Source organism: Gambusia affinis, linkage group LG02 (genome assembly GCF_019740435.1).
Source record: "Gambusia affinis linkage group LG02, SWU_Gaff_1.0, whole genome shotgun sequence".
NCBI classification, from domain to species: domain Eukaryota; kingdom Metazoa; phylum Chordata; class Actinopteri; order Cyprinodontiformes; family Poeciliidae; genus Gambusia; species Gambusia affinis.
The window spans coordinates 572,659-643,584 of record NC_057869.1 but is presented as its reverse complement, the minus strand read 5'-3'; the positions used below and the strand labels follow the sequence as shown (position 1 = coordinate 643,584).

The 70,926-nt window shown below is 47.0% G+C and overlaps 3 protein-coding genes and 1 long non-coding RNA gene across 12 annotated transcripts in view; 1 reads left to right on the top strand and 3 right to left on the bottom strand.

Moving 5' to 3' along the window:
• The window catches only part of plekhg4 (pleckstrin homology domain containing, family G (with RhoGef domain) member 4), a 40,738-nt gene extending 36,549 nt beyond the window's left edge, over positions 1–4,189 (bottom strand). Inside the window, exons 1-2 of one of the 4 annotated variants that reach the window (XM_044103361.1) lie at positions 4,083–4,189; positions 2,743–2,812 (exon numbers count right to left, since the gene is read on the bottom strand). In XM_044103361.1, the coding sequence (XP_043959296.1) occupies positions 2,743–2,745 (3 nt within the window). In that variant the 5' untranslated portion in view covers positions 2,746–2,812; positions 4,083–4,189. Of the gene's footprint in view, positions 1–2,742; positions 2,813–3,706; positions 3,788–4,082 lie in introns of those variants that run through there. The other 3 variants (XM_044103368.1, XM_044103342.1, XM_044103375.1) reach the window with 3 other exon arrangements.
• Positions 4,190–4,771: 582 nt separating this feature from the next.
• slc9a5 (solute carrier family 9 member A5) lies at positions 4,772–21,370 on the bottom strand. The gene is made up of 16 exons (XM_044103328.1): positions 20,899–21,370; positions 17,024–17,326; positions 16,680–16,843; positions 11,656–11,734; positions 11,414–11,591; positions 11,127–11,347; positions 9,877–10,079; positions 9,670–9,759; positions 9,501–9,571; positions 9,302–9,428; positions 8,015–8,106; positions 7,646–7,772; positions 7,401–7,550; positions 7,101–7,170; positions 6,854–6,982; positions 4,772–6,061 (listed from the first exon to the last, which is right to left on the bottom strand). The coding sequence occupies exons 1-16, from the start codon at positions 21,239–21,241 to the stop codon at positions 5,484–5,486; spliced, it is 2,925 nt and encodes a 974-aa protein (XP_043959263.1). The 5' UTR covers positions 21,242–21,370; the 3' UTR covers positions 4,772–5,483.
• A 2,748-nt stretch (positions 21,371–24,118) lies between these two features.
• fhod1 (formin homology 2 domain containing 1) lies at positions 24,119–53,478 on the bottom strand. Of its 6 annotated transcripts, XM_044103265.1 has the most exons (27): positions 52,716–53,478; positions 49,498–49,604; positions 49,349–49,413; positions 44,798–44,865; positions 44,339–44,444; positions 43,370–43,464; positions 43,162–43,273; positions 42,392–42,486; positions 41,946–42,089; positions 41,514–41,857; positions 40,500–40,607; positions 40,000–40,086; positions 38,230–38,259; positions 37,843–37,893; positions 35,945–36,090; positions 35,079–35,231; positions 34,764–34,921; positions 30,516–31,073; positions 30,285–30,434; positions 30,026–30,208; positions 29,840–29,959; positions 29,601–29,762; positions 26,300–26,490; positions 26,033–26,225; positions 25,507–25,690; positions 25,246–25,422; positions 24,119–24,736 (listed from the first exon to the last, which is right to left on the bottom strand). In XM_044103265.1, exons 1-27 carry the CDS (start codon positions 52,878–52,880, stop codon positions 24,651–24,653), a joined length of 4,038 nt encoding a protein of 1,345 aa, XP_043959200.1. In that variant the 5' UTR covers positions 52,881–53,478; the 3' UTR covers positions 24,119–24,650. The 6 variants fall into 6 exon arrangements, with proteins under 6 accessions (XP_043959200.1, XP_043959211.1, XP_043959230.1 ...); XM_044103276.1 differs by lacking the exon at positions 38,230–38,259 and having other exon boundaries at positions 52,716–53,477; XM_044103295.1 differs by lacking the exon at positions 40,500–40,607 and having other exon boundaries at positions 52,716–53,475.
• Positions 53,479–57,170: 3,692 nt separating this feature from the next.
• Positions 57,171–57,831, top strand: LOC122823568. The gene is made up of 3 exons (XR_006369357.1): positions 57,171–57,361; positions 57,509–57,577; positions 57,749–57,831. It is a non-coding gene; the product is annotated as an uncharacterized LOC122823568 (long non-coding RNA).
• Positions 57,832–70,926: the final 13,095 nt, after the last annotated feature.

Sequence of the window (70,926 nt, the reverse complement as noted above, 5' to 3'; positions counted from 1 at the left end):
ATGATCAGCATTTTGCTTTACATTTCATAAATGGTGAATTTTTAAACTGGCACGGAAGCGTATTGCTGTCACAGGAAAAAAAATTGAGCGCTATCACGTTATAACGTCATATGTATCTTATTAAAATGTGATAGTTATCTTGTTAAAACATGATTGCCTTTGGTGATTTTGGTTGCTTGGTTACAAACAGCCGTTTGCCGTTATTCAGCTATTGTTATTAAATAAAAATCTGAACATAAAATGTTCAGCAAATACATCTGAGCCTCCGTTATAATCTTAATAACCTCTGTCAAGGCACCGTGGGGTTCAGGAATTGGATGATGTGCGACCAAGAACCCAGAGCAGGTTAGGAGTCATGTTGCTTCAGTTCGAAGTGGGTGATTGTCCCAGCCACTGCAGAAAGTATCCAGATCATCCTGCAGACATGGCAGGAAGACATAATGGCAACAGAAGAGGAGTGCTTCATTTGAAATGTCCAGGTATCCCTCTTCTTTAAGGTAGTGTAGCACGTCATAATAGATGCACGTTACAGCCGTCCACAGATCTCTCCACAGTCGCTCAGTCCTTCAATTATGGAGTAATAAACGATTAAAAACTGCCCTTCAAATCTCATCATATTGAAGACCACACAAAGCTAATGTTACTATAGACATTCAAAAGCATCACATATTGAAACTTGTCATTTGTACAAACCTTTGATTGTGCACACTCTTCCCAGATATAAAACTGCTTCTTCCTGCTCCAAACGATCACGGAGTCTATCAAAAATATGATTCAGCAAAAGTTCCTTGAAAAAAGAAAAAAAACATTAAAAAAATTGCCAGTAAAATAAAAAAGTATTTTGACATCAGTAGGTCAGCATTGAGAAGTCACAGTAATCTAAATTAAATTATGATATTTAATCTAAAATAAGTTAACAGATGTACTTACAAGCATATATTTTCTTGAAAATTAGTTAAAATCAACTGAAAAACAAAGGCGGTTGTTTATAGTGTTGCTAGGTAACAGAACGAGGTTTTAGGCAAAGTAAAAAGAATGTAAATTAATATTGTATATCAACAATTGTCAGATAAGAGAAGCAGTATTTTGGATGATGTTGTAATGAAGTCACCTGAACAATACGGTAGCTGAACAGAATGGGGTTGTGGTTATAATTAATGTCGGAAAGTGTTCACAGCCCCTCTTTGAAGCACACAAGGCAGCCATATTAGCGGTAGCATCTCCTGAAAAATTACGACTTTACTAAGACTGCCTGTCTCAGTCTCACCTAAGACAACATACAAACAACCCAGAATGTCGCCACCCATCAGTTCTCTTTAAAGATTCTAGACTTGACCCAAGTGGTATTTCTTTTTGAAATAAAACTGGGGAAAATGGACGTGGGACAGCGGGGAGGGGCTGGGGGTGCTAGGAGGTAGCGAGATGTAATATGCACTACACGGTGTAAGATTAACAACGGCCCAACCCGTGTTTTAAATCAGGCTTTAAGATAATGTATCAAACTTCATGCACAAAATAAAATATACTATAGAAATATGAAAGCATTAAACTCACCGTTGGGTTTGCGTTCGCCTCCATGGTCGCCAGCCTGGGTGATGCTGGTATTTCTTCAATATGACGGTTGTGTCACGTGATTAGGTGGATGTTGGACTCGGACATCCATTGCTAATGTCTGTGACCTGAAGTAACCTTGGCCATTTTTACAGCGAATTTTTAGACGCTGAATTTGAGACAGCGAATTTTTAGACGCTGAATTTGAGACGGCGAATTTGAGCACAACGAATTTTGAAAAGTTGAATTTTTTATATGCTGAATTTTTTAACACTGAAAATTTAAACTGTGAAAAATATGTATATTGAAAATTTGATCACTTTGAAATAGGAATGTGAATTTTTTTAATAACTGAAAATTGCAACCATGTAAAAAAATTTACACCGAATTTTTTTTTACTGCAAAAATAATGACATTGAATTTTTTTTTAGGTTAAAAATATATTCTGAATTTATTTTAATACTGAAAAAGTAAGCACTAATATACAACATTCAAATTTCAGAGGTATTTTTTATTCAAATTCTGACGGCACATATTTACTTCCATACATAGTGTGGCATTACCTGAAATTACACCAGTCAAACACAATATGATCAACAACTCCTGGAGTAAAGTTAGCCTTCCTGTGTTTACTCTGTAGACTCCAGTACAGATTGGACCTGGTGACGTCATCAACCCATCTGTGAAAAATGGCGAACTCTATGGGTGACAAGTACTACAAGAGATGTGCATTTTTTTAAGTAATAATGTTATGTGTGATATGTTGTGGTTATGAAAGCAGATAAGAGACAAAGGAAGGACACAGAGGCATTTATCCATAACTCTACCTTCTGTGTACTGCAGCATCAACATCTGACTGGTTGATTCACTAAAACCAGGAGATGGAAACATGCATAATTCATGTTTTCTTTTTGGCAATATTTCAAAAGTTGGCTCAAAATTTGCCTGGCAACTGGATGGAAATGTGGTTAGTGAGGGAAGTAGGTCCAGAACAGGAGAACCGACAGCTGCTTCATTTCGACAGTTAATTAATAACATGAATCCATCCTGAAGCTAAACAGGGGGCCTTCAGCTGGAGCAGCAACATGTTGCCACACCAACCCACCTGGTCCAGACTATAAGCTGGAGCCATCAGACAGCTGATTTCCACCTGATCCAGTCTGAGGACTGATTGGATGGTTTAACACTCACCATACCGTGGTCGGGCCAGAGACTGCCATCTACTGGAGGATCACAGCACTCACAGCTGAGCCTTACTGATCTGACGGAGAACAGAGAGGAACAGCAGAGTCTCAGGAAATAACCGTGACCTTCATGAAGCCACAGCATGGGCAGCACTGAAAACACCCTGCACCACTGCAGGCAGGGTTACTGCAGCAGCCACAGGATATAATTATTACTGAGTCAGAGAGGAGGGGGGAAACAGGATGCTGAAGGAACGAGTCACTTCCTGTCACTGCAAGGAGCGCCGCAGGAATGCATCACTGTGTTTTAATAAACTTACAGTCGAGTCTGACTGAGTTTATTCTCATCATCAGAAGCACCTAACTCCCACTAAAAAAATCTTCATCAGCTCCACTGTATTCTGCCCTTTTGTGGTCACCTATTCACTGTGCAGAAGCACCATATTGTAAACAATCATACATTAAAGTGTAGCTCACACCGTGAAAGCAAAACTCCGCCCCACAATTAACACAAAAACATAAAGACAGCACCCGTAGGGACTGATTTATACAGTTTATCTTGATTTGGGGTTTAGTATCCTCCTCAAACACCCTGAGGACTAAAAAGGTACTACTTCAACATTTACTCGAGTAAAAAACCATAGTTCAAAAAAATTTATTCAAAATAAATAAATAAATAAATAAATAATAATAATAAAATTTTTATTAAGTAGCTGAAAACATTTGACTTAATATTTAAAAGTGATGTCATCAGAGAAAATCTAAAATATAACCAACAAACTCTGCTGACTTTTTGGTTTAAATGTGTTTGATTTTTATTCAGTGAAGTTACTCGCCGTCTACAGAAGATCCAGAAATGTTACTGCAGCGATGCTTCATTATACTAGAACGGAAATAAAAGTAAAGTACGGTGAAGTAAAATTACTCCTAAAGTAAAGGTAACGGAGTAAATGTAAGAAGTTATTACCCACCTGTGGACGGGACTGGATTGTAACAGCAGGTGTTTGCACCTTCACGGCCATTTTGGGGAAAATTATGGTTCACATTTATTGGTTGGTCCAGCAAACAGGATTATTACAGCGCTCACTATAGTTCCCGCTATTCATTTAGCTGCTAAATTATTAGTTTTTTTCTTCTCTGTTTGATTTTGTAATTAATTTACATTTTAACCGGGATTATTACCGTAGTGTTAGCCTTCAGAGAAGTTTCTAGAAACGCTTCGGATGCGCCCCCAACCAGTCGGTAACCGCCATGAACAAGCCAATACGCTAATTTTCCGTAACTAACCAACAGCCTGGTTAACTAACCAGTTAATCTGCTACATGCTAATTTAAAACAGAAACTCACCGGTGCCAGAGAGCAGTCTGGGTAAAATAATCCAGTAAATTTGAGCTGCAGGGGTTATTTGTTATCCTTTCAGCGACCGATGCTAACCAGTTTCCGGTAGTTCCTTCAGCGGGAACGGCTGCTTCTGAAGCGGGACACAGCGCCCTCTGTGGTCACTGTGCGACATTACATCTCTGGCATCAGCGCGAACAGACGCCACCACTTGATTTAATCTCTCTATTTGTCATGAAAGTATTTATTATATCCTGTTTTTACATCAGAAATTTGAACTTTACAGAATTATTCAATTGGTTTTATTTTATTGTTAGTTTCAGTTATTTTCAGAGGTTTGTTCAGGGAATTAATCTCGTACATAAAGCAGTTGCGTGAATAAAAGCAAACTAGCTGCTCCTTTAACCAGAACAGGAAGATCTGTCCTAAACTCCTCTATTTTCCTTCAACACAAACAGCATCCGGGCGCCGACGTGGCGCACTCCTGGTTCTGGTTCTGTGGGTCAGAAAGCTGGAAGTTCCAGTCCAGTTTGCTGCTCCTCTTCCCTGAAACACGGATCTCATAATTTAAAGAAAACCTTTGCTTACTTTCAGATAAAAAAAAATTACACAACGATAACTCCACATTATCAGGATTCCTCAAGGCAAATTGGAAAAATTATCAAGATTTATAATAAAATATGAGCAAACATATTTTAATCTGAATTTCATTTCTCTTTATTTGTCCATTTTCAGAGGAATAATTCAGGACTAATTTCAGGCATTTCTGAGGGTTAGCAGCAAGTTAAAGCAGAAACATGTCAAGTCCTTTATTATAAATAAAAAACGTTTTCCTGCTGACTGGGCCGAGCTGCTGCAGGAACAGATCATTGATGATTTGTTCTGGCGGAACCGCTGGTCCTGTTTGGACCGGACCGGGTTTCCGCAGCAGCTGCAGGAATAAAGCACACAGAATAAGGCAGCGGCATTAAGAGAAAACAAGGCCTGCATAAAATACATGTTTGGGTTTTTAATAAGCAGTTCAGACAGAATTAAAGGGGAAAGACAGGAAAAGAGGCTCTGCAGCGCCCCCTGCTGTACGAAGTAACAACAATAAACCAAACGAGTTATGAAACAAAGAATGGATTTTCATTTAAACTGGGAGTCACAGAGACATCAAAGACATTTTCAGTGTAACTGATTCAATAACATCAGCAGTTACTGATTCATATTGATCTGCTGTGATGGAGCAACGATCCTTCCAAACTTCCACTCTAGCAGGAGCTTGGCTGGAAAGTTTGGTGGAAGGACAAAGGACGCTGATGGTGATGAAGATGAGGACAGAAGGTTATCTTCAGCTGGTGGTGCTCTCTGGTCATGTGATTGTGCTGGGTTCCTATTGGCCGACAGCCCGCCCCCTGGTGGCCATGTTCAGAGCTGCGTGGGGCGGTGACTGTGTGGCCCGGCGGCGCCACCTGGGGGCGAGGTCACCAGGCTCCTCAGGTACACACAAGGGTTCCTCCTCCTGCCTGGGCCGGGCGGGGCCGGCGGCGGGGGCGGAGCCTGCGGGGTCCAGGGCGGCTTCAGGGTCGACATCAGTGGCTGCATCTCTTGCGAAGCGCCAGGTTCCTCCACTTCTTCCTCCTCCTCCACCGATTTCTTCTTCTTCCTCTCAGGGAAGCAGAAGGCAGCTGGGGGCGGGGCTTGGGCGGGCGCTGCTCCCACAGGGCCGGTGTAGGAGGCGGGGCGGGACCCTCCCAGCCTGGAGAGGGCGCTGACGCGGGGGTGGACAGGCTCAGCGGGCGCCGGAGGTGACGAGACGCTCTCCAGGGAGGAGATGCTCTGGTTCCAGGCCTGCTGCAGGTCCACCGGGATGATCTTGGTGGCCTCCACCGACACGCAGGGCGGGGGCGACCCCACGCCACCCTTCCAGGGCAGTTGGCTGTCCTCACTGGGCGGCGACGGGGGCCGGGGCGGCGGGCTCTGGCAAACGTCCAGAGCTGCTGGGACTGAAGGACAGACTCTAATCAGCCATCATGCAGAAAGACTGCAGCCCTACACCAACCTACCATCACCATGGAAACGGGCAGCTTCGTTTTCAGTTCAGCTTCATTCAATTCACAAAATAAATCATTTACAATCAATCAATCCTTCCAATTGATCTAAGTTCAGTTAAATATTTAAATTAGTCTAAAATGTTTCTAAGAAAACCCAGCAGAGCATCTTGACCCGCAGCATCACTGCTTCTGACCAGCAGGGGGCGACAGTGCAAAGGAAAATCTCCCTTTTAACAGGAAGAAACCTCCAACAGAACCAGAACCAGAGCCAGAACCAGAGCCAGAAGCCTCTCGTTCTCAGAAGACAGAGGATTTTCTAGTTAATGAAAGTAAAGCGTTAGAGGGAGAACCATTAGGTGATGGCAGCATTATGCCCTCCTTCAGCAGGAAAACATCATCATGATGTTTCCATGGCGATGAAGCAGTTTCATGGAAACCTTCATCTCCATGAGGACATGCAAACGCCAGCTGGTCTGTCACCACGGTAACTCGTCTTTGTAACCATGGTAACTAATGATTTTCATTCCGTTTTCTTCAGTTCTAGTCATCAACTTTTATAAACTGGCTTTAATGTTTTATCTGTTCTGGATGGCTTTGCCTTTTTAATATTTCTATCTGACTGCAGCTTGTCATGTATTTCACTTGTCAAGCACTTTGTTGGAAATGTGACATCAGAATAAATTTGCCATTCATTGGATCACCATTTACAGGCGGTCCGGTCCAATCGGAGCCTCTCTGCTTTACCTGATTTGGGTCGCTGTTTGGGCGTCTCTGCCTTCCGAGCAACGAAGGTGATGCCGACATCTTCCTCCTTCTCCGGATCGGAGTCATCAGCTTTATCCTCCTCCGGTTCCACAGGAACGGCCACCGGATCTGAGACAGAGCGGCGGCAACGTCACACCAGTTGCTGAGATGCTGGCGAGGGCCAAGCAGAAGATCATCAACTCCAACAACATCGACCCAACTCAAACCCAGCTGGTCGTCTCGGTACCTTTGTCCTGCCAGCTGACGTTGCGTCTGGGTTTGTCTCCTCCCTCGTCCTTCGTGTCAGATCCTCGGCGCTGTCAGCAGAAGGAGGAAAGCTCAGATGCCAACAAGAGCCGAAATCAATATCTGCATCGGTTCTGACATTGAAACAAGTTTGAGATCTCATATGTAGGATCTGGACCTCTGCAGTGAGACCTGCAGTTCTGACAGAACCGGATCTCTGACTGGTTCTGTTCAGGTGTGTGTGTGTGTGTGTGTGTGTGTGTGTGTGTGTGTGTGTGTGTGTGTGTGTGTGTGTGTGAACCTTCTTCAGGCTGCGCTCCTTCTTGTGCCGTTTGTGTCTGGTGGACTTGAAGGTCTCCATGCGGCTCCTCATGTTCCTCTGGAAAACCTCGCGGTCCTGCCGCTCCTGCTCCCCCAGCGGCATGAAGTGTCGGCTGTAGTGGGACTGGTACTGGAAAACACACACATGCACACACACACACACACACAGCGCGTGTCATCAGCAGCTCCATGGTGGACCGTCGCCCCGGCGCTCCTTCTCTGTACCCGTCTCCTGGGCTTGTACAGGTTCCCAGCCAGGACGTGATGCGTCTCCATGTCCTCCTCCACCTTCGACCCGGGAACGTTGTCGATCACCTGGAGGTCCAGACACACGCCGCTGCCATTCTCCCGCCTGCAACACGTCAACCACAGGTCAGCAGGACTCGGTTGAGAGCTGAAGATAAAATCCAACGTTTTATTTCTTCTGTTGTTGGATCTGAAGTGAAAAGTTTGTTTTTGTTCTAATTCTTCCATGAAGTTGATTTAAACAGGAAGAATGTGGGAAAACAAGATGTTTCCTGCTGAGCAGCCACATCAGAGGTCATCAGAGGTCATCAGAGGTCAACAGAGGTCAACAGAGGTCATGTGACTCACAGGTAGTTGGTGACGTTGGTGACTTCAGGGAACGAGGCTCTGCTGGCCATGGAGGGCAGCGACAGTCTGGCCGAGGTCAGGACGTTCCCACCCTGCACACAAAGGTCAGAGGTCAGCAGCTGGACTTCAGTGAACCGGACGGTCAGCCTGCAGCGCCCCCTGGCGGTCCAGCCAGGTGGAGCAACGAGACCAGCAGAACCAGCACAGGTTCTGCCGGAGCAGTTCACTCAGAACCAAACTCTGGGTCCAGAAACAACTGAAGACCAGAACCAGAAAGAAGGAAAGTTAGGTGGAAGAAAAAAGTTTACAGACAGCAGAGCAATGCTCCACTGAAGCATCAGGGAGTCTGAGGGAAAGAGAAAGAATGGAAAAGATTAAAGTTGAATAAAATAAAATAGAATAGAAAAGCATGAAAAAAATACAATAACAGAGAAAATTGAATAAAGATGAAAATAATAAAATAAAACAAAGTAGAAAAATAAAAGAATAAAACAAATAGGAAAGAAGAGACAGGTAAAAGAAATAGAATAGAACAGAATAGAATAGAATAGAATAGAATAGAATAGAATAGAACAGAATAGAATAGAATAGAATAGAATAGAATAGAATAGAATAGAATAGAATAGAATAGAATAGAATAGACAAGAACAGCTTTGCAGTAAACTGTTTCTTTCGCTGAGTTTGCAGAAATCTCTGCTGCCTCCATTAATTTGCTTCCTGCTGACTTTCTGCTCCATAAATAAAGCCTGGTCCAAATTAAAGCCTGACCTGGTTCTGGTTCTGCTGGGTTTCTGCTCCATAAATAAAGCCCGGTCCAAATTAAAGCCTGACCTGGTTCTGGTTCTGCTGGGTTTACTGGACCTGCCTGAAGGTCGACATGCTTCCTCCGTTTCCCCAGAGATGAAATTTAATCCTCAGCCGCCTGCCGACTCCGGTTCTGGTTCTGGGTCGACTCAATGGGCCTGCTCTCCGGTACCAGATAGAACCAGAACCAGAACTGTGTGAAGTTCTGCTTGTTGAGCAAACTGGACCTGGTTCTGGTGACCCATCAAACCAGGAAATGGATCAGCACAACATTTCCTCCAGACTGAGGTGCAGAAGTTCTGGATCTACAGCTCCAACCTCAACCATGGATTGTGGATCAGAACCAAAACCAGAACCACAACCCGGGTCCTAGTAGCCTGGGAGACCGGACTGCCCAAAAAAACAGAACCTGGATTCTGCAGTCCATCCAGTTCGTCTCTTTTCAGAACCGGAACCCGTTTGGACCCGACCCGGTCCACCTACCTGGTCGATGACGCTGATGGCGTCCCGGATGTTGATCTTCTGGTACGCCTCCCAGAGCTCGCTCTTCCTGTACACCGACTTCCGGAGCAGCAGCTTGCTCAGGTAGTTCTTATCGAACTGCTCCCACCTGGAGGGGGCAGGGCAGTGAGGCATGCTGGGAAATCGCTCTGATGATGGAGGACATGTTGGTAGGACTCACTTGTCTCTCCAGTGGTGATAACCCTGGAGTCCTGCGATGTCCTCCACCGCAGTCAGGATGTGGTCAAAGGCCTGGACACACACACACACACACACACACTCGTCACATTGATGGTGAGCAGAAGAAGAGTCATCATCATCATCATCATCATCATCATCATCATCATCACCCTCTCGTGGATCTCCTCGTTGATGGTGGGCTTCCTGTTGGTGGAGCGAGGAACCTTCAGCCACTTCACCAGAGGCTTGATGGTCAGACCCTGGACCAGAACCAGAACCAGAACCAGAACCAGAGCGGGAATCAGAACCAGAATCAGCGGTTCCTCACTCAGAAACCCGGTCAGAACCAGGACCGGTCCGGTTCAAGCTGCTCCTACCTGGAACATGACGGTGAAGAAAACGACCACGATCGTTGTGGCAACAAAGTAATCCTTGGCTTTGACTTGTTCTGCGTCCAGCAGCACCACCAGCGCGAACGCCACCGCCCCCCGCAGGCCGCCGTACGACATCACCACCTGGTCGATCTTATCCAGCGGGATGAGCCGGAACCGGTTCAGAACCCAGGTCTGGCCGACCACACCTGAGGCCCAGAGACAGGAGAACCGTCATGTCACAGAGGTTAGAAATGACTGGGCCGAACCGGACCGGGCCGGACCCTTCAGAGGTTCTATGTTGTTTGACTTTCAGAAAGGTTCCTTTAAAGTCTGGGATGTTTTGATTTGACTTGGTTTGATCATTTTCTATTCACCCTTCGTCCCTAATGGGCTCAGGAGGGTTGCTGGTTCCTCTCCAGCTACATTCCTGGCGAGAGGTGGGGTCACGGGGTCACCCTGGACAGGTCGCCAGTCTGTCGCAGGGCAGCAGACTGGCAGGACACACAACCATTCACACACACACTCACACCTAGACCAATTAACCTGACAGTCATGTTTTTGGACTGTGGGAGGAAGCCGGAGAACCCGGAGAGAACCCACCATGCACAGGGAGAACATGCAAACTCCATGCAGAAAGACCCCGGGCCGGGAATCGAACCCAGGACCTTCTTGCTGCAAGGCAACAGCTCTACCCACTGCACCACTGTGCAGCCCTCTCACTGAACTAGAGATTCCTTTTCTACTATTGGTTGGCTGCAGCTTGAGTCTGCTTCTGATTGGCCAATCAGGCCCTAAGCATGACTCCTCCCCAGAAGCTAGCTGCACCAGAGACAAAGGCAAATTCAACAAGACTCTTTTCTCTGATTAAGTCAGAAGCAAACCCGACCGCCTGCGTTTCCGTCTGAATCATACGCTTTGTCGCATTCAATGGTGCAAAAGGTGGCTATGCAGCATATGTAACGCATAGGGGCGCTGCACTAGAGGAGCTTCTTAAAGAGACAGAGGCCCAATTTCAAGCTGCTAAAACTACTTTTAAGTCATATTTCACATATAGTGTTTTTATAACAGCTGAAGGTGAGACAGTAACTGATTATGTAAAATGGAACTATGTGCTTGGAAATCACATGATACCGGCCCTTTAATGGCTGCTGTACCCATGTTGGCCAGTAGATGGCGCCGATCTGCGCCTTCTGTGGATGGTTAATGTGAATAATGTCAGAGTTAGAACCTGAACCAGAACCAGAGGAACTGACCCACAGCCCTGAAGAGCAGGATGAAGACCAGGGTGCAGGACACCAGGCCCGTGTCCCAGGCCCACTTGGACTTGTCCACCGCAGAAATGCCCAGGAAGATGAAGATGATGGTCTCAGCAATGCTGGCCAGTGTCTTCATCGTGTACTTCACTGTGGTCCGGGACTTCTGCGAGATGTTGGCCTCTACGTACTTGTTGGCCCCGATGCCGCAGAAGGTCATCCTGCGGAGGTCATGGCGGTGACACGGGTGCGGGCTGATGCGGTTCAGATTGAGAGGCGGGACTCACGACAAGATGGCGGACAGCGAGAAGAGCTCAGCGGTCAGGTAGGCCAGGTAGACCAGCAGAAAGACGAAGAGCGGCTCGATGATGCGGACCTTCTTGGTGAAGCGGGTGATGAAACCGAGGATGACGGCAAAGACCAGACCCACCAGAGTCCCCCCGACGCTGACGATGAGGAAGGAGGCTGTGGAGGTCAGCAGAGGTCAGAGGTCAGCAGAGGCTGTTGAGATTTCCACCTGAGGACTCACCCACTCCTTTGAAGTAGTCGGCCGTCTGGACGTTCTGTGGGCCGACCTCCACGAAGGAGATGTAGACCTTATAGAGGACCTGCAGGGGACACGGAGAGAGACACGTCAGGGACCGGGTCACCAGAACCAGAACCAGACCACACCAGGTCCTGCAGGAGCCGGACCACAGGAGCATCCAGAACCTCCAGACCAGAGGGAAAACCTTTACCACTGAGGACCAAAATGAGCTTTTTCTCTCCAGTCAAAACACACACAAAAAATAAATTTCACAATAATGTTATTGTGAAATTTTTCTCATCACAAAAATAAATTAACAAGCTAAGTGTTAAAGGGACGGTATGGTGTTTCTCAGCCACATAGTTCCATTTTTTAACACAATCAGTAACTGTTTCCCTCAGTTGTTATAAAAATATTAAGTATGACTTAAAATAAATCTTACTTCCTGATTTAACATCTTGAAATTGGGTCTCTATCTCTTTAAGAAGCTCCTGCTCTTTCTGAAGCTCCACCTCCAGGAAGTCATTTCAACATGGCTCCTCTATTAACCCTTTAACGTTTTTACCAGCGATGCTCTGAGCAGCAGCTCCTCTAATAAGCTCAGCAGCTGATTGCTAATTGCTGCTGGCTAGTCTGAAGGAGCTGAGTGGGGGAGGAGCTGCACCTTGAAGGCGGGGCGAGGTCCACCCAAATGTTTAGCAGCTAAATGGTTGCCATGGAGTTTAAAGAATATTTGAAACATAAAAGAATCAAAGCAAAGATATGTAAGACATAAACTAGTCATTTCAGCCTAAAAATGGCAAAAAGTTTCCATCTGCTGCAGAATCCACACAGAGTTGTTACGAAAAGAAGAAAGAAGTGGAAGAAGAATCTATAAACTGTTGCTCTTTAATTACAGCTTCAGTAAAAGTCAGGCATCATTTTCATATTTTGGAGGCTTTAATTAATTAATTTATTGAACATTTATTTTGTCTCTGGGACACGTCAGTGCATCCATCCATCCATCCATCCATCCATCCATCCATGCATCCATCCATTTTTTGTTCACCCTTGTCCCTAATGGGGTCGGGTGGAGCTGCTGCCTCTCCAGCTACGTTCCGGGCGAGAGGTGGGGTCACCTGGACAGGTCTTCCTGTGTCCATTTATCTCAAAATTAAAGAGAAACATGTAACCCGGGGGTAAATTTTGACTTCCATTTCCCCCATTATCCAGTTTTCTGAACTCCTCGTTATTTTAAATCTCGCGATACCGCTAATATAATACCAGCGATTCTCGCGAGATTTGTCCACAGCCAATCGCTGTTGGGGTCCGCGTCACATGTACCATCACCGCCCATTCGGCTAGGTTGTTGGAGTAGGGAAGAGTGAGGTTAGGACGCGCTGGGAGGAGCAGAGCTGCAGGTTAGTTGAGCAGTCATTAATCAATTTTCAAATCTGTGTGATGCTTACACGATTTACTAAACAATAGGAGCCAACTACCACATACCAAGAGGGAGGTGAAAAAAAAACCCCATTGTGTGGCTGGAAACTAGTGATGGTGAGATGAAGCCTCATGAGGCATTGAACCACATGAGCCAAATGGTTCGAGAAAGGGTTCATTTCTTGAGGCTTCATGTGCACACGACACCACCTACTGGCCAGGTGTACAATCACAACCAGCTGTATCTTAACACATGTGATGCATTGAATTTTTGTCTATTATGGGTCTTGGGAATGACTTCACAAAAGGTGTACATATGTGTACAATAAAATATTGTTTGAACAATAAAATATTGTTTGAATGTATTCTCTGTGTGTAATTATTCCCAAAATAGTAGTGTCATGTGATATGGCATGTTGTGTAATAATGTTTTTCTGTGACTCTAGAAAAATGGCATGAGCTTAATCAGGCAGAGGACAGTGAAAGTGCTTGTGGAACGAGGGAGGGGGTAGTGAATAGGCTAATGCTTGTGTAACTTGGATGATTTCATTCATTTTTATTAAGAAACAACAATTTCTCCACAGTTTTAGGTTTCAAACGATTTCTCTTTTTTGACACTACTTCTCCAGCCTTTGAAAAGACACGCTCACATGGCACAGATAATGCCGGGGTGCATAAATAAATAAGTGCAAGTTTGTACAGATTGGGGTACAGTGACCGATGATTATAGTATAGTAGCTATATAGTATAGTAATGAAATACCTTGGCTGGGTGAAGTTCCAGTTTCCTCCCTATTCTCATGCAAGGCACGGTAGTGTCTTAGCATGGATGAGGTGTTATTATTGTACCCCAACTCCTTGGTGCACAATAAACACCTCACCTTTACAGAAAATAAGAAACAGTGAAAAATACAGTTCCTCATAAGCAAACCTAATGCATCTGCAAATGTTCAGTTCACCTTACCTCTCGCTGGCTCCATCCTACTCCTATCCTGTCTTCGCGCTCCTAAATCTCCTATCTATCTATCTCTCTCCTAAACTCTCCAAACACCAAACTAACTGTCTCAAACTAAATAAACACTATCCAAACTCTGCTATCCAAACTATCAAAACTCTGTCCACTCTCTCAACTGACCATAACTCGCCTACAACAACCCACATTTTGAATGGAGCCTGTGGGATTTATAAAGCTGTCAAACCGCGCGACAAAATCTGAGCCACTTCCCGAAGCAGTCACGTGGTTCAGCCGGGCAGCGAGGCTTCGGACGTCATCGTTTTCGGCTCCTCCCCTAAATGAAGCAAGCCTCGATACGCGCTTTACGGAAACGCCCCCTCCGTTACTGACACACGCCTCGAAGCCTCGGCTCATCACGTAACATCACTACTGGAAACTGTCCACTGTGAAACTGTGGAATCGGTGAGTCTCTGTTGTGAGTTAGCATTAGCTCCTATCAGTTTGTTTGTGTAGCTGCTAAATTACTGACGGTAACCCATTTGAGTAGAAATAAGGTGTCTTAAATTATTTATTTGAGCACTTGTTTAGATTTGAGCTTTCATATTTCATGTTAAGAAATTTACATGATATTTATTGGATGTAACTTGTCTGGAATTTTATATTTATGAAAATGCATATTGACTGTTTTAGAATTATTTATAGTGCAATGAGTGCTATGTGATGAATTTGTGTGCACACTAGAAGGATGGCGAGCTAGAGCTTCTGGAAATGAAAGACTGCACTTTGTGCTGGAGGACCTCTGCTTCTCCTGCCTGGTGGTAGGAGGCTCTTGCAGCGAACGAACTATTTTAAATTCCATTGTGATCTGACTTTTTGTCACTACGGACCTGCACCAAGCACGTCAACAACGGTTGATTGGGACCTCTAACCAACCCCAGCTGGGGTAGATGAACTAAAGGGTGGAGGTTCATTGGAACTGTGGAACGGATGATTATTGTTTTCTTTAGTTATTGTTTTGTTTTCCCCTTTTCTTTTTTTTTGTGCATTTCTTTTGTTATGGCCAATTGGATTTTGTTGTAAATATATATACATTTCCACAATATAAATACAAGACACCTGCAACTGCAAAATTTCTAGCCTGTCTGCTCCTTCATGAGTCGATCCTATTCTCAGAATTTCTAAACCTAACTCATTGATCTTGGTTACTACCTATTTACATTTATTGAGAAAAATATTACCTTTCATTAATATGCTACAAACATGGTCAATAAAATAATATTACTTCCATTTATTAGTTTGGGGAAATCTCATCTTTCGGGTCCAAATGAGACCATTCAGGGGGCCCCAAACGGCCCCCACACCTCATGTTGGACACCCCTGAACCTCCAGGTGTGGTAAAGTTGGGCGCTCCCCCAGCGGGGTCAGAGGTCACAGCTCCAGTTCTCCCAGCTCTGCTTGGGTTTTTCCATCTCATTGGGATTAGCTAATAATCTGAGTGCTGTGGAGGATTAGCCAGCGCTGCTAATCTGCTCCCAGCTGGAGCCTCTGGACAACACGTGTCCTCCACCTGGAGCCGCAGCAGCAGAGCAAATTTCAGCTTCACGCCGCGTCGCCCGCTGCGGCAGGCCTTCACAGGCTTATCTGTTACCATGGAAACACAGCATCACACCTGGCAGGTGAGAGTTGTGCTGATTCATCCACAGCGTCAGATCCTGCTGACCCAGATCTAACTGCTCTAGATCTGCACTGCAGGTGGAGGAACCTCAGCATCAATGATCAGACGCTGCTTCATGTTAGGAAGCTGAGAGTGTCTGCAGCAAGCTGACGCTGCTGCAGCAGCAGTTGCTGTTTCCATCCCGTCATGCTGAGCATCAATTATTCAGTTGATTAATTGGAATAAAAATGGGAATATTATGCTAATAATAATATACCAAAAACGTTTAACTTTTTTATTATAAAATATTAAAAATACAAACGGGCCAGTATCATGTGATTTCCATTTCATAACCTGTTACTATCTCACATTGAGCTGCCATAAAACACTATTTATAAAATATGACTTAAAATAAATCTTACTTCCTGATTTAACTCCTTGAAATTGGGTCTCTATCTCTTTAAGAAGCTCCTGCTCTTCCTGAAGCTCCACCTCAGGAAGACATCCAACATGGCTCCTCTATTAGGAATCATGTTTTTACCAGTGATGCTCTGAGCAGCAGCTCCTCTAATGAGCTCAGCAGCTGATTGCTAATTGCTGCTGGCTAGTCTGAAGGAGCTGAGTGGGGTCCATATGGGAAGTGCTGCAGGTTAGGATTGCGGGGAGGGGCTCCTGCTGTACCCACAAGATGCCACTCTGGGTGGTTGTCCAAATCAGAAACCGCCTCTGGTTTTGGTTTCATTTATGCTGTTCAGAATCTCTAATCGATCGACAGATTACTGAATTATTACAGGATTAATTCAATAATCTATTGATATGATTTTACATGCAGACGATGAAAATCTCAGCATGTGTGTGTAGGTGTGTGTAGGTGTGTGTGTGTGTGTGTGTGTGGGTGTGTGTAGGTGTGTGTGTGTGCGTGTGTGTGTGTGCGTGTGTGTGTGCGTGTGTGCGTGTGTGTGTGTGCGTGTGTGGGTGTGTGCGTGTGTGTGCGCCTCACCACAGTGACGGCGTCATTCAGCAGCGACTCTCCAAACACGATGATGAAGAGCATCTCGTTGACATGGACCTCCTCGAACACGGCCAGAACCGCCACCGGGTCGACGGCGGAGATCAAAGCGCCGAACAGCAGGAAGTCCATCAGGTCGGCCTGAACGCGTTCGTCTGCAGAGAGACACCGCCGCAGCTGATTGGTCCGCACATGGTGACATCACAGCAGGCATCAGGTCATTGAGAGGGGAGTCACTCTGAGATCATGACCTCCTGCTGCAAGGACTGGTTAAAGGGACGGGTCACTATTTAAAGGGACAGTCATTATTTAAAGGGACTGACCCCATCACTGACCTATGACCCCCAGCAGCTTGGCGGCATAGAGGCAGAATCCGGTACAGAAGGCGTTCCACAGCGTCCCCACCACGGCGTAGGTCAGGATGGAGCCCAGGTTGTCGAAGAAGAGGCGCGCGGGCATGAAGTATCCAGCGTCGCCGACGATGGTGGGCAGCAGGAAGAGGAAGAAGAGGGCGGGGTCCAGCTGGTACAGCTGCTTCTTACTGGCGATGAGAACCACACCGCCCAGAACCAGACCCAGGAGGATCAGCATGCAGCTCTCTGGAACCACGGTGGTGAAGCGCTGCGACAAGTGGAACACTGCAGGGAGGCAAGAGAACGGTTTACTGCCGGAGAACGGGTTACTGCCGGAGAACGGGTTACTGCCGGAGAACGGGTTACTGCCGGAGAACGGGCTACTGCCGGAGAACGGGTTACTGCCGGAGAACGGGTTACTGCCGGAGAACGGGTTACTGCCGGAGAACGGGCTACTGCCGGAGAACGGGCTACTGCCGGAGAACGGGTTACTGCCGGAGGGTCACCTGGTCTGCAGCCAACAGGTGAGATGAAACAAAATGCCAGGCAGAATCACAGCAGCAGCTACTGTCACCCTAGGAAGGGTCAAAGGTCATCTTCAACCAATGAGGACACCATCTCAGACGTTGCATAAGATTCAGAGGTCAAAGGTCAGGGCATGACCCTCAGGTGTCAAGTAGCCGGTCGTCATAAGCCGATGTCTCGTATCGTGTTTCTCTCTGGTCGGTTTTTATCCACATGAGCCGATCCGCCCTGAGCGTTGTTTAAACATGCCGACCCATAGGGGGCAGTGTAGCGCTAGGTTAACACCTGCCGGTCAATCAGATGGCTTCAGAACGAGCGACACTTCCTGTTAGGGACCCAACCTGGTGCCAGGAGGTTGGTCTGCAGGCTCAGCTGATTGTAAGCAGTGTTAAAATATAAAGTTCTTAAAGCCAGACGACGCTGATGAGGAATCGACTCGGAGCGACGGCGACTCGGAGCGACGGCGACTCGGAGCGACGGCGACTCGGAGCGAGTATCACGGCTTATTGGGGCTTCATTTGCAGGCTGGAATGACGAACACACACAATGCAGAAATGTCTCATTTCCACTTTGGTCAGAGATTTTATCAATAATCGTTTTTAGTGAAATTAATGTAAAAGAACGCAGAACCAGGAAGTGGATCGGCTTCCCCAGACCCGGATATGACCCGGCCAGAGTAAGCAGGTTAAAGGCTAAAGGTCATGACACACTAAAAGCCTCTTCTCTCTAGGAAGAAGATGGCTGCCAAACTGAGGTTAGCAGAGACAAGTCCTCTGGACAGAGCGGAGACGCTGGACCAGGATGGAGGGAACCAGAGGAGGAGGAGTGATGCTTTGTAGGGCGTTCTTGTTTTTTACGCTGAATGTCAGAGTTAACGGATCTATCCTCCGTCCTGCTGAAACTATTGTCTCTTCTGATTGGCTGATGAGGCTGTACCTCAGTCTCTGATTGGCTGAGTTGCTCAGGTGCAGAGAGTATTAAGTCAAACATTTCTTGTGAAGGACATCAGGTTGTGTGTGTGTGAGTGAGTCACTCCAATCAGAGCTGCAGCTTCACAGCCTGTATCCTTCCACCGAAACTAGTTTTTCACTGGAATTCTGGGAAGTTTCCTTGTTTAGCAGCGCGGAGCGTTGAGTTCTGCTTCCTGTTAGAGTCCAGTCCTCTGTCCTCTGTTGTCCTCCAGACGCTCTGTGGGTCCAGGGCAGGCTGGATTCTCTGGTACTACTTCAGGAGGCGGATGGATCTGCAAACTGTGAGTTAAGGCAGCAGACTGTTGGATTCCTGTGGAGCAGCTGAATGTCCTCCGTGTTTCTGTCCTCATCGTCCGTCTGCTGCAGGGGAGTCTCAGTGGACTGCAGCCTGCCGTCCGTCTGTCCCTCTGTCCCTCCGTCCGTCTGTCCCTCTGTCCGTCTGTCCCTCCCTCCGTCCGTCTGTCCCTCCGTCCTGCTGTCCCTCTTTGCTGCACATAAACCCACATGAAGCACATTTCCTCTCAGTGTTTGATGTTGGAGACCACAGAGACGGACGTCCTGCAGGGACGTCGTTCCTCTGTGGGACCGGCTCAGATAATCCGACCTGCTTCACTTTCAGATACTGAACTTTGACCCTTGACTCAGGAGGGATGACCAAAGCATTGAATAACAGGCAGCAGATCAGAAGGTTTTCACGTTTACAGTCAGACTTGTTGGACCTGGAATTATTATGAAGTTATGAAGTTTGAGACAGAAACTCATAGAAATATTTTCTCTTCTGGATTTTTCTAGTTTATTTCTAACAACCTGAAGAGTTTTGAAGGTCTGGGCTGGAAAACACGTTAACACCTTGAAGCTCTGATGAAGCTGAAACTACAGGAATCCTGATGGAATCAGTGACTCATGATGATTGACACATAAATCCAATAAAATAGTGATTCGATGATGAAAATGAGTTGTTATTGTGAAAGTTACTGGATCTGCAGAAAACCATCAACTCATCGTTTTGGTCAGAGGCTCAGTCTGCACCATGAAGGTTAGCTGCTGTTTTGAGTCAGAGACATGAAGCCGGCCTTAAACCAGGTGTGATCACTTCCTGCATCAACATGGCGGCTTCGCTGCTCGAGTCACATGCAGTCATGATGGATTACAGGAAGCAGAGGAGGATGAAGGCGCTGCGTCAGTAATCAGATTACCCAGACGGTGCAGAGCGGACCAGAGTTCCCAGTTCACAGAGCAACTGGGAATCCTGGAGGAAACAGAAACACTTTGATGTGTGTGTGTGTGTGTGTGCGTGTGTGTGTGTGTGTGTGTGTGTGACTCCTCCTGCAGCTGAAGTTTTTTTTCAAACTGTTTTGTTTTTTCAGCTTATTGTTTTTTACAGAATCATCAGAAAAATTCTGCACAGCTCAGTTTTCTTAGTTTGAATCTTTTGCATCAACAAGATTTATATCTGCCTGCTTGGCTCTTCCTCTCCCTCCTCTTCCTCTGCTGCTAACCTTCACATTGAAGCTGAAGTTCCTCCAGGTGGGAGGAGAGAGGAGGAGCCTTCGGTCTGACGGTCATAAAGAAAAGCAAACTTCCTGCCAACCACCTGTTGCTGCTCCACCTGATGATGATGATGATGATGATGATGAAGCATCAACAGCTCCACCTGCCCTCCTGCAGAAAATCTGAGCTAAAGTCACACAGGAAAACCAGTTGTCTGCACTGTAAAACCGGTTCTGAAGCAGATAAAATATTAACCAATAAAATCTATTATCAATAAATATCAACTCATTAACCGACGCAAAAACCAAGAGACCAGATTATTCATATTTCAGTCAAATTAAAGGATCTTTGTTTCTTTTGAAGCTGGTTGAGATGAGCAGAAATCAACTTAATAATTATTTCTAATTTAAATGTTTTATTTAAAAACAGCACGTTTTAAACATTTATTGGAATTTAGCTCATTTTATCGCCGTTTTTTAGTCATTAATCTGAGATAACTCTTAGAATCAGAGAAAATGAGGGAACATTGTGGGACCAGTTTGTCCTCAGCAACGAAACGTTAAAATCATGGTTTTCATTATAGTTGAGTAAACTTTTAATTTTTACCTTTATAAACCATAAAATCTTAAAGTTTTAGTTAATGTCCAACTGTCTGCATCCAGTTAAAGGTTCTGTTCCAGTACTTCTTCATCAGAACGTTTTCTGATCAGCCAATAAATAAATAATGATATATTAATAACCGGGGGGGGGGGGGGACTGGTGCCGCATCTTTTTGGCCCCGGGACCCTCGGGATGTGATTGCGCCCCCTGTGATTCTGGTCAAACTTCCAGTCAAACACCTCTCACACACACGCACGGCGGCGGACTTACGGATCTTGGCCACGCTGGCCACCAGCAGCCAGATGGCGATGACGTAGGGCGTCTGAACGTAGCTCCACTCCCACTGGACCACCCGGTACCCGCCGCCGTGGTGAGGATGCTCCGCCGCCGCCGCCGGATCCTCCGTCCCAACGCCGCCGACTCCTCTGGCCGGCTCCGCGGACCGGGCCGAAGCGACGCCGGGAGCCCCGCGCTCCGGTGCGGGCTGCGGGAGGAGGAGCCGCGGCGGGGCGGAGGGAGAGGCGTGGGCCGGGCCCCGGAGCGGAGCGGCTGACCCGGACAGGTCGGCTCCGGCCGGGAGCAGCAGCAGCAGACCGAGCAGCAGCATCTTCATCCCGGAGCTCAAGGCGCTGGCATCCCGCTGAGCTTTATATACACACCGAGCGGAGAGGAGCCGCGGAGGGAGGCCGGCAGCCGGGTCCAAAAATCCACACACACACACACACGCACACACACACACACCTACACACACACACGTACCTCCCTCCTCCTCCTACACACACATCCAGGGAGGAGGAAGAGGAGGCTGACCCGCCCACTCACCCTTAAAGACACCGAGCTGCTCCCCCAGCTGAGCTGATCACCTCTGACGTCACATGTCAATACCCTAATTCTGACGTCATACGTCAGTCCATTTGAGGATGACTCATGAGGAAAGAGCTGCCGGTTCAGACCCAGCTCAGGGTTCTGGCTCTGGTTAAAACACCGTGGGATGAAGAGGAGCGAGACCATAGGGCTCTTCACCCAAGTGCCATTCAGTGGGGGGCGTCTCAGTGCCTAACTGAAGCACAAATAATTAAAACTGAAGTCAGAGGTCATTTTAAAATGACGGAAAATAAAAAACATTTTTAAATAGCAAAATGTGTAACTTGGCTTTAATTAGTTTGATGGATGGATGATGGATGATGGATGGATGATGGATGGATGATGGATGATGGATGATGGATGGATGCTCCTTGGTCTGCAGCAGAAACCTGTTGCTTTTCCCTCCGGCCGTGTCGCTTCTCTAATTGCTTCACCTCAGATTCACAATCAGTTGGGCTGAAGGTCAGAGTTGTCGAGGTCAGCAGATAAAAACTGGAAGCTGATTATGAACCCGGCTGGGAGACGTTCAGAAGACGAAAACTGTGATCCTGGCTGAAAGATCAAATAAAGCAAATAAACTGAAGCTCAGAGAACCAGAACCACAAACATCTGACCCAAAGCTCGTGACCATAGATGAGGGTGGGAACGTAGATCGACCGGTAAATCGAGAGCTTCGCTTTTGGCTCAGCTCTCTCTTCACCATGACGGACCGGTACAGCGCCCGCTTGGCGGCAGACGCTGCGCCAATCTACCTGTCGATCTCCCGCTCCCTTCTTCCCCCATTTGTGAACAAGATCCCAAGATACCTCTCTTCACCCGAGTGTCCAAGACATACGGCCGCAGATCCGATGAAACGATGACAAAGTCGATCATCGATCTGCGGCCTAGGGTGTCCTGGTGCCAAGTGCACATATGGACACCCTCATGCTTGAACATGGTGTTCGTTATGGACAATCCATGACAGGAACAGAAGTCCAACAACAGAACACCATTCGAGTTCAGACCAGGGGGGCCGTTCCTCCCAACCACACCCCTCCAGGCCTCACTGTCATTGCCCACGTGAGCGTTGAAATCCCCCAGCAGAACAAGGGAGTCCCCAGGTGGAGCACTCTCCAGTACCCCCTCTAGGGACTCCAAAAAGGGTGGGTAACCTGAACTGTCGTTCGGCCCGTAAGCACAAACGACAGTCAGGACCCGTCCCCCCACCCGTAGGCGGAGGGAGGCTACTCTCTCGTTCACCGGGGTAAACCCCAACGTACAGGCGCCGAGATGGGGAGCAACATTTATGCCCACTCCTGCCCGACGCCTCTCACCTTGGGCAACTCCAGGTGGAAGTATGTCCAGCCCCTCTCAAGGAGACTGGTTCCAGAACCAGAGCCATGCGTCCAGGTGAGACCGACTCTTTCTAGCCGGAACCTCTCAGCCTCACACACACTAGCTCCGGCTCCTTCCCCACCAGAGAGGTGACATTCCACGTCCCAAGAGCTTCTGCAACCAAGGATCGGACCGCCAGGGCCCCCTCCCTCAGCCGCCACCCATCACACAATGCACCCGACCCTGTTGGCCCCTCTCACTGGTGGTGGGCCCATGGGAGGGAGGCCCATGTTTCCTCTTCGGGCTCCATGGGTAAAAGCCCGGCCACCAGACGCTCGCCATCGTGCCCCCCCTCCAGGCCTGGCTCCAGAGTGGGGCCCCGGTGACCCACGTCCGGGAGAGGGAACACGTAGTCCAAAGATATTATACATCATCAGGGTCTTCAGGCTGCACCTTGTCTGGTCCTTCACCTGGACCTGTCTGCCCTAGTGACCCTACCAGGGGCATGAAGACCCAGACAGCAGAGCTCCCAGGATCATTGGGGCCTCAAACCCCCCCACCACCATAAGGTGGCAGCACAAGGAGAGGAAGTTCACCTCCAAGCTGCAAAATCTGAGCTGCCATTTGCAAAGTTACAGCAAACCATGAACTAAACTAGTGGTTCCCAAAGTGTGGGGTGCACCCCCTGGGGGGGGCGCAGTGCCATTGCAGAGGGATGCAGGAAGCGGTATGGATTAAATAAAAAAATAAAAAATAGTTACACAAACTGTTTCACTGTAAAGATAGTTTGTAGTTTGTTTTGTTGCAACTTGAAGTGTGAAATAAACTTCAGTGGAGTTTGAAAACAAAATGGGTGTAAAAGTTTGTGTCTGGTTGAACGACGTGTGACCAGTTGATGGTTTTTTCTTTTGGGGGGATTTTATTGTAATCCGTAGCGGGTCCAGAAAATCTTTGGGAACCAGTGGACTAAAGGATTTGGGCAGTTTAGTCAGAAGAGACAAAACAGTGAAAATCATGTTGGTCGTTTAATAACGTCCGTTTAAACTAAATATTCAATTTGAAAAGCTTTGGGCCGTGTAACTTTACAGAACCACGGGTTCTGAGCTGTACAGCTTTAGTCAAAGGAAGTTGAAACAAACAAACAGGAAGTACTGACGGACCCACTTCCTGTGCTGCTGCTAAAGCAGTTCTGGAGAGACTGAGTCGGATCCGAGAAGAACCGAAACCCAGAACCGGATTGACAGGTTAGCTCGAGTTCCAACTGGAGGAACCCAGCTCAGTTTCTACAAGTGGAAGAACCAGAACCAGAACATCAGATTTATTGAAAATCTTTATTAACAGCAGAAAAACATTCAGCCTCACGTCGTCATCAGCTGAGGAACAGAACCAGAACCCAGAGACATCACAGAACCAGAACCCAGAGACGTCACACCAACACACCTGGTGGCAGGTGAACAGTCGGATTGCTCGGTACCAGATTAACAAGAATACTGTGGAGGTGAGAGGTCCAGAACCAGCAGCAGGTCCAGAACCTGAGCAGAACCTGGGCTAATTTACAGCAAACTGAAGCCCCTGGAAGCTGCAGGTGGTTCTGCGGTTCATCTCAGGCAGTTTGTCCTGATCCGAGTTCTTCTGGTCGTCCATCTGCTGGACTTTCTGGATCAGAACCAACGAGGCAGCAGGTAAGTCCAAGTCTGGTGTGAAGAGCAAACAGATCAGTTCTGGTTCTGGTTCTGATCCGCAGACTGAGCTGCTGTTGCTGCGCTGAAGGTTCATTTGCAAACAGATGAGGAGATAAACGCTGGAGCAGCAGAAAGTCCGGAGGTCAGGAGGTCAGCGCGAGGTCAGACTCTGTCTCCCGTCTTGCTGGGCTGCAGACCCAGAGCCTGGACCGCCTCCAGGTCCAATCCGCCCTTCAGGGTTCTCCGCACTGCAGCACATAGAGAAAACGGGTCAGAACTCAGAAACACCGTTCTCATCCCCATCACATGAATAACAAACTCAACAGGTCAGAGGTCATTTCAGCTGCTGGACTTCATGAATCCTCAGCTGGAGGAGAAACACCTGCGGACCAGAACGCAACACCAGAACCGGGGAGAGGTTCTGGTGGCCGTTACTTGTTCTGCTGCAGCGTTTTGACGCTGATGCTAATCCGCTCAGCTGGGATTTAGTCAGGAAGTGAAAACAGGGCTGAGGAGCCGATCCGATACCGGCTGTTTGGGAAACAGAGCTGCTGTTTGGTTTCAAACAGAACCAGAACCGGACTGACCCAAAGGAAGGTTGCAGCGCTGTGTTAGACATCCCGTCGCTATGCCAACGAGCTTTATCGCGCAGCATGTTGGTGTAGCACTTAGCATTAGCTCCAGCTAATCATAGAAAGGAAGTGATTTTGTCGGGCCTCAGAAGAACCTCAGAGAACCCGGGAACATCTGGACTCACTGGATTTCCTGTTGAGTCGGGACCGTTTGCGGGTCTTTGGGCTGGTGGTTCTGTTTGACGGGTTCTGGGTCACGGACTTCACCAGTCGATCCATGATGTCATCGTTGGCGTCGTCTTGAGAGCTGGTCCCGTCGTCCCTAGCAGCGGTCGGAGTGGATGGGCTCACCGAGCAGTTACCTAGGCAACAGAACATTAACTGGTTCTGACCGGACTCGAACCAGACCCAGAACCAAAACCAGACCAGGCTTCTGTGGTTCTTACTGCGGACGGCTCTGGAGCGGCGCAGGCCTGCAGGATGAATGGTGACTGGGTGCGGGCTGCTGCAGCTGCTGGTCAGCAGGCTCGTCATGGTTTCATGGTCCTCCTCCTGATCAGAGCCCGGATCTGTTGCCATGGAGACGGGCGAGATGCTGTCCTGAACAGGAACACCCGAAAACTTTTCCGTCTGAGGGAAAAAAGACGAGATAAGCTCTGAAACATCGTCTGCCTGAAACCATCAGAGGTCAAACCCAGGAAGTTCAGACGGTTTTTATAAAAAATAAACATTGACTAGTGGATAACTCTTCATTAAACTGTTGTCAGATCATAATATAAGACGTAATTCTCAAAGATCAATAAACTTTCATTTCTAATCAAGATTTTGTCAAATTTTAGCCAGTATTGAAATCTTTTTTTCTGCATCTCTGCTTTCAGGTATTTCTGTGCAGCAGCGCCCCCTGCTGTATCTCCACTGCAGGAGCAGGAACAGAGCAGAACCGCCTCCTGACCTCTGACCTCTGAGCGTTACCTCGGTGATCAGCCTGCCCCGGGTCTTGTTCCGCTCCCTCTTGAGTGTGCGTTTGCGTCTGATGGTGAGGACGCGCTCGCGGGTGGTGCGGTACTCCAGAGCGAACTCGCTGATGATGCGGCAGAAGCTGGTGACCTTCACGTCTCGGACGGAGAAGGACGGCTGACCCAGGAACAGCAGGAAGGAGTGGAACCTGCAGGGGACACGTCAATCCACACCAGTCCACGCCGTCTCCAGGGACGGACGGGTCGGGGCTGCGCTCCCTACCTGTTGATGACCCTCCTGTTGACGACCTTCAGGATCTTGATCCTCTGGGTGCAGTCCCTCAGGAACTCCGTCATCTTGTTCTTCAGCACCGCCTTGCTCTCATGCTTGGCCACCAGCTTCAGGTTCTCCCATGATGCCTTGCAGCGCCTCTCCAGCTGGACCAGGTTCTCCGCCAGCAGGTCAAAGTCCACCTGGAGCAAAACAGGAGACACGAGGACGAGCTGCGACATCATAACGACATCATAACGAGCTGCGACATCATAACGACATCATAACGAGCTGCGACATCATAACGAGCTGCGACATCATAATGACATCATAACGAGCTGCGACATCGTAATGACATCATAACAAGCTGCGACATCATAACGAGCTGCGACATCATAACAAGCTGCGACATCATAACGACATCATAACGAGCTGCGACATTATAACAAGCTGCGACATTATAATGACATCATAACGAGCTGCGACATCATAATGACATCATAACGAGCTGCGACATCGTAATGACATCATAACAAGCTGCGACATCATAACGAGCTGCGACATCATAACAAGCTGCGACATCATAACGACATCATAACGAGCTGCGACATTATAACAAGCTGCGACATTGTAATGACATCATAACGAGCTGCGACATCATAACGAGCTGCGACATCATAACGACATCATAACGGGCTGCGACATCATAATGACATCATAACGAGCTACAACATCATAACGACATCATAACGAGCTGCGACATTGTAATGACATCATAACGAGCTGCGACATCATAACGAGCTGCGACATCATAACTACATCATAACGAGCTGCGACATCATAATGAGCTGCGACATCATAATGAGCTGCGACATCATAATGACATCATAACAAGCTGCGACATCATAACGAGCTGCGACATCATAACAAGCTGCGACATCATAACGAGCTGCGACATCATAACGAGATCATAACGAGCTGCAACATTATAACAAGCTGCGACATTGTAATGACATCATAACGAGCTGCGACATCATAACAAGCTGCGACATCATAACGAGCTGCGACATCATAACGGGCTGCGACATCATAATGACATCATAACGAGCTACAACATCATAACGACATCATAACGAGCTGCGACATTGTAATGACATCATAACGAGCTACAACATCATAACGAGCTGCGACATCATAACAAGCTGCGACATCATAACGAGCTGCGACATCATAACGACATCATAACGAGCTGCGACATTGTAATGACATCATAACGAGCTGCGACATCATAACAAGCTGCGACATCATAACGAGCTGCGACATCATAACGACATCATAACGGGCTGCGACATCATAACGACATCATAACGGGCTGCGACATCATAATGACATCATAACGAGCTACAACATCATAACGACATCATAACGAGCTGCGACATTGTAATGACATCATAACGAGCTACAACATCATAACGACATCATAACGAGCTGCGACATCATAACAAGCTGCGACATCATAACGAGCTGCGACATCATAACGACATCATAACGGGCTGCGACATCATAATGACATCATAACGAGCTGCGACATTGTAATGACATCATAACGAGCTGCGACATCATAACGAGCTGCGACATCATAACGACATCATAACGGGCTGCGACATCATAATGACATCATAACGAGCTACAACATCATAACGACATCATAACGAGCTGCGACATTGTAATGAGCTGCGACATCATAATGACATCATAACAAGCTGCGACATCATAACGAGCTGCGACATCATAACAAGCTGCGACATCATAATGAGCTGCGACATCATAACGAGATCATAACGAGCTGCAACATTATAACAAGCTGCGACATTGTAATGACATCATAACGAGCTGCGACATCATAACAAGCTGCGACATCATAACGAGCTGCGACATCATAACGGGCTGCGACATCATAATGACATCATAACGAGCTACAACATCATAACGACATCATAACGAGCTGCGACATTGTAATGACATCATAACGAGCTACAACATCATAACGAGCTGCGACATCATAACAAGCTGCGACATCATAACGAGCTGCGACATAATAACGACATCATAACGGGCTGCGACATCATAACGACATCATAACGGGCTGCGACATCATAATGACATCATAACGAGCTGCGACATTGTAATGACATCATAACGAGCTGCGACATTGTAATGACATCATAACGAGCTGCGACATCATAACGAGCTGCGACATCATAACGACATCATAACGGGCTGCGACATCATAATGACATCATAACGAGCTACAACATCATAACGACATCATAACGAGCTGCGACATTGTAATGACATCATAACGAGCTGCGACATCATAATGAGCTGCGACATCATAATGACATCATAACAAGCTGCGACATCATAACGAGCTGCGACATCATAACAAGCTGCGACATCATAATGAGCTGCGACATCATAACGAGATCATAACGAGCTGCAACATTATAACAAGCTGCGACATTGTAATGACATCATAACGAGCTGCGACATCATAACAAGCTGCGACATCATAACGAGCTGCGACATCATAACGGGCTGCGACATCATAATGACATCATAACGAGCTACAACATCATAACGACATCATAACGAGCTGCGACATTGTAATGACATCATAACGAGCTACAACATCATAACGAGCTGCGACATCATAACAAGCTGCGACATCATAACGAGCTGCGACATCATAACGACATCATAACGGGCTGCGACATCATAACGACATCATAACGAGCTGCGACATTGTAATGACATCATAACGAGCTACAACATCATAACAACATCATAACGAGCTGCGACATTGTAATGACATCATAACGAGCTGCGACATCATAACGAGCTGCGACATCATAACGACATCATAACGAGCTGCGACATCATAACGAGCTGCGACATCATAACGACATCATAACGGGCTGCGACATCATAACGACATCATAACGGGCTGCGACATCATAATGACATCATAACGAGCTGCGACATTGTAATGACATCATAACGAGCTGCGACATCATAACGAGCTGCGACATCATAACGACATCATAACGAGCTGCGACATCATAACGACATCATAACGAGCTGCGACATCATAACGACATCATAACGAGCTGCGACATCATAACGAGCTGCGACATCATAACGAGCTGCGACATTATAACGAGCTGCGACATTGTAATGACATCATAACGAGCTGTGGTGTGAATGGATGACAAAAGGTGAAGACAAGGACAGAGGGACAGGTGAAGCGTACCTTGGCGGAGCGGGTGATGGCGGGGATCTCGGAGTACACGTCAGAGGATTGTGGGTAATTGTCCTCCAGCAGGGTGCAGGTGTGGTGCAGCAGCGAGTGGCGGTGGACGGTGTCCTTCACCTCCACCACCTTCTCCAGGTAACTCAGCTCAAAGCCTTTGGCCTGGAACAGAGAAGAGCCACACTGGTGAGACTGGGAGCAACTGAGAGCAACTGGGATGTTTCTGGAATGTTTCTCACATTGGAGCTGTTGAGGAAGTTGCCGATGGCGAGTAGCGTGGCGAGGATCCTCCTGAACGTCTGATTGGACGCCAGCTGCTCCATGCCCAGCTTCAGGTCGAACAGAGGCTCCGCGATTTCCTGCAGGGGCGACAGCGCGTCAGCGGGCAGGCTGAACCAGAGCCGGAACCGGAGCCGTGCGCTCACCTTTTCCAGAACCTCATAGTTGAGCTTGAAGGCCCAGAGCTGCAGGCGGGGGTTCAGGGCGCTGATGGAGGCCAGGGTGAGCAGGAACTGCTCTGCGGTTCCCAGCGGCAGGTCGGGGTTCAACAGCTGGGCCTCCTGGATCTTCTGCTTCTCCTCCTCGGTCGGGATCATCGTCAGGATCTTCTGCTCACAACAGAGAGCCCATGAGGTCCGGACCGGCCCAAACGGGTCAGAGGACCGGTCCGGCAGCGCTGCGTACCTCCACCCCCTCCTTGCTGATGGCGTACTCATCGAAGCTCAGGATGGCGTTCTTGATGACGTGGACGGCAGGAAGAACGGTCAGGCCGATGTTGATGGCGTTGCTCCGCTTTGGGTCCAGAACCAGAGACTTCTTGGGTTCTGGTCCCTTCTGCAGGGGACATGATAGAGACACAATAGAGACAGTTTGGAAGCCTGACTGTTCTGTCCTGAGGTGGAGTTAGCTGGTTACCTTGGCGACTGGCAGTTCCTTGGACTTGGACTCGAACAGAGTCTCCAGGCGCGCCGTGTCCACCTCCACCTTGTCCAGCGACGCCCACACCGTCCCGCGGCCGAAGCGACAGTTCTGTTGGCTCTCCGCCTGCTTCAACTCCTTCCAGAACAGCTTCACCGTCTTCTTCTTCTTCGTCAGGCCCGACGGCCCGCCGGTCAGAGGGGGCGGAGCCGGGGGCACGCCACCTGGAGGGGGAGGAGGTGGAGGAGGGGAACCCAGGATGGGGGGCGGAGGAGGAGGCGGAGGAGGTGGAGGAGCGGCGCCTCCTGGTGGCGGTGGCGGAGGAGGAGGGATGCCTGAGAAATGGGAGGAAGAGGAGGAGTTGGTGCCCATGTCCAGGACGTCGATGTCTTCGTCCTCCAGCAGGTCGGAGAAGTCCAGATCTTTGATCTTCAGGTCGGCGCCGCTGGGCTGCAGCTGATCCCAGGCATCCGCCGGACCCACAGAGTTTATGGACTCCAGGCGCCGCACCGCAGGCTCCGCCCTCTCGCCGCTCTGCTGCCGGACCAAACGGTTCTGATGGGAGACCAACACACGGTCAGCAAGGTGCTACTCTGATCGGACTTCAGTAACCTGTTTCCATTTCAAATCCAGAGATCAGATTACAGTTACTCTTCCAAATCGTTACTATTTTCTTGTGTAATTAATTTGGTTTCCTCTGTGCGTCTTGAGGAGCGACCGCCGTTCTGGTTCAGAACCAGGAACCAGGGAGGAGACGCGCATTTTGTTGCTGGAAAAACAGGAATTATTCTGTCATCAAGTCTGATTATTATACTGTCAAAAGAAAGGGGTGGATTGGCTCTACCACACCTAGAGGACTATCTATGTATGTATGGATGGATGGCTGGTTAGTTGGTTGGTTGGCTGGTTGATTGGTTAGTTGGTTGGTTGGCTGGTTGATTGGTTGGTTGGCTGGTTGGTTAGTTAGTTGGCTAGTTGGTTGGTTGGTTGGCTGGTTGGTCGGTTAGTTGGCTGGTTGGTTAGTTAGTTGGCTGGTTGATTGGTTGGTTAGTTGGCTGGTTGGTAAGTTAGTTAGTTTGTTGGTTGGTTAGTTGGCTGGTTGGTAGGTTAGTTAGTTGGTTGGTTAGTTAACTGGTTTGTTAGTTAGTTGGCTGGTTGGTAGGTTAGTTAGTTGGTTGGTTAGTTGGCTGGTTGGTAGGTTAGTTAGTTGGTTGGTTGGTTATTTAACTGGTAGGTTAGTTGGTTGACTGGTTGGTTAGTTGGCTGATTGGTTGGTTAGTTGGCTGGTTAGCTGGTTGGTTGGCTGGTTAGTTGGCTGGTTGGTTGGTTGGTTAGTTGACTGGTTAGTTGGTTAGTCAGTTGGCTGGGAGGTTGGTTGGTTGGTGTGACCCGACATGTGAGGCTACATGGAAGGAGATAGACCCTCTACAATCCTGGCTCACAGATCCATTTCTTATTAAAAAACATATAGATTCTGACCTGCTACCCTTTTGGATGAAAGTACCGTTGGACATATGGCATAAAATATTAAAGCAAGTAAAGACTGAAAGAAGTGCTCTAATTTTAAGATGGTCTCCTTATGATGGAGATTTAAACAGTGGTCACTAAAAGGTAACAAGTTACTGGAAGATTACAAAGAATAATGAATTAAAATTATTTAAACAACTTCAAGATAACTATAACCTGGAAAAATGTGACTGTTTTAGATACTTCCAGCTAAGACACCTTTACAATAACAGTATAAAATCATTGGAGGACGAGACATTTATACTTAAAATCCTATTAGATTGGAGCAACAGAAGACCTCCCAAAAAAACCAGATCCAAACTAAACTCATGTCTACAAACGGAGAGGAAATGTAATACAACATATATTAAGGTTAAATGGGAAAAAGAAGCCAAAATAACAATAATTGATGATGTTTGGTTAAATAAATAAATAAGCTCTGGCCTGTGGAGGGATTTTTCCTGGAAATGCCTGATGCGTTTTGTTGTTACAGCCAACATTAAAAGTAAACATTGTAATGATACTGAAAAGGCAAAATGTTGGAGGAACTGTGGGAATGTGTCTGCAGAACATTTTTATATCTTTTGGGAATGTTTTAAGATCGCCCCCTATTGGTCAGAAGTGATCAAAGAAATCAATACTAAAATGGATTTAAATTTAAAATAATGTTCCGGCTGGAACACGGTGATTTAAATGAGTAATTTACCTCAGGAACTGGAGAAGTCTGATAGATATCTCTTACTAATATTATTAGCGGGTTTAATGAAAGCTGTAACTCGCCGGTGGCTGGATGTGGAACCACCGTCATGTTTGGACTGGAAGGACATGAGTGAGGAAATTCACCCAATGGAGAGACTGACTTTTTCATTAAGACTCTTATAAATACAATAAATTCTGGAAGAAATGGATCACTGATCGGAGCTTGACACCAACTGTATAATTAATGTATTTACCTATTTCATTATTTTTGTTGATTATTACTCAACTGTTCCCGTCAAACTAGTTGCTCTGTCATTTTTGTTAGATGGGGGTCCAACTGTTCAATGTATGTATGTGTATCTATAAAACTGCTAGAATAACTAAAATAAAGTTTTTTTAAAAGTCTGATTGCTATTGGCTTGTTTTATCAAAAGTCACTTGCAAATTTAACGAGTCGTGGTTTGCACTTTTCTGGGCTTGTTTTTGAACGAGGGTGATTTAAACAAATATTTTAGTAATCGAGTAATCTACCGATTATTCTTACGATTAATTGAGTAATGGGATAAAAAATGATAAAATATTGGTAATTCTGCCATAACACCAGAGTTACTATCGGATATCAACATCAGTCCAATTTTTCATGTTTAGCTTCCCTAACAGAAACTTTCCTGTAGTTTAGAAAACCAACCTGTAACAATAACAGCTCACTTTCTAAGTTAAGAAAAGTTCTACAAAGATCTGAAATTATATTCAGTTTCATAATAAAGAGGCTCACAGATACGCTTCTAAAAAATATCTAGACTCCAGCTTTTAGTTTCTGTCTTCACCTCCAGTCAGTTTAATAGATGAACTTTGACCTTGCCCCATAACCTGACCAGCTCTGGGTTTGAGAAAACGGGAAATGTGGCCTGGAGTTTGGGGGGCGGGCGACCGAACGAACCAAGTAAGATGGGAGGAACTAGACCAGGGGACGAAGGTAAGAACTGGGGGATCGATACGGGATATTTATGACACCTTCGTTCGTCACGGTCAGAAACTCACCGACCAGCCATGAACCGCCACCAGGCTCTCCGCCACCCGTTTGTTCACACCGGGATGATATCGATTCATTGCGCGGTTCGTCGTCGCCGTAACCATCGGCTGCTCGGCCGCCCGCCGTGTTCAGTCCATCAGCTCACCTGTGTAAATACCTGCAGCTCTTCCCGCCGTTCGCTCTGAACCAGCAGCTCCGGAGGAGAAAGGCTGCCGTACTCCAGGCATGGCGCCAGTCATTTTAAGGACGCTTATTGGTCCCCGAAAACCATGAAAACCCGGAAGTTATCATCAATCAATAAAATCCCCACGGGCCGAACTTGAACATTGGACGTTATGCTGCTAACACTTAGCTTTGGTCGACGACTCAGAGGAGGAAGTCAGAGCTCCGCGCAACGCAAATAATGTTCCGGCTGGAACACGGTGGCTAAATGCTAAAACATTATTAACGAGGCAGGTACATTTTCCTTGAGGAATTTTAATAATGGAGGTACTCGAGTCGTTCCAGGAATCGTTTCAGCCCTATTTTGAACATGAAGCTGTTCGTCTGGAAATAAGCAGAGACACAATAAACTCCAGATGTTGACCTACATACAGACAGTTTCTCTCCCTGTCCATAATTTCCCAGACGATCTGACCAAATGTGTCTTTGTTCATATTTAAAATCTTATTTAGAGGTTTCTAGAGAATAGTGGCCCATAGATTGCTAACTGCTTTAGCACTAGCTAATGGTATTTACTGTAGCTAATTATGTTAGTTCTTGCTAACGGTGTTCTTGCTCCTTAATGTGTTTGAAGTTTTTTTACATCACAGAAACAACTTTTATTTCAACAGGAATATTGAAGCAGATTTTGGCCGCCATGTTGAGCCAGACATGAAACCGTTTAGAGAACTGATTAGCAGCTGAACTGACCCAGACTGGCTTCGTTGACTCTCCTCTCACTGGCTGGTTGGTTCTGACCCAACCGGCTTGCTATCAGTACCTTCTCTCTGACCCAGTACCGGTACCTTCTGCTCCTCGGCCAGCCGGGCCCTGGCCGCCTGCGCCGAGCCCTTCAGGCATTCCAGATCCGCCCTCTGGGGGGCGCTGCTCTCTGTGCCGGACCCCACCGACAGTGAGCTGAAGTTGGACAGTCGCTCCGAAACACGGCCACAAAGATCTTCACCTGGAGGAGAGCAAACAGAGGTGTCACTTTGCTGCAGATTTCTGAACCTCGGCCGCTGAAAAGAGAAGATGGGTGATGAAAACATGATTTCAAATCAGGCTCTCTTTACCGACTAAAACCTGGATCTGCTGCAGCCTGGAAACCTATGCATGCTCACCAGGCGCAAAGCTGCCTTCTTCTTCCTTAGCAGAGCCAAACGCAGCATCAGTCGGGCTCGAGGGCACTGCGGCAGAATTGTTGGAATACATCATGTCCAAAACCAACATGGCGACATCAGACAGGGTGCTGCACTGCCGCTGCACAGGAACCGCTGCAAACATGATAAACAGCACCTACATCCATCAGCTGGTCTCCATGACCTAGACAGCTTCACACGAACACACACACACCGGTGTGTCCACTTGAATGGACAGTACCGACCTTCTGAAGCAGAGTTCTGGTCAGAATCAGAACCATTAGGTGCTTCTTCCCCACATTTCCAAAGGTTCCGACCAGCGGTGGGCACCGCTAACTATCATGCTAGCTGTGCTAACCCTAACATTAGTTTACTAACATCAACAGCAGAAGCTAATGCTAAAGTGCTAACTTTAACCATGTTGCTACCCACCATAAGTCAATATGTTAACTCGCTCTCCAAAGGCCAAACCTGACAATATGCTCCTTCCTGTGCAGCTACGCTTCAGGAAAGGATTCTTTCCTGACGTTTGTGACGTTTGTGGTTTCAGTTCAACGGTTGTTGAGTTTTGCTAACTCTGTAGATGATTAGTGTAGTTGACCACGGTAAAATCAGAAAACTCATATTACATATTTTGGTTTTATGTTGTTTAACAGTTGAGAACCAAAACTTTGAAACAAACATCAAACTTTATTCAACTGAAGTTTACAAAAAAGTCAGCTAGCTTAGCTTTTCAGAATTCATCTGGAAAAACTCATTTTGCAGAAGCTAAGTTAGCTAAAGGTTCTCAGTGTTGACAAAGCAACACGTCATCAGCACATGCAGCTTCAGAACCGGGTCAGACTTACTGGGTCGCTCAGGCCCAATGCCGGCGCTGGGTTCAGGACATGGACTTATGACATCATCACACAGGGACAGCTGGGGAATGCTCAGGTGTTTACTTCTCCTCTTCTTGTCCCAGTTAGTGGCTGCCAGGCTGCGCAGGAAGGTACTTCTGTGAGAGAAGGAGACCAGGTGGGACCAGGTGAGACCAGGTGGGACCAGGTGAGACCAGGTGGGACCAGGTGAGACCAGGTGAGACCAGGTGAGACCAGGTGGGACCAGGTGAGACCAGGTGGGACCAGGTGAGACCAGGTGAGACCAGGTGGGACCAGGTGAGACCAGGTGGGACCAGGTGAGACCAGGTGGGACCAGGTGAGACCAGGTGAGACCAGGTGGGACCAGGTGAGACCAGGTGGGACCAGGTGAGACCAGGTGAGACCAGGTGAGACCAGGTGGGACCAGGTGAGACCAGGTGAGACCAGGTGGGACTCAAACCAACAGTCTGGATCTAATCAGATTTTTTATATTTCGATCGGTTTTCTGAACTGAGCAGAAGGATCTGTTATTTTCCAGTTTCGGATCTCCAGAACCGACACCGGTCCAGTCACTCCAGAAGTCCTCTCAGCTGATCAAGATTCACCTGGTCAACTAACGGAGGACCTACTACTGAATTTCAACCAGGTGGATGAGGGTCTTCGTTGGAGTAATCCTCCGGAACCATCTGGACCGGATTCATTCCGGAACCATCAGGACAAACGTCAGAAACAGGAAGGAAGCAACCCTGATGATGGTTGCTATGGCGATAACCTCTGAGTCTGTGGCGGCCCACACCATCACTCTTCCCAATCAAACCCAGCCTCCAGCAAAAAGCTGCAGGGTGGAAACAGAACGTAAGGTCCAGTTCCTCCTATTCTGCTCTGTGATTGGCTGATCTGCTAGGCGGGATCACATGACCTCATGAAGACCCTCGGATCAAACACCTTGAGCTTCTGGAGTTCAAAGGTCACGCTGTTGGTTTGAGTCCAGAACATGACAGCAAATCAGATTGGACCTTCACTCCAACCGAACCAGAATCAACCCGACACTGACTCCAGAACCAACCCACCACCACCATCACTCTGACTGGCACAGTCAGGCTAGACCCAGACGTTCCTGACCCGGTTCTGACCGTCAAACCGGTCAGCATCTCATATGTGATGAGGTTCTGTTGGATCCAGCTGACCCGATTGGGCAGCTGAACAGAACCCAGAACCTTTCCTCCAGCTGAACGTTTGGACCGGGCCAGCATTTTGCAGCGGTGGTTCTGAATGTGGCTCCAGTCCGGTTCCAGTCTGGTTAAGAGTTTCTATGGTTCTGATTGGAACTACGGAGACAGCAGAGCTGGACCAGAACCAGAACAGGAGAGGAGGGCAGCTTTTACACTGATCTCACACACACACACACACACACACACCCCCACACACACACACACACACACACACACACCCCCACACGCACACACACACACACGCACACGCACACACACGCACTCACGCACAGCCGAATGCTTTCGTCGGATTTCTAGCTCACCAGAAATGAGAAACACTACCTGATAACTAATCAGATTTCGGAGATTAAATCAATAATCAATAAAAAGTTCCAGATCATTCCCTCATAGTGAAACGTTTTTCTGATGCCAGAGGAGCCGCAACTTTTTATCAATATAAATTATTGATTTAATCTCCTAAATCTGATTATTAGTTTTTGTTTCATTTCTGTAGAAACTAAACCAAATAGACTTTGTGTTTTTACAGTGTCAGCAAAAGTGATTCGCTTCCTGTGAACCCAAACGTCACCAGAACCAGAACCACACCGTGCAAGGCCCAACAGAACCACAGGCCTCCCTGCAGCTCCCAGCATGCAGTGGGGCTGCGGCAGTACTTACTGGAACTTCTTCAGAACCGGCTTGTTCAGATTCACATCAAAGTCCTCTGGGCTGCAGAGACACGACACACACACGTCACACAGCTGGACCCGACCCGACAGAACCGGCTCAGCTGCATGACAAACTCCTCACAGACCCACAGAACCCAGACAAGAGAAACCGGACCTGAAGGTTCGGACCCCACCGGATCAGAACCCAATCACAGCAAAAACAAAGTTGGAGAAAAACAGGAGGAGACAGAACCGCAGGGTGGATTAGTCGGGTCCAAAAGGTTCGAAACGTTTCTGACTCCAGAGTTTATGTGGAAACACCTGAAATGGACCTGAAACCAGCTGGTCTATGCAGCTGAGCGCCACGAGGAAGAGGAGGAGGATGAAGAATACTCACCAGAAGACTTTCTGCTCAGCCTCCAGCGAGCTGGAGGAACGAGGGAGTGGACGCACAGAACGGAGGAGAGGAAGAGGAGAAAGAGGAGGAGAAACCATTAAAACACTGACGGAGAGAGAGAGGGGCGAGAGACGCTGCTGCAGGAAGCCCTGTGATTGGCTGAACTGATGCTGGGGGCGGAGCCAACTTCCTGTCAAACGTTTAATCCATCTAAAAAACTGAAACTATTTTATACCAAGACATCAAAATAATCTACAATAATAATGTAAAAAGTAAATTTATTCAGTTTTATGGAGGACGATTAGTACCAGAACCACGAAAATGAAAAAAATCACTTAAATCTGATACATTCTTCCTGAAAGACGTCTTTTCAACTCGAATCGTCGCTGAAGCTGTTTGCTCCCAAATGTCTCTGATCAAACTAAATACTTTAAATTCAAAGAAAAAGTCAGAATTATTATTGTTATTATTGATGATTGGCCCCATTTACAGAAATACTTAAAAAGATCCAGAACAATTAAAGAATAATATTTAACTTGAAATACCTGTAATCTAAAAATAATAAGAAAATTATTCATCCACATTCTAGGAAGTTGAGAAAACCTCAACATTTATCAACATCTTGAAAATATCTAGAAAAAATACAAAAAGAACAAAAAACCATCAGAACATTTTCCAGAAAACAATCAGAAGCGTTAGAAGAAAACAAACTGCAACACAAAGGAGCCAATGAGAAGAAAGGAGGGAAAATATCCTCCAGGCATTGGTAGGCACCGCTAGCAACACAGCTAGCTATGCTAATGCTGAAGAACTAACCTCAAACATGAGCTTCGCTACTGCTAAAGCGCTACACCAGCAATGTAATTAGAAGAAGTTAATGCTAACTTCTTCTAATCGCTCAAGATGCTAGCATGATCAAAGCCTGGCGTTTTGTTCATGCTAGTGTTTTATTTATTTAGTGTTTGTTTCGAATTCAACACATTTTATTCTGCCAAACATTTACAAAACACACAGCAAATTAGCGCTTTAGGATTTTTCTGAAAACATTAATTTAGGTGAAGCTGAGTGTGCTAAATATTTTCAAAGTTATCAAAAATGCTAAAGCCCTAAGCTAATTAGCTCCGATATCAGCAGAACAGATTGCCCACCACTGCCTATAGAAAAACAAATAAATTTGATGATAAAAATTTTAAAATAAGATAAACAAATAGTTCAAGAAATTAAATAATCTAGAATCAAGAAATCCAGATAAACACTGAGCATGAAGTCAAATTTAGGTTTACAGAGGATCCCAGAAAATCTTTAAGAAATTAACCAGACATTTAGTTTGTCAAATGAAACATTCCAAAAATATTTTCCTAGAAATAAAAACTTTCCAGAAAAATTCAGAACAAAATGTAAAGACAAAGATTTTGAGAAAGAGGAGGACTCTCTGGAAACAAAAGCTGAAAATAGGCGAGAACAAGAGCCGTCAACAGAACCAATCCAGAGTCATTAACAGAACCAAACAACAGAAAAATCTGGATCAACAGAACCGGTCCAAAGAAAAATCCAATAATCAAAAACTCCCAAATTTATCCAGGATTTTTCCAGAGAGGACAAAGAGCTGATCTAAAAGAAGATTTTTCTAAATAATTTCAGACAGAGAAACTCCCTGATGTCAGGCGGAATGTCTCCAGTCTTGGTTGAACTGGGAGGATTCCAGTCCCACCAATTCCAAAAACCAGTCAGGACTTACTTAACATGATGGAAAAACGTATGTTTACTCACTTCTGACGAGGTTTGGACTCTGCTCTGACCATCTGCTCTGAGTTCTGCTGGGACGGATCCGGAGGCGAGAGGTCAGATGGAGATGAGCTGCAGGACACACACACACACGCAGACACACACACACACACGCAGACACACGCACACAGAGACTGAGCCAAGCACATGAAGAGAGGATGAAGAATTTGTATTCTAGACTTGGTTACTGCCAGATCTGCTGCAGCTGTCTGGTTCTGCTTTTCTGCTGTTTCCAGATTAAATCCTGATTTTAACTGAATAAGACCTGAACAGAACCTCTCAGGACCCGACCCAGTCCAGATAAAACGCTCTAAACCTCGTCTGATCCCAGAAGATAAAGCCCTGTGTGTTATTCTCCCTCAAGCGCCCCCTGCAGGACCAACGTCTCACTTTTTACTGAGCTGCAATGTCCTGATCAGCCTGCAGGGGTCGCTGCAGGCTCTGGTGACAGGAGGCAGGTCAAAGGTCAGTCAGGAGGTACAGACCTGCAGCCAGGCAGAGGCTCCTCGGAGATGGAGCTGGTTTTGGAGAAGAGGCGGGACTTCCTGCCCAGACCCAGAGCTGACATGTGGTGGCTGAGAAAAGAGCGACTCCTGGTGGCCAATGGGCGCAACCGCAGCGAGACAGAAGAGAGGAAGGGAAAGATGGCGGATTAGAGGCGACAGAGGATAGAGACCAACAGGAGGACACCCAGAGGACAGAGAGAGAGGACAGGTCTGCAGGCGAGACATCTGGTAACTTCCTGTCCACCTATCAGGAACATGATGATGGACCGGGCCGAGAGGAACCAGAACTATAGCAAGTATAGCTATTATAGTTTACTAAAACTAACAAAAGAAAAACTGAAATTGAAAAAACAATTATTGGGTGAAAAACTAACTACCTGAAACTTCAGCATGAGTTTCTAAATCAAACTCTAGATGCAACGTCCTTCATTTTAGTGTTTATGAATCTTTTTTAACCTTTCGATGAGACGCGGAGCTGATTTCTTCCCACACAAGCTGTCGGTGAATTACGGCGCTCCGTTACGGCTACGCTAGTCCGCCGAGTGGTGACAGAAAACGCTGAATAAACTTTTAGAAAATGATTTCTGTAGATTCGTTACATAATTTATGTAAATATAATCACAACACAATATTTAACCTTTTGAAATCCTGTAAAGTATAAAAAATCAGAACAACTAAAACTAGCAACTCCAGCATGTCCAGCATGAGGACGGGCCGGTTCCTCCTCAGAACCTGAGGACCCGGCGCCAGACCCAGAGACATCCTGAGAACCGAAGGTTCTGAAGGCTTAGACCCGGACCTGACAGCGACCCAGTAGTGGGTTGCCGTGGCAACGGTGCAGGTCTGAACTGGTGTCTGCTACCAAATATGGAGGATAAACATTTCTGCTGACTGGAGTCACCCGTCTCCAAACTAGGACAGAACCAGAACATAGTCCAAAACAGCCGGACAGAGACAACCCAACAGCACCAGCTGCCAGCTCTGTGGACTTACGGGCTGGACGGCGTCTTTGTTTCCAGCTCGGTGGACGAATCGCCGCCGGGTCCAGCGTGGGGGGGCAGCGGCGAGCCCCGAGGGGACCCGGAGGGGCTGGAGGCGGAGCTTCCGGGTTCAGAGGACAGCGGCGATGAGGCGGTGCTGTCCAGCGTGGGCGAGGATATGATGGAGGACGGGGAGAGGACAGGCGTGGACGGGGTGGGGGACAGCAGGTCCGGCAGGTTCTGACTGGAGCGCCGGCTCCTCCTGCCCTCCTGGTCGCCGGTGGCCATCTTTCTCCTCTCCTTTCGGAGGAGGGGGGCGGAGTCATCCACGTCTCCGTCCTCGTGCCGCAGAGCCACCTGGAGGACGGGAGACACGTGAGGACAGCAGGCCGCGCCGTGTTGGTGGACAAGAAGCGGAGCGGTCACATGACCTCGGCGACGGTACCTCATAGGTGGAGAACTGGGCCTTGAGGTCCGGCTCCGCCCGCTTGCTGCTCAGGTGTTTCTGGACCAGGGCCTCCATGCCCAGCTGCTCCAGGCAGTCCGTCACGTCGTAGAATGAGTCCTGGTCCGGCAGCGCTGCCAGAATCTGGACCGGAACCACAAAGGGCATGACCCAACGGAGGCTGGTTCTGGTTCTGGTTCTAGTCTGGTCTGGTTCTGGTTCTAGTCAGATTCTGGCTCTGGTCCCTGATGGTTCTGGTTCTGGTTCTAGTCTGGTTCTGGTCGGGTCTGGTCTGGTTCTGGTTCTGGTCGGGTCTGGTTCTGGTTCTTGTTTCTGACAGGTCTGGTTCTAGTCTGGTTCTGGTCAGGTCTGGTCTGGTTCTGGTTCTAGTCTGGTTCTGGTCAGGTCTGGTTCTGGTTCTGGTCCCAGATGGTTCTGGTCGGTACCTTGTTGAAGAGCGTCATGGTGAAGACCATCAGCTCTGTGTCGGCGCCGTTCTTCTCCTCCAGAACGTCCATCAGGTTCGTCCAGGGCTTCACACCTAGAGCACACAGTGGTAACCATAGCAACAGCCCCCACCAGCACACCTGGGAGGGAGTCTGGCCCTCATCCACCTATTAGGTTGGAGCCCTTTGTGTGTGTGTTTGTTTCTAATACCTTGTGGGGACCCGCTGCTCCTTGTGGGACCGGGCTTCGGTTCCACAAGGAGAAACACTGTTTTTGGGTCAGGGGTCAGATTTAGGACGGAGGTGGTAATTGAGTTTTGGTTGGTTAGGGTTGGGATAAAGGGTTAGGCTGTAGAAATGAATGGATGTCAATGGAAAGTCCCCACAAAGATAGCCATGCAAACATGTGTGTGTGTGTGTGTGTGTGTGTGTGTGTGTGTGTACTTGTATTTGCTGTTATAGGGGACAACTTTCTCCAGTTTCACCCACAAATTCAGGTCCTTGTAGAAAGTGAGGACACACTTTGTTGCAACTAATACTGCACTGTACTAGTTTGAATTATAGGTATGATTAGAAGTTAGACGTTAGAATTAAGTTAGAAATAAACTAGTACTGGTTAGAGGAAACCTGAGTTACACATGGATGCAGATAACACAGTTAATGAAATTCAAAACAAAGTCCCAAGCTTCCACAGAAGTACAACAATGTATAAGTGTCTCTGCCTATGTCTCTATGTGGGTCTCTCTCTGTTTCTGTGTGTGTGTGTTTACCTCTCTTTGCGTCCACCGTTGTCACGGCGCTGATCAGCAGAGGACTGTTGGACTCGGCGTACTCCACAAACACGATGAGGAGCTTCAGAGCTGTTTTCACCAGCAGGTGAGACTGGAGACAGAAGGAACAGAGTCACTGTCTGACCAGCAGGGGGCGCCACCACTCTGCCGATCAGGTGTCTCAGGTTGATTTTGGGTTCTGACTCACCACACTTCCTGTCAGTGTGTAGAGCCACTGCAGCATCTCTGGGTGGTGGATCACGCCATTCATCCCGTCCACAAACAGCATGATCTGGCTGAGAGCTGGATGGCGAGAGGGACGGACAGAGGGACGGACAGGAAGACAGATTTAGTCTCCACAGTCCCAGCCTCTAGGCTATAATCTGAGGCTGTGCTCTGCGGCTTCTCTGGACGTGTGAAGAGCAAAGTTTCCGTCCTGTGGGACGAGGACGCCTGTCTGACTGAGACTAAAACAGCAACCAGTTTGGATCAGCACCAAACACAACAGCAAAGACGTATGGAAGAGTTTCCATCTCTGAAACACACGCCTGCGACCCACATTGATAAATTAATGAACTAATGTCTGTTTTTTCCCGCCAATGTGCTTCTTTGGTTTCTGTAGTTCAGAGTGATGTCATCGTGCCCAGGGCTACCATCTTGTTTAACAAGCGTGTTTTACAGCTTCTGGTTATTTGGACATTGATTTATTTATTCTTTAAATCACAAGAATAAAGTTTAAATGTAAGGAAAATTAATTAGTGATTTAATGAGTTTTAATGAGAACATGAAAAAGTTACATTAAAATTAGAAATACTGAGCATCTTGTGGAGTTACTTTTGTCTCAGTTTTACAGATAAGAAAATTCTTCATCTTTTGACTCATAAGCATCAGGTTATCATCAGCGGCAACTCTGAAACAAAGGCATCTGTTATGACGAAAGATTCACACTGAGCTACTCGCTACGCTACAAGTTTGTAATTAAAGAAAACTTCCCACACTCTGGACATAATACTTCATCAGACAACTCACAGAATGGGCTTTTTAGAATGTATTTTTTAGAAGAAAAAACAAGAATTAAAATCAATTAAACCTGTAAATCGGATTTGGTATGAAAAAAGTTCGTCTTTTTAGCCACATGTCAGGGGGCGGAGCCACGTCTCAGGGGGCGGAGCCTTACCTCTCAGGATGTAGTTCTGGTAGTTGTGGTCGGCTTCGGCTCCAACCTTGATGAAACACGCCAAGCCTTCTGACGCTACGAACTCTGGGACCAGATCCTTATCGTCCTGAAGACACAGACCATCTTCATCGTCATCATGTCAAGAGGGTTTTCCCTGAGTTCATTCTGGAAGGCAGCAGTTCCAGGATGACCTCTGACCTCCACCAGATTAGCCCTTGCACCGCTCTGCAGATCGTCTTGTGCAGCTACTGAGCTCCTCGTCCAGCAGGTGGAGCTGTTCAGGTGGAGGAGCAGCAGAAGGAAAATGCTCCAAGCCTAGCTGAGCAGCTCCCGACTGAGTGCGCCCCCTACCAGCTGCAGGAGGAGCTGCAGTAGAGGACCAGCAGCGCTGCATGTTGGGAAATGCAGTACGGACTGCAGGAAGTCGATTGTAGCTCAGGTGAGTCTGCAGGCGGTTACCTGGAAGAGCTGCTTGAGGGAGAACAGACAGCGCCTCAGCTCTGGGCCTTTGGAGTTGTACAACCTCTCTGGAAACCAAGAAGAGACAGGAAGTGATGTCACAGCCAGGTGGTGGTTCAGATCAAGTTCAGGGACCGTTATGGACCGCCTCCAACTTCAGCAACCAATCAGGATGGAGGAGGAGCTCCGCCCACTGCTGCAAACAACCTGCAGAACTTCCTGTTTCTGTCCTGGTGTTCATGACCAGTATTTTGTGTTGTTTTAATAAAAAATTTATTTTGCAGATTAACTGTTGTTAACTGTAAATTTACAACATTACAAAAATATAAAATGTTTTTTTTTTTTTACAAACCAATAATTTACCAAAAAGGAATGGGCTGAAGCCAAGGCTTCATTGTGAAAGTATCTTTATGTGCATTTTATTTTATTTATTTATTGATTAACTGCATGACTGTTTTGTATGTGAGTTTAAATAAAATATCAAAAATATGTAATTTGATATTTGAGGAGGACAAACAGCCGGCAGCTCCTTCAAACCGTTTCAATTTATTTGGTTTTAATCTCAGAACGAGTCTATGAGTCGGTCTGGGTCAAACAGCTGCTGCACACGGACCGGTCCGGTCTGATCCGGTCCGGTCCGTGTGCAGAACTAGCAGAGGTTCTGCTGCTGTCCCTGTTCGGCGGTTCTGATTGTTGTGAAACAGAAGTTGGTTTAGATCTCGTCCAAACACGACGCTTCCTGAGAAGCTGTGGAGCAGGAGTCGACATGATGAAGACGAGGATGATGAAACTGCAGCAACAGGCGCCGACATGTAGAGAGGTTCTGATAAAGAGCCGGGTCCAAACGCTGCCGAGAAGCAGGAGGAGTTTCCCAGATTTATCGGATATTCTGCGTCTCTTTCTGGCTCTGATCCAGAATCCAGATGAGTCTGGATCTGCTTGGGTCCGAACCAGCAAACCGGGCCGTCAGCCTCCTTCATCTCTCTAAACAAAGATGCCGCTGGAACCAGAATGCAGTTCCACAATCGGGCCAGCAAACGACCCAACCTGACCCGGCTCAGCAAGAACCCCGAACAGAACTGAACAGAACCAACCAGAACAAATCAGAACTGAACAGAGAAAACCGGGCCGGTTCTGGTTCTGCAGCTCTAACTGGTGTTTCTGCCTCATTCCTGAATTCTGGAGGGAACCAGGCAGTCGGGCCGGGTCGCACCCAGAACCAGTCCTGAACTGTGATCCGATCCAGGCATAGCAGAACTCCAACAGCTCATCCAGAACCTATCCTTTCCTCCACTGACATCACTTCCTGTGTGCTGACGGTGGCTCATGCTGACTGGCAGCTGTTCCCCTCCATCAGCTGAGGAAGACGAGGGTGATGAAGAGCAGCTGAGTGAAGGACTCCGAAGGTCAGAGGACCCGTCTGACCAGAACCAGAAGCAGAACCACATTCGTCTGAATTCTCCACAAAAACATATTTCATGTTCAAAGCAAGAACATGAAATATTACTTTGTAATATTGCCTTATCTGGACCAGAACCGACCTGAACAGAACCTCCCAACTTCTGCAGGTCCAGAGCTGCAGCATGCAGATATTCATCAGGATTATTATCTGCAGCTGATCCGGATCCAACCTGCAGAACAGAACCTTCATCCTGCTGAAGGTTCCTGTTTATCCTCAACAGGAAGTGAGGCTGATAAACCCACTGAGGCATTTCCTGTCTGAGTCGAGCAGCACGAATTCACCAGGAGGAACCGGGCCACAGCTGCTGGTTTTGGTACCGGAGTTCTGGCTGAGAGGGCCACCAGGGAAGAGGTGTTTAACCTTTGACCCCTCTCTGGGAGTGAACCTGATTCGAACTGAACCAGAGTCCGGTTCCGTACAGACAGAACCGTCCTCCATGTCTCTCTGATCAGACCGGTAATGTGGTCCAACAGAACCGATTCTGGTTCTGAATCCGTCTCAGCAGCAGAACTGGGTCCAGATGTTCTCTGCAGCTGGTTTCCAGTCGGAGCAAAGATCAACGAGGCGTTCCTCAAGGCGGAGTCCTCGGCCCACTGCCGTTCAGCTCCACGCTGCCCCTGGTGGACACCATGAGGTGCTACATTTTGGCCATTAGGGCGCGTCCCCTCTGCGCTGAATGTTTCAGATGCCTCCCTGCTTCAGAAACTGGTCTCCAGCTGACAGCCGATCAGCTGATAATCAATCATCTGAATCTCTGGCAGGGAAACGAGGAAAACAAGCCGAGCAAGAAGAGAAGCAGCAGAGGAAGCAGCGCGTCTGCGCTTTGTTTCAGGACCAATCCAGATGGATCGAGATCCAAAGTATTGTTCTGGGACGCCGCTGCATCCATACCAGAATGTCAATATTAGAGCTGGGAGATTAGCTCAATCTATTAATTACATCAATCTTAACTATTTGTTTTACAGAAATCCCAAGCAGGAACCTTTGTATTCACTTGTTTCTGGAGCGCCCATACACCTGACGCACAACATCCGCCATCTGATGGAGCTCTGGACGTTTTCAGGTCAGAGACTGGAAACCGGCCTGGATTCTGAACAGGATCCGGATTCAAAACTCATTCAGAACATGGTGTTGTCATGGTAACTCAAGGCTGTCGACTCATTGTTTTTGGGAACCCTCCTCTTCCTCAATACCAGCCCGACTCAGCAAATCATTGACCAGATTCCACCACACACACACACACACACACACACACACACACACACACACACACACACACACACACACACACAAACACACACACACACACACACACTGCAGCATATGAAGCAACACACTCTGGGCAAAGATCCAGGAGAAGAAAAGCTTCATCTGGTCCTTTCCAGTTACCTAAAACTGGAGCCCGTTATTCCCAGTGTTCCCAGTGTTCCCAGCAGCAGGAATAGAAATAAACTGAGACTCATTCTGGTCACGCTGATTGTCTCCACAGAGATAAAGATCTATAATAGTAAATCTTTAGAATTTTGAGGCAAAAACACAATGAAATCAATATTTCTGGCTCAATTATTGATTAATTTATTGATTAATTAATTTAAGGAGTTTTACCTTCATTTTTATCTCAATCTTTCATCTGATTTTGGGTTGATTCAATTTTATCTCATTTATTTTCAGATTTTTTTTAATTCTGGCTTGTGTCTAGATTTTATTCTGGTTCTATTTTGATTTTATTTAGATTTTTATGCTATGTGATTATTCTATATTTTATTGTTATTATTTTAAATTTTAAATTTAAATTTATTCTCATTTTATTTTTATTTTTCAGGCCAGAATTTCCTGTTTCTTTTTAATCCTAATTTTAATCAGTTGTTGAGGTTGAGAGGTTGGAGGTCAGAGGTGGAGCTCCATGGCTGACGCTACAAGCCCAGCTAGCATCCTAAAGGTCAGAGAAGTTGTGGTTTCTGGTGTCGGCTCCTCAGCGAGTTGCCTGCAGGCTGGTGAGGCATGCTGGGAAAGCCCCGCCCCCTGACGGGGCTGCATTATCCAGACCACGCCAGGGGGCGGGGCTTTCCCAGCATGCCTCGCCAGCCTGCAGGCAACTCGCTGAGGAGCCGACACCAGAAACCACAACGTTACTTAGACCCAACAGAACCAGAACCACACAGAACTCTTCCCAGGAACTCTGGGAAACTTTGTTCTGACAGACTGAAGCTGCTGCAAACAAAGAGAACCCCTCCGGGTCCAGATGGGACAGCTGCCTGCAGAACCGGCCCGGCTGCAGCCTTGCCAGCGTTTAGTTCAATCCCCAAATGTTTGACAAGTTCTAACAGGCCAGAACCAGAACTTTTACCGGGTCGAGCAAAAACACAACAACTGAGACAAAACAGAGCAAAGAGGAAACCCGAGAGGAGAAAAAACACCAGAAACCAGGACGGTTCTGATCCAAACGGGTTCTGATCCAAACTGCTGGAGGAGGCTGAAGCCACAAACAGGAAGAGAGCAGCAGCCTTCTGGGCTCAGATAAGGTCAGAAAATAACGGGCTAAAAATAAAACGCGGCGCCGAGACTTGGTCTCCACGGAAACACACAGAAAACATGACGAGCAGAAACACACACAACCAGAACCAGAACCTCGACCCGGTTAGAAGAACCCGCCAGACTGAAGAACATTTAAATCTGATTGAAGATCAGAAGAGTTTCCTGAGGTTTTCTCTGTTTCATCATGAAGGTTTAAATAATGAAACATTGAAATCACAAGCATTTGGTTGAAGCTGCAGATTGTAACTTCATAAAAATCCATGTCAGATCATTTATGAAATGACTGACCTCCTCCCTGATCAATCGTTTCTATCTGAAGATATCAACCAAAACCAGAACCATCAGAACCCGTCCTGATGGACCTGGCCGGCTGCAGAGGAACATGCGGTCTGGTCCGCTCCCCAGACGTCTGCTTGTGTCCTCAGGTTTCCATGGAAACAGAGATTTGGTTTAGTTCTCTCAGAGGTTCCAGAACCAGGCGACCCAACAGAACCAGCTGAGTCAGAGGAAACTCTGCCTGCCTTTCCTGTGAGTCAGCAGACGGAAACATTTACCCAGGATGAGGTGAACGCGCACGGAGAGCTGCGTCCTCAGGACCAGGATCGGCTTCCTGCCCTTTCTGTGGAAACGGAGACATGGTCAGAACCCAGTGCCGGTTCTGGTACCACAGCAGCCATGGTCGGGGGTCGGGGCTCAGACTCACGCCAGGTCCTGGTAGAAGGCGTCCAGCTCGTCCCGCTGCTCCGCCAGAGACGAGTCCAGGTCCAGGTACGTCCCGCTGGGAGACACCTGCAGGGCACAGTCCTCCAGCTGCAAAACAACCGGATCTGTTAGCTGCTGCCCTGCTAGCTGGATGTTAGCCAAAGACCATTTAGCTAGATGTTAGCCACAGACCATTTAGCTAGATGTTAGCCACAGACCATTTAGCTAGATGTTAGCCACAGACCATTTAGCTAGATGTTAGCCACAGACCTGCTAGCTGGATTTTAGCCAGAGCTGAAGGTATTCAAACTTTATTGGAATTCTTTAATCAGGAATAAAAACATTAAATAAATAAACCGTGGATTATATGTATTCAAAGAATATAGATATAAATATAAATATAGAGACTCAAGCAGGGAAATATTGAAGATCACAGGCTTCAGGTATTTATTTATAGATTATGAATCACTTTGCAGCAGCGACGTCAGAACCAGAGAGAGCGCGCGCGTGTGTGTGTGTGTGTGTGTGTGTGTGTGCACCGTAAACAGATCCAGCAGCAGCTGCTGCCACAACAAACAGAACCAACTCAACCGGACCCAGAAGGATCAGAAAGACAGAAGATTATGACCCAAACTCCATCAGAACCAGAACCTCCTGATCCAAAACCATTTCTCTATCGAAGTCCAGTCTGGTCCAGTAATCATCTCCAGTCCTCCTGGTTCCAATCGGACCTTGGGCAGTCAAGCAGCACAGACAAAGGTTCTGGACCAGTAGAACCAGTGGAACCACATTCTGCCTGCTATTTCTGGACTGAGGAAGAGGAGGATGATGAAGCTCAGCTCCACATTTTAAAGCGATGCAGTAACTGCAGCGTATTGGTTCTGGTTCTGGTCTGGTTTATCAGAGTGAGCTCACTGCCCAGCTGTAGAAACTGATGCTCAGGTTTCATGAGGTTTGGAAATGTTCAGTGGCCCGGTTCAGCCCGATTCTATTGGACCAGGCAGTTTGGTTGTATTGGACCCAGTTTGATCCAGAGTGTTGCTGTGGTGGAAGCAAGAAGGTTCTGGGTTTGAATCTCAGCCCATAATAATCAGCTCTGTCTTCCAGTTGGTGGTCCTGAAGCAACTGGACTGAACCAGAACCACAACCAGCCCAGTAAACTCATGGCATCAGATTGTAACCATGGTAACAACAATCACAGTTTTTTTTTATTTTATTGTTTATACAGTTTTAGAAAGTGAACTTTAAGTTTTGAAACCGACAAATAAAATTTTAAATCTGCAGACCTGAAGGCTTCATCAGCTGACAGCGGGCGTGGCCACTGTGGTGGGCGTGGCTACTGTGGTGGGCGTGGCTATTGGGCATGGCTCGTTTTGTTTTTAATATGATCAGAAATTATTATGAAACAGAGCAAAGAGGTAAATCTGGAATTTGATCATTTACAGCAGGGGTCCCCAAAGTGGGTCCCTGAGGGCCGATTGCATCCTGCATGTTTTAGTTCCCTTCCTGGTACCATCAACCTTTTCAGCAGGTCAAAGTTCTTCTTAAGTCCATCTAACGAGCCATCATTAGATCCAGGTGCATTAAACCAGGGAGAGACTAAAACATGCAGGAGGCCCTCAGGGGCCACTTTGGGGACCCCTGATTTAGTGGCTTATTGCAAGTTATTGATAAATATTTAATTTATGAAACACAGAAAATCTCCTGAACGTCGCAGAGCCTCAGGCGCCCAGGCGTAGCGCCACCTGTGGTTTGATCGAGGAGGAGCTTCAGACGGTGAGACGCGGACCAGAAGTCTGGTCGGGTCCAGGTTCCGATCAGAACCACCGGATCGACCCGTCCAGCAGAGGAGAAAGGCGTACTGCTCCTTTAACCCTTTGAACAGGAAGGAAACGCTGCAGTTAGCTTATCAGCTGCCCCGCCCACTTCCTGCTGGGGGGTGAGGAAGAGGATGAAGACCTCACACCCTCCCAGGCTGCGGGACCGGCCCCAAGGCATGATGGGAACAAGCAGATGGGAACAAATGATTCAGAGGCGACTCAGTGTGGAGCCAGAGGTCAAAGGTCAGAGTCCTCAGATGGTGACAGACGAACTTGTCTGACCTGAATCCACCAGTCACCTTTAACCTTTGAACCCTTTAACTGCCAAAATACCTAAAAAAAAAAAATACGTTTTTGTTTATCACAGTAAGAGATTATTATTATTATTAGTAGTAGTAGTATTTTATTTCATTTAAACTTTAAATTATCAGAAAATTTTCCAGATTTTTTTAATGATCACAAATTGCATCAGAACTGAAAATTCCTATTTTCTTACGGGCTATAAACGCATCGTTAAACTTCAGGTCATTGACCTTTAGTAACGAGTCGGACCGACCGTTGGCTGTCCAGTCCAGTCTGCTGTGAGGCGTTTGAGGCCTGTAGGAATGTGTCTGAACATTCCTGCAGGCCTCCTGTTTTGGCAAAACGGAAAAAATGTGCCAGGAACAAGAGGACTGGGAGGACTGGGAGGACTGGGGGGGTTTGTCCTCAGACTGGTCGTCGTTTCGCCGCTGAAAGCTGCAGCCTGACGGACCAATCAGCTGCAGCTCCCTGAAGCCCCACCCCCTGCTCTACCTGCCCAGGTGCTGGAAGCCCCGCCCCCTTTCATGCTCCTGGTTGCTCAACAGGTGAGCAGAAACTTTGACCCAGGTCAGAACAGAAAACTTCTGACAGCCCAACACAGAAACATCAGAACCTCCAGAAACAGGAGAGGATCCAGCAGAACCTCCACAGACCCGGATCCGTCTCAGCAGAACCGGTTCTGGTCCACTCTGGTTTCCAGCTCCGGTTCAGATTGTTGTGGTTCTGCTTTCCGAACGTCCCACCACAGCCTTCCAAGACTTTGACTAGGCCGTTGTGTGTTGTGGACCGGCTGCTGGGTTTGGATCCCGGTTCTGACCCGGTTTGGACCGGGCCTCAGCTTCTGAAGAGGTTCAGTTTTATCTGAAGTGTATCCGGTCAGTAAAGAGGCGGGACTTTCTGCTCCTCCGGACTCACCTGTCCAGGTGAACCTTTACTGGACCGGACTCGTTTTGTGTAATTATTCATCATGACGTCACCCTGGCTACGTGTAACCTCACCCTGGAAGCCTTTCCTCCCTCCACGCGCCTCACTTGACAGATTCTGGCACTAAGCTCACTCTGAGCCCGGTTCCGGCCCGGTTCGGAGTGTGACCCACCTTCAGCGGCGCCCCGAGCAGCTTGTGGATCCCGGAGATCTGCTCGCTCAGCAGCTGGTCCTCCTCCAGGGAGACAGTCGGAGGTCTCCGTGGTTCGGGAAAGTTCGTGCAGATGAACGGGTCGGAGTCCTCCAGGTACTGGACCCGGCAGGTGACGGAAGCCATGGCCGAGAGTCAGCGACCAGACTGCGGCTGGGCTGCTGAGGGAGAGTCGGTGCGGCTCGCTGCGCCGCGGAGGAAAGTTTAAATGAAGCTGAGCGCAGGAGGACCTGGCTGCACAAAGGGGCGGAGCCTAGCGCTGACGTCAGGCCCATATTTGGAACTGGCATTTTACCAGCCATAACCAGACACTACATCCGGCTTGACCTTTCAGAATAAAGCTCAGCCGATCAGAGATCTGGTCTTTCGCTTTAGAAAATAAATTCTTTTCAATAAATTTGATTTGATTTTCTGATTCAAAATAATAATAAAGAGGTGAAATCAAAGATGGCTTCTCCTCATAATCTGAGCAGAACGTCACTTCACGACATCACTGCTCATATATGATAAGACTACAAAATAAATTAATGCATGACTAAAATAATGAAGTAAAAAGAAAACTAATAAAATAAGAGTGGCAATAAAATGGAAACTTAGATCAGTGGTTCCCAAAGTGGGGGGAACCACTGATCGGAACTTCAGAGGTTCATCCCCCCATTGGAGGGGATGCAGGAAGCGGTATGGATGAATGAAAGCCAAAAAATAAATAAATAAATAAAAATAGTTACTCAAAAGTGTTTCACTGTAAAGACAGTTTGTAGTTTGTTTTGTTACAACCTGAAGTGTGAAATAAACTTCTGTGGCATTTGAAAACAAAATGTGTGTAAAGGTTTCTGTCTGGTTGAACGACGTGTGACCAGTTGATTGTTTTTTCTTTTTGGGGGGATTTTATTGTAATCTGTAGCAGGTCCAGAAAATCTCTGGGAACCACTGACTTAGATAATAGTGATAATCTTAGTTTAATATTGTAGTAAACAATAAAACAATTAGTCAATATTCAGATATAATACATATATAATTAAGTTGGACAAATTCTCATTTTTTTCTATGTGCTGAATGCTATTAAATAGTTTATCAAGCCTTTTGTTTATTTGTGGATTTATTGATCATTTTGGCAGGTTCAGTCCTCCACAATTAAAAATAGAAAAAGAAAATAAAGTTTTCTGCTCAATCACATTTAACACAAATACAGAAAACTGTTTTAAATGTAATATTTAGGATTCAAGGCAATAATCCAGGAGGCCTTCAGAGCCTGAGCAAACTGAAAATATTATCTCAGCTCCATTTCAAAGGGAGTTTTGGGTCTGGTTCTGATCCAGTTCTGCTGCTGGCCGTTCAGATCGGTTTATCTGAACTCCAGAAGAGGCAGAAATATAAATCTGAAATAAATCTGATCCAACTTGAACTCAAAGGAAGCTAACCTGAACTCCAGCAGGAGAAACATTTTCATCTTTAACGTCCAGCTGAAACAGAAGTGAAGATTTGATGACTTCACTGTAAACAGCTGCTTCTGCTTCAGTCCTAAAGAACATCCAGAACCTCCAGAACCTCTGGGGTAACGTTATATCTTTACGTTTTCCAGCATCCATCACAGTGAACGCCATGCTTTTAATGTGAAGGAGTATCCTGGAAGTTCCGGTTTGGTGGTGAGGGTGTTTGCTCACGTCAGAATGACATCATGAGCTCAGAGAGTCCCGTGGAGCTGCTTTGGGATCAGTTTAGAAACTAACATCAAACTTTATTCCAGGGTTTTCAACAGACCTGGAGCTGCTCCACGGCGCCCTCTGGCGGCTGAACCACCGCACCGCATCTGAGAACAGTTACTACAAATGTTTTATTTTATGGCTTCTTCACCCGTTTGGTCTTGTTTAATTGAATTTTTATTTTAAGGTTTGGCCTCTTGTCGGTCCTTCTATCCTCCGGTTTTAACTCTTCATCAGTGATTTTCACTTCGTTTTGAATCTTCCCTGTCAACGTTCTTCATGTTGTTCTAAATTTCTGAGACCTTTCTGAGCATTTCTCCTCTCAGCGCCTCCTGGTGGCAGCATGTTGGAGCGGCTCTGCTGGATGCTGAGCAGCTGGAAGAATTTCTGCTTTCACCTTTTTACTTTCGCAATGTTATGTCACGTAACCATAGCAACGAGGCGTTTTTACAGCTGATAAGCATCTCAAAAGCTCAGATGAACCGCGAACTTTGACCCCGGTCCCAGAGGAGCTAATTTCCAACTGCCAAAACGCCGAGCATAACTGACACCAACTGCCGCTTTTTTAGAGTGAGAATTTAAGCAAATTTTTGACCCAAAGACAATTTTCAAATCGCCGTCACGCCCACAAATATCGCCCTATCAGTATCAAACTCGGTCATGACATTGATACGCATGCCTGCTCCGGTAAAATGTGCTCAATATTTTTCTAGGTCTCACGGTTTTCTGTCAAGGTGCTTCAGAGCAAAATCATGGGACAGGGTAACTGACGCTCTCCCAGGTTCACTTCCATGTATTTCTGAAAAGTTTCTGCACAATTTTTTGTCTCATCACTGCAATTACTGTGAATGAGGTAAAAATATGAATTGCGGTACAATCGGAGACGACAAATAGCCCTCTCATACGCTTCAAACGGTTTTCAAATATGTATTACGGTTCCTGAACGGCAAAGGTTTGTTCGGAGTGCTTTTTCCATATTAATTGGCTGGGTGTCTCACAAAGATAGAATTTTTTTCCCCTCTTTCTGTCTCACACAGATATGACAGTTAGCAGCTGATCCATTACCATAGCAACGGAACACATGAGGCCAGAGCAGCTGATTTATGGGAGGTCACTCTGGAATGAGCTGGCCTTTAGAACTACTTGTGTTTTGGGCATTTTATAACTGATTTTAACAAACCATTGTTACACACAGGATTAATGTGTCAATTTTAAATTAGCTCAATAGAAATTTCACAATAAAAGCCCCAATATCTCTGTCAGGTTAGTGCACCGCCGTAAGGCCTGTATTATAATAATAGCCTGTATTATTGTAATATTAGCCTGTATTATTAGCCTGTATTATCTTTGACCTAATGATAATAAATAGGACTATCAGAACACCATATCTGTAGTTCTAACTGACACTCAGTTAAAACAGAGCTTCCATTTAGAACTACTGGCTGTTTAGGCCAGTAAATAAGAGATTTAACCCAAACACTGTTAGGCATTGGATTAGTGTGGGCATTTAATATGAAGCTTATGTTTATTTTTCAAAATAAAAGCCTTCATATTCCCCTAAGGTTAATGCACCGCCTATGGCGGTGCAATAATATTAGAATGCTTTATATTCTTCTCTCAGGTCAGGGAACTGCCTTGCGCATTAGCCTTTGACCTAATGCTAATAAATTGGACTACAAAAACGCCATATCTGTAGTTCTAACTGACACTAATATGATTCTGCATTATCTGTTTCTCCCAAGTTAGGGAACTGCCTTGCACAGCAAGGCAGTTCATTAGCATTAGCCTTTTAGCTTAAATAAGCTATTACCTATTTTTCTATTATCTTGAATATTTTTACATCAAGTAATTGCTTTCATGAGCATATGACTGATTTAATCCAATGACTCTTATACATTGGATGAGTGTGGCCCTTTGAAATGAAGCTTAACAAAAATTTCTAAATTAAAGCCTTGACAATTTTTACATCATGTAATTGCTCTTTTAGGCTTTATGTGACTGGTTTATCCAAAGCACTCTTACACATTGGATTAGTGTGGGCATTTATTATTAAGCTTTCTGCAAATTTCAAAACAAAAGCCTCAATATGCCCCTCTGGCCTGATATCATTCTGCATTATCTGTTTCTCTCAGGTTAGGGAACTGCAGTTCATTAGCATTAGCCTTTTAGCTTAAATAAGCTATTACCTTTTTTTCTGTAGTTTTAGCCACGTTTAGTATACTGAATGGTGCAAGTCTATGTTAGTCAACATTCTTGTGATTCTCCACATGCTATTGATTACATTGCAGCTTTCTTTAGCATTGATGCTAATTTTTAGCATCAGAACGCTGGGTCCAAACCGACGGGCACACTTTGGCAGGCCCCAGTTAAATTTCTTCAGGAATTTTCTAGTTATTATTATTATTATTATTATTATTATGATTATTATTATTATTATTATATGGATGCATGTTGGATGGTTTTACAGTTAGCCACCTGCAGACAGAAACCAGCCGAAGTTAAATCTCTAGAAAACCTCCGCCACTTATTGATGATGATTTTTTAACATCGTCCCTGATAAATAATCAAACTGACCGGATCACATGGTGCAGTTCATGGCAGCTCCAGCAGGAGGCAGCAGCGCTCCACGGCTCCTCCGGTCCCACGGCTTGCAGCGGGGTTGCGTAAGAAACGTGATGAAAGACACTGAAACAGAAACAGACACACACACACACACACACACATAGTCTGTGGCTGATTATCTCGCTCTCTTATCGATCCATTGATCATTCTGTCACATCAGGCCACGCCCACAAGGCTTCTAGCAGGCAGTTGCTATGGTAACCGCTCTAACCAGACCACACAGAGATCAGCTTCATCTGAACAGTCATGCATGTAGGACTTCATTGACCTTTGACCTCCCAGGTGAGATCTCCCCACCAGTCAGAAGATCCCAGTTAACCCAGTTAGATCACTGGTTCTGGTTCAGCCTCTAGCAAACCTGTCAGGGTGGGAAGACAGCAGGGTGTACTTACTTTCTTCATCTTCTCTCTCTTCTGTAAATAATGGCAGTCTGGACCAGCTCGGTGTTTTCTGGAGTCAGAACCTGGACGGGGTGTACTTAGTTTTCACCTGCTGCCGGTCAGTCTGGTGGTCAAATGTTTTGATCCTTTATTGACTTTATTAGCTGAAGTTTTTAACATGTTGTTAGCATGAGGCAGGAAGTGGTTAGAGTTCAGGTGAATGACCTCTGACCCCAGGCTGTGTTCACATACTGACGTTTTGCTGTTTCTGGTTTAAACCTGAACGAAGGAGCAACTGGAGGCTGGCAGCCCGCCAGGCTGATGAAGGCCTGGAGGTAAATTCATCCGTCCATCTCCAGCCCTCCGGCCCCCGTCCTGCTGACTCGGCTCTTTCTCCCTCGGATCAGCAGAACCTCCAGAACCTCCCAGCTGCTGTTTCTCAACCTCTGGGCCGGCGTCCAGAGGGAAGACAGACGTCCTCACAGCAGGACGGTCGTCCGGGTGTCCTGGACTTACGCAAGACGAGTGATGGATAGATGGAGACCTCCTGACCCCTGGGCGACCTCTAACCCGGCACTGAGGTTCTGCAGCGGGTCGGTGCGGTCCAGCAGCAGATCCTTCTGTCACATGTTGGATTATTCTGAAGTCAGAAACAGAAACTCAAAAAGTTATTTGTCTTTTCTGTCTTTTGCATTTAATGTTCAGATGTATCCGAAAACCAGAAATGGCTCAGAAAGACTTTAACTGTCCGACTCCTCACTCTGAATCACAGCATCAACTCAGGACTTTGACTAGGCCATTGTGCTCTGTAGTTCAGTTTGTTCGTGAGAAACATTTCAGAAACAAGGCAGTTCAACGTTCCACAGAAACATCATAAAGCCACCAGTTATGAAACAATAAATGTCCCGTTTTGTCTCATCAAACATGAAAAGATGAAACCAAACTGGTTCAGAACCAGAACCAGAACCAGAACCTGAGCGGTCTGAAGGTTGATCCAGCAGATCTTTAATGAAAACATGATCTGAGACTTTAATCTCTGGTTCTGCAAATGTTCTGCAGCTGCTAGAAGATCCACTGTGGAACCGGCTTTATGTGGACCTGAGGTCAGAGGTCAGAGGTCAGCCTCTAGTTTACAGCTGGAACAACTGAAGCTGGCTCTAGATCTATAGCTCTAGGTTGTTCCTCTTTGGGCCCAAAGATAAAACTTCAGTCCTTTAATGATGGACAACGTCACTCCACTGGTTCCAGTAGTAACTGGGACCCAGCAGCAGTCTTCTTCCTGTTGGCTCTCGCTCCACCTATTGCCAAACCCTGCTGGGATTTGACCTCTTGACCCCGGCTGCACGCCTCGCTCAGAGCCTCAGCTCAGAGCCCCCCCGACCTTTCCCCCACTTCCTGGGCCAATCAGAGCTTACAGGAAGTGGGTGAGGGGTGGCGGCGGGTTGCTCAAGCAGCCGGGGCTCCTTGTTCTTCCTCCTCTGCCTCCTCTTCCTCACACTCTGAGCCGTGTGTTTCTGCATCGCCGCTCCCCGGGGTGTTGGGGGGGCCAACGATGAAGAGATGAAGTGATTAACGAGGCGCTGCTGACGGAGCGGCTCCGGGAGGCGCAGCGCTCCGTCCCCCAGGACCAGAACCGGTCCAAACAACCGGCAGCTCCCTGCATCAGCTGGATCCGATCCGGGATCCGATCCGGGATCTGGACTCATCTAGATCTCTGATCCGGTCTGGTGGGTTCATGTTCATCTCACCTGCAGCTCCTGTCGGTAACCTGCTGTAACCATGGCGACCATACCTCCTGACAGTTTCAGACGTGATCGTGTTCCCGCATGAATTGTGAACAGCCAAGGCTCCTGCATCCTGTAACCATGGCAACCAACAGGTAAGAGACGGAGAGCGTCAACTGCAGCGGTGAAGAAACGGTCTCGGTCCTTCAGGCGCTCAGTCTGAGCTGATGAAGTTCCCCTTGCCTCAGGATGCTAAACGCTCGAAACAGATCTGTTCAGTGATGCTAACAACGGCCTCACCACAGGGGGTGCTAATGATCCTGAAGCTGACCTCTGACCTCATTGGATGTTTGCTTTCTGATGTTTGGCCCTGTGCATTGCCGTTTCCATGGAAACCACGTGACACCAGCTTCACTGAGATGAACTGAGCAGCAGCTCCGTCCAATCAGGAGGCAGAACACCAAAACATTTCCATCGAGGCTGAAACAGAAGTTTTCACTGTCATTTACTCACATTTCTGTTAATTCAAACTGATATTTTCTAGATTTTTACATCTGCTGCTAAATTCATGTTATTATATTTATATTAAAAACAGAAATTATAGTGGAAAATATACTGCACTACATGTTAAATACGTTAAAATGTTGTTGAAACAAACTGCAGAATTAAAAGTCATTTTTCAATAATCAATAGTTTGGAGTCAATAATTTTAACTAATAATTTAAATTTGCATGGCAACATTAAAGCAGACCAGTATGACCAGTATTATTCCAGGAAAATACTGAGTTCAACTTCAGATGCTATGTTAGCATAGCATCATGCTAACTGCTGCGGCTCATGAGTTTAGCAACATGGCTGCTCACATATAAACTGGAAAAGGCTCAAAAGTTTCCGTGGATTTTAAAGTTTGTTTAGGAGGTGACCTTTGACCCTCAGTCAGAATTTGACCCCAGAAGAGACTAAAATGGCTTTTAACTCAGAGAAATTCCAGGTTAAAGCTAAACGTTTCTGCTGCTGAACCGGTTCAGGTCCGTTTAGCAGCTTCTCTGGTTCTGATGAACGAGGCTCGTGTTTCCACGCGTCTGTGATTTGACTAGGCTGGATTTACGGCCTCTCCATAACAACTGCGGCCGCTCACATGAAATAACTCATGTTTAGGGGAAGAGCAGGATCAGTGGAGCCGCCTGGCGCTGATTAGCTGGATGTGGAAGAACCGAGACGCTGATTGGATCCAGCAGGATAACTGATGGGTCTGGATCCAACATGGCCGCCGGGGCCCCGTCTCTCCTGTTGGACTCGATGACGGAGGTGAGAGGATCAACACACCGTCTGGTTCTGATCCACAGAACCCTCACCTGTCCAGGTAACCATGGCGTCTGTCGCAGCCAATCAGAGCCCAGAAGTCTCTCCCTTCTCCTCCACTTGGACGGCCTTCGTCCTCCTCTTCCTCCTGCTGAGGTCAGCGCTGCTGCAGGCGGACGGCCAACCTGATTGGCCGAGCTCCCAGTCGCCACGGCGATGCAGACGACACGTGAACAGCACGCTTCCAGTGTTGCTCAAAGGTCCCTGGGCAGACCCCCCCACAGACACACTGATGTGTTCAGAGGTCACACACACACACAGAGTCGTGTTTTCGTGTCTTGTGGGGCCTTTCCATTAACTTCCACTCATTCTGCAACACAAAGCAGCATTTCTGTTCACCATCTCACACTGCAGACAGAAATGGCTCCCACAAGCACACACACACACACACACACACACACACACTTTATCATTTAAACTGACCAAAAGTAAAATCTCATAAAGGAACTGAACAGTTTTTTGTTGCTAATGATTTCATTTGGGTCATGACTGAAAGAATAAGATCATAGATACAAGCGGCCGAAATGGGTTTTCTCCGTAGGGTGGCTGGGCTCTCCCTTAGAGAGAGAAGCTCAGTCATCCAGGAGGGACTCAGAGTAGAGCTGCTGCTCCTTCACGTCGAGAGGGTCCAGTTGAGGAGCATCTGGTCAGAATGCCTCCTGGACGCCTCCCTGGTGAGGAGTTCATGTCCCACCAGGAGGAGGGGAAACCCAGGACACTCTGGAGGGACGATGTCTCTCTGCTGGCCTGGGAACGCCTTGGGATTCCTGGAAACGCCTTGGGATTCCTGGGAACGCCTTGGGATTCCTGGGAACGCCTTGGGATTCCTGGAGGAGCTGGAAGAAGAGACTGGAGAGGGAAGACTGGGCCTCCCTTCTGAAGCTGCTGACCCCACGACCCGACCAGGATAAGAGGAAGAAGATGGATGGATGGATTTCATTTCTTTAACTTTGCCCCGTCGCCTGTTTTCCCAGCAGCGCCACCTTCAGGAAAAGATTCTCACGTCGCTCCAGTGGGGCTGCACCGTTTAACTGTTTCCATTACTGACGACCCAAATCTTTGTTGATTTTCTGCTAAATTTGTTGATTTATGTCAATAAAATATAATTTTTAACTTTGTCGTTTCCATTAATCAAGAGATTAAATTAAATCAATTTGTTTGTTCACATGATGAAAACATGGCGGCGGTGGCATCAGAGTAGAGGAACTGGAGAATCGTAGGCGAAGGACTCGGGCCTCAAGGCCGGCGTCAGCGGTTCGACTCCCGGCCTGGTGACCTTTCACCTTCCCCCCTCTGTCTGGATTTTCATGCTGAGTTGCTGCTTTAAATTGGAGGTTATTGTGTGAAACGGGCTGATCTGGAGCTCACTGTCCTGAGACATGTCCTCCGCCTGCCTGCAGGGGGAGCTACAGAGCCATCAGCTCACCTGTACCACCAGCAGGTAGCCGGCCTTGGTGTGAATGCTGAGCAGTCTGTGTCTCTACGACCTTCCCGTCTCCTCCTGATCCTCCTGGGATCCATCCGATTTCTCTCGTCGCTCTGCAGCTCAGCCAGCCTCCCATAATTCCTTGCAGCTTGATCCGCAGCAGATTTATGAGCTGCTGCGGCAGCTGGCGCTCCGTCAATCATGTGACCTCATCAGAAAGCTGTCAGAGTGGGTTACCTGCTGCTAGCCTAGCCGCGGCGCGCGGCGCGCCCTGCCAGGCCGCAGCGCTGAGTTATGGTTCGGCTTTAATGCGACGCAGCAGCAGCCAGTGAAGCAATTACCTCCAGAGCCGTAAGTCACGACACCCACAGCGCAGGGCGGAGGCTTCTTCACGCTACTGGACCGGTTCCACCCGGTTCTGATCCGCTCTGGGTGCAGAAGAGGTCCACTTCCCAATGCATGCTGGGATACAAGGATGGAGCCAGGCTGCTACCTGCAGGAAGGGTCAGAGGTCACCATGGAGACCCATCAGAAGCTCACAGCTGGAAACCTGATTTCACGTTTCACTTTATTCAACCTGAAAGCCAAAAATGATCAGCAATCATTTTGTTTGGTCCCAGAAAAATCAGTTTGAAAATCACATTTCACTGATTGATTTATTCATGTTACAGTTTTACATTTAGTTAACAAGCTAAATAGTTCAACTAGTAAAATATGAATTTACTTTGACTAGCCCATTCTAAGCCATGAGTCAGCGCTGATAATTGAAGAAAAGATGTGGAAGAACTGAAGCTTCACTGGATGTTGAGTCACAAACAAATAGAAGAGCTGGAACAAAAAGAGAGAAGGATCTGGAACAGTTTGGAAGAAATGAGGAGAAGAAAGATGAAATCTGGACACACACACACACACGCACACACACACACACACACACACACGCACACACACACACACCCACACACACACACACACACACACACACACACAGGACAACAGCAGAAGACAAGAAAGGGGAAGATGCAAAACCAGATGAATTATTTTCTCTTCAGCAGCTAAAATATTTCTTCATCTGGACTGGAAACTTTTGCTGCTTGTTCTAAAATGCTGCAAAAGCCAAAATACAAATCTGGATAAAAGAACAAAATTTCAATTTGTGATTATAAAACATAAAACTGAACAGCTAAAAGTTATAAAAACACTAAAGGGAACAGATGAGTTTGTGAATGAAAGAGATTGTTTAAGAAACCAGGATGATGAAAAATACAGATAACATGAAATATGATTAGAAATTAAATAAAGATTTTATTAAGGATTTAGAAAATAGAAAATCTATAAAAAATAACATCATTGCTGAGAAAGAAAAGCAACTCCTTTCTGAATAAAAATAATATACTGAACGATATAAAATTGTTCAGTATATTATATCCATCCCATAATGAACAGGCATTACAGTTAACCATGAGTCAGCTGCTGCAGCAGCAGCACCAGCTGCAGCAGCTGCTGCAGCAGCTTGATACCTTTGGTCTGTTTATTGATATTTGATATTATTGACCAGGAACGATTATTAGGTAAATATGAACTGTTTACATATCAGAAGAGTTATTAGAATAATAGATTATAATATGAACTAATTAACAACATAAAGTCACAAACAGACATAGTAAAATTTGTCTGTTTAAATTATTGATACTTTATTTAAACCACATTTCTGCAATATCCAGTACTTTAAAGTTTATAATGTTTCTTTTTTTCTGTAAAAACTACAGATGAAATAATAAAAACATGATTTGATTGCAATAAGTTGTTGTTAAATGAAGGAAAAACTAAATTCCTGGTTTTCTCTGGTAATCAGATCTATAATAATATAAAGTTTTGCATAAAATTGAAATGAAAAGAATTTATGAGACAAAATTTTAGGGATAATTACAAACAATAAACTTAGTTGGAAGCTTCACATAAAATAAATTAGAAATAAAGTTACAAAAACTGTTGGAATATTGTTTAAAATAAAAGATTGAATTAATTATATTATATATTCATGTTTGGTTTTGTATTATTTGTCTTATTGCTCAGAAATCTGAGGAAATGTAAATAAAACAACCATTAATATCTTAGTTTAGCTTTAAGGTTTATTAATACGGGTTTCATGAACCAACTGATAAACTCTTTATTCAAAGTAATACATTAAAATAAAGATATTTATATAAAAATGATTGGAGCTGAGAGAAGAAATGAAATTTATGAGGTTTGATAAAGTTCAGATGTTTCACTTCTTGCAGTGAAACTGGAATGAAATAAAGGATGATTTGAAGTTTTGTTCTTTTCTTGGTGAACTTTAAAATGTGAAAAGATCAAAGTTTTAGTTGTTCTGTAGATTTAAATGTTTCCATGGCGACCGTCGCCACGGAAAACCAGAATAAACTTCAGGTTGTTACTTTGTGGTGAATTATGGGAACATTTGTTGTTTTCTGTGTTTAATGTGGACAATTTACCAAAATAAATTGATTGATTGATTGATTGATTGATTGATTGATTGATTGATTGATTGATTGATTGATTGATTGATTGATTGATTGATTGATTGATTGATTGATTGATTGATTGATTGATTGATTTACTGCATGATGCTGCCACCACCTGCAGCTCCATGCAGTTGGTTCTGCAAGGACAAAACGAGGAAAGGTCACAGGCTAAAGGTCGAAAGGTTGAAAACTTTTACAGCAGGTGAGAGGAGGCGTGTCTGTCCCTGCAGGTCTGAGACAAACTGGACTGAACCAGAACCGGACCAGACCCGGACCAGTTCTCCTCGCTGCTCTTCCTATTAATCATCAGTCTGGCTGGTGTTTGGAGGTCAAAGGTCAGACATCTGCTGACGGTTCTTCTGGGAGCTCGGAGGATCAGTGTGACCCGGTCGGACCAGAACCAGCAGCAGGTCGCCGGTTCCACGCTCACTGTGTCAATGTTTGCACATGCTCAATGGGACCAGAACCAGAACCAGTTTTAATTGTTCTGGATCCAGAACTGGGTGTGTTCTGTTGGACCTCCAACCCGTCCTGCGGATCTTTGATGCTCTGCAGCTTTTAGAAGGTTCTGCAGGAGATCGGACCTGCTGCTGCAGGAAACCCAAAACATGAACGAGTGAATTAATGCGGCAGACAGGCGCAGCTGGCAACACACTGCAGGTTGCCATAGCAACACGGACCAGGTGTGGTAGGAAGGACAGGAAGCTCAGGTGTGAGAGAGGAGCAAATATAAACAAATGTATGAATCCATTTCCTGTTTTTCATCCATACATCCATTTTCTAACCCTTGACCCCAGAGGGGTCAGGAGCTGCTGCTGCCTCTCCTGCTAACGTTCCAGTGAGAGGTGGGGTCACCTGGGGGTCACCTGGAGGTCACAGTTTTTCTATCAGATCCATTTTTGGTTGTTTTTCTCAGATGTTACTTCTTAATAACTAAAAGCTGCTCGTTGGTTCCTGTTGACATGAAAACACTTTAAAACGACAGAATGAGTCAGAGACTCGTTTCTGTTTCCTCCCATTTGTCAGATCGATTCTCCTGAGGACGAATCCAGACGGATGGATTTACAGGCTGCTTGCACAGAAGATTATGTCACATGACGTAAAAAATTATTACATTTTAAAGTCTTATTTTTCATTTGTCTGTGGAAAGTGGAGCAATTTTCTGTAAAAACAAAATCTGTCCAGATTTTCTCAGTAAGTAAACCAACTGGGAAGTTAGCACACCCTGTGTCATCATTTATGTCCAAACTAAAACTTTAGCTCAGAACTAGCTGAGTATTTAGCTAACATCCACTTTTACTTGCTGATAAGCGGACTATCAAAATAAAAGCTGGGTTTAAGAGATTCTCTGAAGTCCTGCTGGGGAGTCTCTGTCCTCTTATCTGCAAGCTAATGCTAATGCTAATGCTAACCCTATTGAGGCAGGTTTTAACTAAAGTGTGGAGGACGGGAACAGATGTGGACGTTCCAGGTCTGGAGGGTCATCGATCGCTGCTGTAGATCCAAAACCATCTGGATAATCTTCAAAACGGTTTTAGTTTTAAACTGAAACCAGAATAAAGAAACGAAACTCAGAAACCAATTCCAGCATCAGACATCAGCCTGCGTCACGTCATTTCTCCTGGGCTCGACTGCCGGAGGTGTCCTGTGGACTTGTCTGTCTCGGGGTTCCCAGCCCGCCGAAATGGCTCTCAGCTTCCAGGGGCCTCAGAGTGGCCCCCGACCCCCGGCCCACTGCAGCAGCTGCAGAACATCCGGGCGCGTTTTAACAGCCTGTATAAATCAGCGGCGTGGAGCTGCTGCCAAGCTGATGATGACATCATCAGCTCGCCGCCGCTCCTCCCTGACTGGCTTCAGCTCATCCTGGAAGATCGCTAGAATGAAACAAGTTTAAAACGAGAAGAAAAACTTGAAATCTTTCTGCCTCTGTGTCATTGATGATGATGATGACCTTCATCAGCAGTTCTGACCAGCAGATCCAGAAGGACCGGTCCGGTATCAGCTGCGTTTGGAAATTTGCAGTCAAACATTGGCAGCAATAATCTGGGTTATTTTTAGCCTGTCAGAAAAAAATAATTTGTCAAAGTCATATTTCCACCGAGTTAATTATTTATTACTGCCATAGTCCCAAGTAGATATGTTAGAAGCTAATTAATTAGCTCAAAGCTAAATAGTTACCTTTATCATTTATTTTTAAAAATATCTGAATATTTGGCCTGAAGATGAGGCAAAAATAGAGAGAAAGAGAGAGAGAAAGAGAGAGACTTAGCAGTGAGGCTGCTGGATTCTTAAACTCTGCCTGTGTCCCACAGCATAATGCTGCCACCAGAACAGCTCAGTTTTGCTCAGCTTCCTCCAGCAGGAACATAAAGGGTTAAAGTCAGTCCTTTTCAATTCCAAATGATTTCATGACGTCTTCTGCAGCCACCAAGTCCTGCAGGATCCTGTTAATCACCCAAAGATTCAATCCAGGTGTGGCAGAAGGGAAACACCTAAAACATGCAGGCAGGGGGTCTGAGGACTGGAATTGAAAAGCACTGGGTTAACGTCATGTTCATCACAAACACACACAGGGTGTGTTTATTTTTAAATGCTGACTTGATGACTAACCGGTAGTTATGGGAATAATGAGTTGGGAGGACTGGTTCTACTGGTTCTGTCAGACAGAACCAAGCTGCTGACTCGCCAGCCTGACCTTTGACCTGCCACAGGAACCTGAACCTGCCATCTGGTGATGATGTCATCATGTCATTTACTGCCTGACGCTGCAGGAGAGCGACCTCAGATAACCTTTAATCACCACACAGGTCAAATCATTCTGCCCACACTCTGCTAACACTCTGCTAACACACACTGCTAATACACACTGCTAACACTCTGCTAACACTATGCTAACACACACTGCTAATACACACTGCTAACACTATGCTAACACTCTGCTAACACACACGGCTAATACACACTGCTAACACTCTGCTAACACTATGCTAACACACACTGCTAATACACACTGCTAACACACACTGCTAACACTCTGCTAACATTATGCTAACACACACTGCTAATACACACTGCTAATACACACTGCTAACACTATGCTAACACTATGCTAACACTATGCTAACACACACTGCTAACACTATGCTAACACACACTGCTAACACTCACTGCTAACATACAGAGTGTAGGTGGGCCGGCCCAAAGCATAAACAACCCTTGGAGCTCTCGACCAATCCGCTGTAAATCAGATTCTAGTAAAATTCTCACCAAGCTTCATAGAAACCAATAAATGTTTGGTCTGGTCGGGTCGGTTCTGATCAATAGCAGAACACCGGCCTGGTCAGAGGTCAAGGTCAATCCCAGCATTCTCGGCAGTGGTTCTGATAAAAACCTGGATGGACCCAAACTCTAACAGAACATAGAGCTTCATGATCTACAGCAGGGGTGTCAAGCTCCAGTCCTCAAGGGCCGCTGTCCTGCAACTTTTAGATGTGCCTCCGCTGCACCACCTGAATAGAATAATTAGGTCATTAGCAAGGCTGTGGAGAACTGATCTACACAAGGAGGAGGTAATTAAGCCATTTCATTCCAGTGTTTTGTACCTGTGGCACATCTAAAAACTGCAGGACAGCGACCCTTCAGGACTGGAGCTTGACACCCCTGATCTACAGGAAGCAGCTACACAGGTTCCTTCAAAATAAAAGTTTGCTCATGACTGGAAAAAAAAAAAAGTTTAAATCTAAGAGATAAAATTATATTTTATAAGTTTTCATTCTAGCACCAAAAATACAAACACATTACTTTCACTGATGGACGCCAGCAGATTTGATAACCATCCATCCATCCATCCATCTTCTTCCTCTTATCCTGGTCGGGTCGCGGGGGTAGCAGCTTCAGAAGGGAGGCCCAGACTTCCCTCCCCAGCCACTTCCACCAGCTCCTCCGGAGGAATCCCACGGCGTTCCCAGGCCAGCAGAGAGACATCGTCCCTCCAGAGTGTCCTGGGTTTCCCCTCCTCCTGGTGGGACATGAACTCCTCACCAGGGAGGCGTCCAGGAGGCATCCTGACCAGATGCTCCTCAACTGGTTCCTCTCGATGTGAAGGAGCAGCGGCTCTACTCGGAGTCCCTCCTGGATGACTGAGCTTCTCTCTCTAAGGGAGAGCCCAGACACCCTACGGAGAAAACCCATTTCGGCCGCTTGTATCCGTGATCTCGTTCTTTCGGTCATGACCCAAAGCTCATGACCATAGATGAGGGTGGGAACGTAGATCGACCGGTAAATTGAGAGCTTCGCTTTTTGGTTCAGCTCTCTCTTCACCACGACGACGGGACGCCCGCTTGACGGCAGACGCCTGCGTCAATCCGCCTGTCGATCTCCCGCTCCCTTCTTCCCCCATTCGTGAACAAGATCCTGAGATACTTGAACTCCTCCACTTGGGGCAGGACACCCCCCCTGACCCGGAGAAGGCACTCTACCCTTTTCCGGCTCAAGACCATGGCCTCGGATTTGGAGGCACTGGTCGCCATCCCAGCCGCTTCACACTCAGCTGCGAACCGCTCCAGCAAGAGCTGCAGATCACGACCTGATGAAGCCAAAAGGACCACATCATCCGCAAAAAGCAGAGATTCAATCCTAAGGCCACCAAAACGGATCCCCTCAACACCTTGGCTGGTCTAGAGATTCTGTCCATGAAGGTAATGAACAGAATCGGTGACAAAGGTCAGCGGAGTCCAACTCTCACTGGAAACGAGCCTGTCTTACTGCCGGCAATGCGGACCAGACTCTGACACCAGTCATACAGGGACCTGACAGCCCGTATCAAGGAGCCCGGTACCCCATACTCCTGGAGAACCCCCCACAGGGCTCCCCGAGGGACACGGTCGAACGCCTTCTCCAAGTCCACAAAACACATGTAGACTGGTTGGGCGAACTCCCAGAACCCTCCAGGACCTGCTGAGGGTGTAGAGCTGGTCCAGTGTTCCAGAACCAGAACCAGAACCACACTGCTCTTCCTGAATCCGAGGTTCAACAATCCGACGGACCCTCCTCTCCAGAACCCCCGAATAGACCTTGCCAGGGAGGCTTCAGAGTGTGACCCCCCGGTAATTGGAGCACACCCTCCGAAGAGTATTGAAGAGTCGCGTTAGCCAACACAACCCTACAACATCCAGAGCCTTGAGGAACTCCAGGCGGATCTCATCCACCCCCGGGGCCCTGCCACCGAGGAGCTTTTTGACCACCTCGGCGACCCCAGAGATTGGAGAGCCCAACCCAGAGTCCCCAGGCTCAGCTTCCAAAATAGAAGACATGTTGGGATTGAGGAGGTCTTCGAAGTATTCTGCCCACCGGCCCACAACATCCCGTGTTGAGGTCAGCAGCACACCATCCCCACTGTAAACAGTGTTGGTGCTGCACTGCTTCCCCCTCCTGAGACGCCGGATGGTGGACCAGAATCGCCTCAAAGCCGTACGGAAGTCTTTCTCCATGGCCTCTCCAAACTCCTCCCACACCCGAGTTTTTGTTTCAGCAACCACCCGAAACCCATGCCGCTTCGCCCGCTGGTACCCATCAGCTGCTTCCGGAGTCCCACAGGTCAAAAATGCCCGATAGGACTCCTTCTTCAGCCTGACGGCTTCCCTCACCGAAGGTGTCCACCAACGGGTTTGAGAGTTGCCACCGCGACAGGCACAGACAACCTTGCGGCCACAGCTCAGATGAGCCACCTTGACAATGGAGGCAGGAACACGGTCCACTCAGACTCCATGTCCCCCACCTCCACCGGGACGTGTTCGAAGTTCTGCCGGAGATGGGAGTTAAAGCTCCGTCTCACAGGGGATTCCGCCAGATGTTCCCAGCAGACCCTCACAACACGTTTGGGCTGCTAGGTCTGACCGGCATCCTCCCCCACCAGCGGAGCCAACCCTCCACCAGGTGGTGGTCAGTGGACAGAACCGCACCTCTCTTCACCCGAGTGTCCAAGACATACGGCCGCCGATCCGATGAAACGATGACAAAGTCGATCATCGATCTGCGGCCTAGAGTGTCCTGGTGCCAAGTGCACATATGGACACCCTTATGCTTGAACATGGTGTTCGTTATGGACAATCCATGACAGGAACAGAAGTCCAACAACAGAACACCACTCGAGTTCAGACCAGGGGGGCCGTTCCTCCCAACCACACCCCTCCAGGCCTCACTGTCATTGCCCACGTGAGCGTTGAAATCCCCCAGCAGAACAAGGGAGTCCCCAGGTGGAGCACTCTCCAGTACCTCCTCTAGGGACTCCAAAAAGGGTGGGTAACCTGAACTGTCGTTCGGCCCGTAAGCACAAACGACAGTCAGGACCCGTCCCCCCACCCGTAGGCGGAGGGAGGCTACTCTCTCGTTCACCGGGGTAAACCCCAACGTACAGGCGCCGAGATGGGGAGCA

Bases quoted from the DNA above. Each gene is read 5' to 3' on its own strand.
- slc9a5 (XM_044103328.1), bottom strand. From the start codon at position 21,241: ATGAAGATGCTGCTGCTCGGTCTGCTGCTGCTGCTCCCGGCCGGAGCC. The intron at 11,735-16,679 runs GTGAGGCGCACA...TGTCCCCTGCAG, and splicing joins TGAATGACGCCGTCACTGTG to GTCCTCTATAAGGTCTACAT. The intron at 7,773-8,014 runs GTGAGTCACATG...GACGTGTTGCAG, and splicing joins ACCAACGTCACCAACTACCT to GCGGGAGAATGGCAGCGGCG.
- fhod1 (XM_044103265.1), bottom strand. From the start codon at position 52,880: ATGGCTTCCGTCACCTGCCGGGTCCAGTACCTGGAGGACTCCGACCCG. The intron at 41,858-41,945 runs GTACCGTCGCCG...CCCGTCCTCCAG, and splicing joins CCCAGTTCTCCACCTATGAG to GTGGCTCTGCGGCACGAGGA. The intron at 24,737-25,245 runs GTGAGTCCAGAT...TATGTGCTGCAG, and splicing joins CCGACTCAACAGGAAATCCA to TGCGGAGAACCCTGAAGGGC.